Raw genomic sequence first — 65,371 nt, forward strand, 5'->3', positions numbered from 1 at the left:
GAAAACGGGAGCCAGGCAAAGGAGGAGGCTGCTCTCGGGCCGAGACGGTTCAGGAGGAGGAGGAGGATGCTCTTCCTCGGGCAGCCCTCACTAGATGGTGCTGCGAGACAGCAGAACAGCACCGACAGCATCTCCCTCCGCTGCCTGCTTTAGTAGCATCAAAATCCCACGTCCAGCTCCTACAGTCTTCCATACTCTATGGATCCAAATCGAAATTGTAGTTAAATAATTCCAGTTTGATAAAATATTCAAGGCTTGATTGCAACTTCTATTTTTTACTCAAAGCTCCCAGGAACAGATCTGTTCTCCAGTCACCTCTGAAGCATTTCTTTCACCTACTTTAAAGGTTCTATACAAAAGCTTTTTGAAAATAAAGACAATTTCACAGAGTTCTACACAGAATAAAGCTTAAACTCCCAGCCCTTACTCTGCACACGTACAAAGAGATTTTCTAGACCCCTGCTTCAGCCACCACTGCATTTAAGCTGTCTAAAATAAAGCCAGAAGTGCTTACATCTGTCTTCCCTCCTCCTCTGTGTTCCACACCAAGTAGAAAATGCCCGACCATTTGTTTAAGGAGGGATGTAACAGTGCAGGCAGCACCAGACCTTTGGGATATTACGTTCATTGAGGACATTTTAAAGGAAGAAGAGCCGTGTCCATGTGACAGCCACAAGGAAGGTGAAATTGCTCCAGCCCCTGGGGGTTGGTGGTGCCACAGCCCAGCTCAAAAGGTGCCAGCCATCATCCCTTCTCCCTCCTGTGGTCAGGATTTGAGGGCTCAGAGCTCTGGGCATCACACCAGCAATGCAGATTGACAGAGAGCAGCATTTGGCCCCAAGCCCCTCCAATATTTGCTTTTACTATAAAAGGAGCCTTGGCCTGTTGATGAACACGGACTCGGTGTGGTTCCACAGTGACTGGGAAAGCTGAGGGCTGTGTTTTCAAACACCCTGTTCTGCTTTTGACAGCTCAAATTGCTTCTGAGCCTCACCTCAGCCCCACGAGCTGTCCCATCTCCAGACCTGAGCCGGGCTGTTTTCAGCACTGAGCACAGTCTCAGTGCCAGCCACTGCTCATCCCAGAGCTGCCACATCCAGGAGCACCTGGAAGGGAGAGCCCAGCAGTAACCCCAGCTCTCTGGGCTTCTGCACACCCCAAAACATTCTTCCTAAAGGAATACAGTGCTGGCAGCCCAGGCTTGGAGAGGAAGCCCAGGGTGGGCCAGCTGAGCTGTGGATGGGCCATCCCTGGAAGTGCTGCAGGCTGGATGGGGTTTGGAGCAATGGTCTCTGCTGGAAGGTGTCCCTGCCCATGGCAGGGGGGTGGAACTGGGTGATCCTTTAGGTCTCTTCCAAGCCAAACCATTCTGTGCTTTCCATCACCATTCTCCTGCTGTAAGCACACCCCAGGTGAGCACCTTTCCCCTCCTCACCTCCTGGATTTTCCAGGGTAGATTCTTTGCTGGAAGTTTCTGCCCGCAAAACCCAGCAAAGCAAACCAGGACCTCCTGCAGCAGCTGCCAGCTCCACCTCCAGCAGGCACGGGGCTCAAAGCACCAGAGGGTCACTCTTATTTTCATTTTACAGCCATTTAACAGACAGCAAACCATGATAGAGTCTCCAAAGCAATGGCAATAAAAGGATGAATCCAAAGCAGCACAGAGCCAGCTGGGACCTGCCTTGGCTCCAGCTGCTGGAACTGGAGACTGGAGCCAGCCTTCAGAACGTGAGATGTGGGTTCCCACAGCAGAGACCTGAAACTGCCCAGAGCTCCAGGGCTGTTTGACACCATCCCCAGCAGCAGGGTGGGCACAAATAGCCTTGTTTTAGTCAAAGAGATGGGATGGCAGGGTGGAAACCCAGGGAGTAAAACCCAGGGAGCAAAGGACTCTCAGCAGACTCCTACCTGGCCCTGGGGCAGAGCCCCCCTCAAGCTGCCCATGAGCCACAGCAAAGCTGGAACTCCCAACAGATGTGCAAACAAAGCCATCCCTTCTCCCTGCATCCATCCTCAGAGCACTCACACAGCATCATTGGGGAAAATTGAGTGGAAAATATCAGTCTGGGGTTTTTGATTGCTCAGGTTCAGTGGGGGAAGGGCGTTTGCAGCCAAGATCGTGTCAAACCAGGCATGAGCACACGAAATATTCACGTGTATTTATATTTCTCTGGGAAAAGACTGCTGGAAAACGTTGCCCTTTGCTTATAAACACCATGTCCTGAGGACAAATAATTTGGGCTTTTCCCAGGAAAGGGCTCCAAATCAGCAATCACAGTAGGGCTTCAGGCTACTCCTCATCACAGGGACACGGCTGGTTGGACTCACCATTCCCTCCTGCTGGCATCTCCTCAGGAGGGGCAGCTCAGTGAGGATGAGACCCCACACACCCTGAACCCCTCAGCTCTGTACACCCAGGCTGAGCCACGGAACCCAGGCAGGGACACATCAGCACCTGCCCACGGGACAGGTGAGCTGGGCACAGCCCCCAGGCTCTGCCCAGGACAGGTGAGCTGGGCACAGCCCCCAGGCTCTGCCAGGACAGGTGAGCTGGGCACAGCCCCCAGGCTCTGCCCAGGACAGGTGAGCTGGGCACAGCCCCCAGGCTCTGCCCACGACAGGTGAGCTGGGCACAGCCCCCAGGCTCTGCCCAGCACAGGTGAGCTGGGCACAGCCCCCAGGCTCTGCCCAGGACAGGTGAGCTGGGCACAGCCCCCAGGCTCTCCCAGGACAGGTGAGCTGGGCACAGCCCCCAGGCTCTGCCCAGGACAGGTGAGCTGGGCACAGCCCCCAGGCTCTCCCAGGACAGGTGAGCTGGGCACAGCCCCCAGGCTCTGCCCAGGACAGGTGAGCTGGGCACAGCCCCCAGGCTCTCCCAGGACAGGTGAGCTGGGCATAGCCCCCAGGCTCTGCCCAGGACAGGTGAGCTGGGCACAGCCCCCAGGCTCTGCCCAGCACAGGTGAGCTGGGCACAGCCCCCAGGCTCTCCCAGGACAGGTGAGCTGGGCACAGCCCCCAGGCTCTCCCAGGACAGGTGAGCTGGGCACAGCCCCCAGGCTCTGCCCACGACAGGTGAGCTGGGCACAGCCCCCAGGCTCTGCCCAGCACAGGTGAGCTGGGCACAGCCCCCAGGCTCTGCCCAGGACAGGTGAGCTGGGCACAGCCCCCAGGCTCTCCCAGGACAGGTGAGCTGGGCACAGCCCCCAGGCTCTGCCCAGGACAGGTGAGCTGGGCACAGCCCCCAGGCTCTCCCAGGACAGGTGAGCTGGGCACAGCCCCCAGGCTCTGCCCAGGACAGGTGAGCTGGGCACAGCCCCCAGGCTCTCCCAGGACAGGTGAGCTGGGCATAGCCCCCAGGCTCTGCCCAGGACAGGTGAGCTGGGCACAGCCCCCAGGCTCTGCCCAGCACAGGTGAGCTGGGCACAGCCCCCAGGCTCTCCCAGGACAGGTGAGCTGGGCACAGCCCCCAGGCTCTGCCCAGGACAGGTGAGCTGGGCACAGCCCCCAGGCTCTCCCAAGACAGGTGAGCTGGGCACAGCCCCCAGGCTCTGCCCAGCACAGGTGAGCTGGGCACAGCCCCCAGGCTCTGCCCAGGACAGGTGAGCTGGGCACAGCCCCCAGGCTCTGCCCAGGACAGGTGAGCTGGGCACAGCCCCCAGGCTCTGCCCAGGACAGGTGAGCTGGGCACAGCCCCCAGGCTCTCCCACGACAGGTGAGCTGGGCACAGCCCCCAGGCTCTGCCCAGGACAGGTGAGCTGGGCACAGCCCCCAGGCTCTCCCTGGACAGGTGAGCTGGGCACAGCCCCCAGGCTCTGCCCAGGACAGGTGAGCTGGGCACAGCCCCCAGGCTCTGCCCAGGACAGGTGAGCTGGGCACAGCCCCCAGGCTCTGCCCAGGACAGGTGAGCTGGGCACAGCCCCCAGGCTCTGCCCAGGACAGGTGAGCTGGGCACAGCAAGAGGTAGAGCTTAAATGATGGAAGATGTCACTCTTCAAAGTGATGAAGCTTGCTTGCCAAATAACAAAGAATAACATTTGTTCAATCGTGGTTCTTGCAGTGTCTATTTTTCTTGACTCTGGCACTGCTTGCCCTGAAGGCTGAGCAGGTTCTTCATGAAATACCATCGAGTCTTGGGGCAGGACTTCAGAGAGCACCAGAAATAGTGTGTGGAAGCAGAAAAGCAGCATTTTTTTTTCTTCCACATATGGAAGCCAGTTCCAGTGGGGGATTTACACACACAAACATAATCCCTTTTGATTCTGACATAGCTGGCATCTTGTTGACCCTCTGCTATTTTTCCCCTCCATCTATTATATCATTATCAATTAATTTTCTTATTCCTTTTTTGGCCATCTTTTTCCTCGAGTTCAGGGTGGCTCAGCCAGTTTCTCTGGCAGCCCCCACAGCCTCTCCCTCTTCTCTGGGTGCAGACGGGGCCATCGGGGCTCTCCAGCCCCAGAGCACGGTGGGCACATCTCCATGTCCCTGCAGCCCAGGTGTCCCCTCTTGCCTTGGACATCCCCACAACACCACAGCTGTGCTGCACACTCGGCTCCTGCTTACACCCACCCCAAGCAACGTGGTGGGGGCTCTTCCACCACCCTTTGCCTCCCCTGGCGCCTCAGAGGGGCTCAGCCCTGTCGCGGCTCGGGCAGGGGCTCGCTGGCAATTTCCAAGCCCCCAGTGCCCGTGCTGGGCTGCAGCAGTGCCACCTCCACTGGCACAGCACTGCAGCACATCCTTCAGCCCCGAGGCCAGGCTGCAGGGCCCCTCTGTGGTGCTGCAAGGCCAGGTCCTGGTGAGGGTCCAGGTCTGCTCTGGAGAGCCCCGAGCCCCCCGTCCCGCGATTGCTGCCCCCGGCTCGAGCCCACCTTCACCAGCAGGTGCGCTGAGGGCTGCGCACTGCAGCCACGCTGACTGCCTTGGCAGCTGCAGAGGCCTTCCACAAAGCCTTCATCTGTGCACCAGGGCTGTCCCGCCACCTCTGAGCCACTGCCATGCCGTGGCTGGAGCAAGGGCCCGCTCCACTCCTGATTTATACGCCACAGGCAGGGGAAGTTATGAATATGAATTCCCTTAGTTCTGCCATAAATAGCCCCAGTCAGCAGTACCCATCAAAATACAAATAGTTCAGCGTTGACTCCTGGAAGGGCCCAGCTCAGAGCTGGACAGGCCCCCAGACCCCAGCAGGGCCAAGCCCCGTGGGGGTCGCTGAGCTTTGCCCCAGCAGGACCAGCGCCTCACAAGCTCTGGCTCTTGTGTGCTCAAAGGGGCACCAAAACCCGCTGGCTGTTCCAGCCCTCGGCAGCTTGCCTCGCAGCTAAAACGTTTTTCTCCTAGAACACAGCTTGCCATACAGAGCGGTTCTATCCATCCCAGAGACCCCAGGGAGCTCTGAGCCAAAATTCCATCTCAGGCACGGACGTACGGCACGGGAGAAGGAGCTGTGCCAGGCCTGGGCACGGACACTCCGTGCCCTGATCCCAGAGGGGCACCCACACAAGGAGAGCACTCCCAGCAGGGCTGTGCCCACACAGGCAGCTCTCCTGAAAGCAGTGGGACAAGGGGGAAGCATGGTGGGAGTGGGATTGCCACTGTCACCACACCTGGCCAAGCTCCAGGTGCAGCCTCCTGTGCCTGACACCCACTGCCATGGATGTTTGTTGTATGAGCGTGGAGAGTCCCAGCTGAAACCCCCAAAGCCTGTCTGCAAGGGAAAGGCAATGGAACAAAATAAACAGTATTTATTCTATTTCTCCCTTTTATCCTGCACAGAGCAATCAATGATTTTATACACTAAATAAATGTTTGTTTTAAATTGAATTGCCCTTCTCCATCTAATGAGCCAGTAGGCACCTTCCACTGCTCAGATCTTCTTGGACACTGCTGAAATCACCTGGTTCCTACAACATTACAAATGGGGTTGTGTGCCCTGTTTGCATTAAAACACCACAAATTAGGTACTGGCTACGCTCCAATGGACATGAGAGCTTCCGCATTCCTACAGAGTTACAGTGCTTCCTCCACAGACTGGATTTATATCCACATCCAAACTAAATAAATCATCAACCACAGCCCCTAAACCAGCTCACTTATCACACCAAGTGTGAATAATGAAATGTCATAATATTTGCCCAAGACACGTGGTTTGTTTGCTTTCAATAAATAAAGTCTAGAAGGGAAAAAAAAAAAAAAGTAGAGGTAATGCTTCCTCTTGGTGTTGGTCATTGTTGGGAGTGGGAATGGCCCCTGGACGGGTGGAGCCGAGGCAGAAAGGAGAGAAGAACCCAGCTGGGTGCAGAAGACAGCCCCCCTGCCCAGCATCCCCAGGAAACGCTGCACGCCCCAGGCCAGGGCACAGGCACAGCCCCAGGGCTCGGGGACGGGCTGGGACCCTGCAGGGCTGCCCTGCAGAGCCCTCTCTGCCTCCCACCAGGGGCAGAGGGGGCTGCAAGGGGTTGGGGCAGCCTGCTGGGCCTCATTCCTCACCAGAGCAGCTTCTGCATCGCACAGCACCACGCACTGCTACGTGAAACTTCCCCCGATGGAGAGGGAGCCAGGAAGCTCTCTCCATGTTGCTATATTTACTTGCCAACCCTGCAGCCCTGGTTTCCAGCAGCTGTCACCTGCTAAGCTGGGATATTAGGTGCTCACAAACTTGTCAGCTTTTGCCTCTGGTTAAAGTACCCCCCTTGCCATGGTCAGCTAAAGCTGCCCTCAGGGACCCCACAGACACAGCCTGGCCATCTGCCTGAGCTCCACAGCTGCTGTTTTGGAAAAGGGAGGTGGTCAGCAGCCACACTGGAGCCTGGGTGCAGCCCAGCATTCAGCTTTGAGACAGGCAGTGCCAGAGAGAAGAGAACCACAATAGGTCAGGGAGAGCGGGATGGGGAAGAGCAGCTGAAGGCTGCACATGCAAAGCTCCCAGTGCTAGAAATAGGATCTCTGCTCTGTGCTGGGTTATTAGGAGACTCATCCTGCTCCAGGGCTTGAAAGGATTTTATTTGCAGGCATTTGGAGCCTCCTGGCTGTGCCACAGCCAAGGAATGCCAAACCCCTCTGTGCATCTGGGCCACGGGGCAGTGCCCACGGGGCAGGGCACACAGGCTCCCTCCCCTCTTACCTTAAACCTGTGCCACAAAGCCCCTGTTTGTGCTCACTCTCTCGGACAGTTCTAACCACCTGGTTTCCCACTACACTCACTGCAGCGGGGTAAGAAGCCTTCCCTGAGCCGTGGCTGGGTTCCTGGCAGTGCCCCTGGCACCTGGCTGAGAGGGAAAGCATCATTCCACTGCTGCCGCTCTGGATTCAGGAGAAAACAAACACCACCAGGATAAACAACAACCAGGGGCAGGCTGGGACCCCTGTTCCAGCCAGCAGCACAACTGGTTAACTCCGATTATCTCAGAATACCCCGCTGGTTATGTCACAAGTGATAAATCAAGGCAAGACTGTCTCTGGATAAGGAAAAGCCAAGTGATGTGGCAAGTGAGGCTATTTTAAAATGAAAATCCATAGGAATTCAGAGTGCCAGTGAGAGAGAAGAGCTGAGATTAGGAGGTGACACAAACACAAGCTGGAAGAGGCCACTCCAGCACTGCTCTGTGCCTTCAGCAGAGGAGCAGCAACATCCCATGAGCTGCCCAGAGCTGGTGCCTGAGGGGCTGCACAGCAGGAGAAGCAGCTGCAGATGGTTCCTGTGGCACCCAGAGCACTGGTGCCATCAAACAGCCCTTGGGTGCCTTAAAGGGCTCCATCTCCTCTCAGCTGACCTGAGCGACAGCCCAGACCAAGGGTGCTGATGCACCCCTGTGACCCAGAGGAAAGGTGTCCAGAGCAAAAAGAAGCTCCTAGGTCAAATGAAGACAAAAGGAAGGACTGTTGATCATGGACCATGGGATGAAATGCAGCCTCATGGGGCGTCACAGCTGATCTACTGTGGGCCTTCATAGGAAATAAAGAACTTACAAAAAAGAACAAATAAAGAAGGATTTCCACAAAGACAGCCCAGACTCTGCTCCGTGGGCTCATGCCTGCAGAGGGGCAGTGCCCACCAGCCCCCAGCACCCCACCAGGATCCCCAGCTCCCCTCCAGCACTTACAGCAGAGACCAGGATGCAGAGAGATTGGTGGCTGTGTATCACAGGGGCATGAATCTGATATTCATAGACTTTCCCTCTGTTTTAAAGGGCAAGACTCCTTGTATAGAAACAAACTAGGACAACAACTTGAATGATAAATTACCTTTCTTCAGTACTTCCTCTGTGAAATTTAATTTTAATTGATATTAAACATGACAGAGCTTCTGCTCAAACTTATATTTGCCAGCCACGATTTCCGCTGCCTCTGCAGGACTAATGCCAACACATCCCTGCCCCCAGCATCCTCTGTGCCATCAGTCCTGGAGGGCTGAAGGACCACCTAAACACAAGAAGCCCATGCCCCTCGCAGGGCCAGGACACTGCCCAAGGCAAGCCTTTCACCCAGGGGCTCTGGCACAAATCCAGCAAGGCTGGATCCCTCAGTGATGCTAATGGGGAGGAGAGCCACACTTGCAATTTCTCCTTCTTTACCATTCCTTCACTGCAGTTCTGGTCTGTTCATTCTCACAGGAACTTTGATCTCAGTGAGCTTTATTTCTGCTTCATTCTTCTCTGCTCAAGAGAAATAAATCTATTTTACTTGCTGGGTCCTAGCAGCAGCTTATTTATCTGACTCCTAGAAGGCTTCCAGGCATACAGCCCCAGTCCTACAACCTGCCCAGGTCCTGACAACCTGTTCCCAAAAGCAGTGCTCCCCTGAGAGCACGCAAGGGGCTGCTCAGGGTGGGGGCAGCGGTGACTGCCTGTTTCTGCAGAGGGAAACGTGTCACCAGGTTCCTTAACAAATGTTCTCACAACTAAAGGTTTGGATTTCAGTGAAAAAAACTTCCCTGACATCCATTTTGGGGCAGATCCGTGCAGCAGACGGAGCAGAGCAGCCCTGAGCAGGTGTCCCCTGCCCGTGCTGTGTGTGACTGTCCGCTTTCACACCGTGTCCCATCCACAGCCTGAAAGTACTCGGAAATACATTTATTTATAGCAGCTGCAGGGCCACAGAACCTTCCCGTGCCTCTCCCGGCTGCTGGAGACATTCACTACCTGCCGCTGCCGCTGCGTGGGTGCGCGGTCCCCTCCTGCCACCAGAGCCGGGACACCGGGACACCGGGACACCGGGACACCGGGGCCGCCTGCCCGCAGCACAGCCTAAGGACAGAGTGACTCATGCCACCAGAAATGCCACTCGGAGAGAGCAGCCGGAGTGCCCCTGCAGCACTGCCGTGCTCCGCACGGCCCCGGGCTGGGGGCGCCTGGGGACACCCCGGCCCTGGGCAGGGCACCAAGGCACGCAAAGCCTTCCAGGTGGGACTGGCCGAGGAAAATCAGGGACAAATGCCTGAGGTGGCACTGCCCCGCCCGGCTCGGCCAGCCCTGCAGCAGCTGCGCCTCCTAAAGTGGGGCTGGCCCCCGGCCCTGCCCGCCCTGCGGAGCCCGCTCCTCGGCACAGGGACACAGCTGATCCTGCTCGAGCACCCTGCGGTCTGTGCCGAGCTGCGGAGCCACCGAGCACGGGGCTGCCGAGCTCTGCTCCGGTTTCCAGCCATGGCCGAGCAGTCTGGCCGTGGAGCTGCTGCCCAAAACCTTGGGCTGTGGAGGGATTTCACCTCCAGCACCAGTCTGTGCTGTGTTTGGGGTATTCCAGCTTCTGTGGAGTAGAGGGAGATGCAGGGAGGTGGAGCTGGTGCCATCAAAGGGTTTTCCAGTGTCCCTGTGCCCAGAACGGGCGCACTGATGGGCGCTCCTCTCCAGAAACAGCCTGCCAGGTTTACGCCCCCAGCACCACGCTCAGAACCCTTTCCCGAGTTTGCCCCCTCTCCGTAGGTGCCCCGTGTGCCTTTGCAGGATCCTGTGGGTTGACGCCCCCAGCTCTGCCCTTTCTCTCCCCACAGAGCAGCCGAGGAGGTCTCTGACAAGCTGCACTCCCCCAGTTTCAGCCACGGGTGTGTCACACCCAGGGCACCACCCTGGCCCGCTGCAGCGCCGACAGCTCCGGGCACGGGGCCGCAAGGGCTTGACAAGAGCAGCCCTGGCCAGGCACTGGTGGCTTTGGAAGGCAGCAGAGCCTTTTGCCTTAAAACACCGGCCCTGCGGTGCCTGCCGTGCTCGTGGGCTCTGCAGGGGCGCTTCCACATCCAGCACTTGCGTGGGCACCTCCGCAGGGAGCTGCCACTCCCTTCCCAGCCCTGTTTTGTGACGGGCTTTTTTGCACAAAACCGTCACTTTTGAACAAATCCTCAGATCATGAAAGGCAAGAGCTCACAGGAGACGCTCAGGAGGATTAGCGAAGTACAGCCCAGGTTAAATAAATCTTAACTAAGTATTCCTGGAGGATACTAGGTACATTCCAACCACTATGGTTCTCTGGGTTGGTCTTGGATTTCCTCGAGTTTCTATGGGTGAAGAGCTGGAACCTGAGGAATCCAGGCTGGCACCACAAGCCTTCTCCTGAATGGCCCCTGGGGAGCTCTGGCCACCCCAGGATTTCTCTGGGTGATATTTATAGATGCGATTCCTGTCTCCCTGAGCTGCTTCATTTACAGTTCACAAACTACGATTTCCTTTAGGCTTTTGAGGACTTTTGCCCCAATTTGGGCATTGTTTCTCCCACACAGAGGTAAAATCCCACCAGCACAGCTGGGCTGGGGGCTGCACACCCACCTCTGCCCTGGCTCAAAGGCCACCAGCCACCCACACACATGCCATCCCCCTGAGGTGACAGCACAGTGGCTGGCCCCAGAAAAGCCCCTTTAAGGGACACTTCAGGGCGGCCTCGGGAGCCAGGACATTAATTTTAGCCTGGAGCAGTGCCAGGGGCACAGGGCAGCTGCTGCAGGCGGGGCCAGTGCGTGTCCCTGTCCCTGCCGGTGCTCCCAGCACAGCCCAGTCCCGCCCGGCCATGGCAGAGGAGCACAGCGAGCTGGAGGAGCGGATCATCATCAAGGACCAGCACACCAAGGAGATCGACCTGGTCAACAGAGACCCCAAGCACATCAACGAGGACGTGGTGAAGGTAGGGCTGTCCCACACCGTGCTCCAGCAGCACCACTGCAACCAGAGTTTGGGTTTCAGACCTTGGCGTGCGTTTGGCTCGACTCAGCCTGTGCCAGTGGTCCTTGGCCATGTGGCCTGAGAGGTGCTGTCCCCAGGGCTGTGGGACATGCCTGGCTCCAGTTAATGCCATATTTCCCATTCCTTGAATGGGCTCTCCAGTTTCATTGTGGCTTGAAAATATATGGAGATGCCTTCCTTTGCACCAGCAAGCTGGCAGCCAAAAATAACACAGAAATTAAATACCACCAGTTTAAGGGGATATTGGAAAAACGCTGCTGGCCTTCAAGACACCACAGTGTCAGTCCCTACGGTTTGATGTGTGTTGTCATGTTTGTGGAAGATTGCTCCCCCCAGGGCAGCCAGAGGTGCAGCAGCCCCCAGTTCCCTCCCCCCATTTCTGACCAAGAGGAATTCCCATTCTAACTCTTGGGCTTCCTCTAGACTCCCTTAGAACTGCAAACAAAATTTGTCTCTGTTAGCCAAAGAATTCCAGCCCAAAGGAGAACAGGAGATGGAAGGGTTTTGTTAAAACTCTGTTTGTGGCTGTCACAGCAGAAGGGACAGCAGGCACAGAGCTGCTCACACAGGCTTTGTAATGGGCCATGACCTTGACAGCACTGCTGAAACACAAACCTCATCTTGGGCATGAAAACACCATTACAGCTACAGCTGTGGTGTAGTCAAATGAAATTCCCTGGGATGAGCTGTGACAGTGACAGCCATCGATGGGGTCCTTGCTGGCACTGTGACACCTGCCCATGACAGCTGCCTGACACCTCGGCATCCCCAGCTTTGTGTCCAGCATCCGTGCCACTCCCTGCCAGCACATCCCACAGCCCTGGCCTGGGGCTTGGAGAGGTGCCAGGCCAGGGGAGCACCGTTCTGCCATGGCAGCAGGGACCAGGAGAGCCCTCAGCCTGCTCACCCCAGGGCCAGGCAGCACTTTGGGGCTCCCCAGCCTGGGAGCACCACCAGCTACTGCTGGGTGACAGTGCCAGCACTATCCTAGCCACCCACCAGCCCCTCTCCCCAGCACATCCCTGCCTTTTCCCACTCCAGAATCTCCAGAGCCTGAAGAGACCTTCCAAGCTCACCCACGCCCCATGGCCATGCTGCTGCTCCAGCAGCACTGGAAGCCTTCAGAGCTCAGCATTCCTCCACCTTAAAATAGCCTGAGAGGGCTGGGGAGGGAGGGCAGAGCCAGCCCGGACAGGAGCACAGCTCACCCTGCTGCTGTCCCTGTCCCAGGCACACCCAGCACCCCGGGTATCGCAGCAGGAGTGCTCTGGAGGCACGGGGAGCAGGGAACTGCAGTGCTCCACGGGACGAGGGGCTCACCCGGCCCTGGATAAACATCCCGAGCATCACAAAGCAGCAGCCAGAATTTGGGATCGTGTTACAGAAGTGGCACTGCCCACACAGGCTTCCACAAACCTCCTGCAGGCACAGCACCAGAGCAGCGCATGGCTGCACTGGAAAGACGAGCTTTCCCAGCCTAAAGGGCCCCACGGTTCTATAAAGGAACAGTACCTGCATGTGCTGCTCCCTGAGCACCCCCAGCAGCGCCCAGGATCCAGACTCAGCCTGAGCCTCCTCTGCTCCTCCAGGCCCACTCCCGGTGAGGTGGCAGCAGAAGGAACAAGGGGCCAGAGCCTCTGCTTTTATATCCCACTGCTCCCTGCACTAATTGGTCCCTGATGAGCTCATCAGGCAGTTGGGCAGTAACCTGGGCTAGTCCCCAGCACACCTGGGCTTTCTAGGGGCTGCTGATGGCACCTCAGGGCCAGCCCTCGGGGCTGCTGTCTCCTCATTGTCAATACTTCTGTCAGCACCTCCTGCTCACTCCAGGAAATTAAAGATGACGCAGAGTGATTTTGTGATCCAAGTGCTTCCAGAAGCAGAATGAATATTGTTATTTAACGTGGATGTACAGACACATCAGCTGCCAGAGGGGAGGCCGGGCTGGTTTTCAAGACAAATAGCTCAGCTCATATCTTCCCTGGAAGTGAGTTCCACCCCAAGGGGATCTCTGCATGGAGTTTTGGGGAGTGTGTGTCACTCAGAGACACTCCTAGTGCCTGCACAAATGGCAAGGGCAGGGCAGAGCCCCAGCTCCCTTCCCCAGAAGGAGCATGGACAGACAGCACTGAGCACCTCATCCTATGGGTATAAATAAATAATCCATAAATCCAGAGGGCTGCTGGGTCTTTATTAGCACAAACACCTTCCTGCTGAGTGGGCAGCCACGTCCCCGAATGCTAAAAAAGGGCAGGAATGGGCTCTGGCTGCCTCTGCAGCCAACACTCCCACGCACAGCTCCCGTTCCAGGGGCTTCTGCCTGGCCTCACCTGATTCCCCGTGTCAGGGAATGGGACTGGGACTGTGACCCCCCCGTGCTGGAGCCTCAGCTGTGGGCTGAGCCAGCACTCTCTGCCCACAGGCCGTGGCCAGGCAGTGCTGGGAGCCCTGAGCCCTCTCCCAGCTCTGCAGGGGCTGTCCCTGCCCGGGGGTGCAGGGATCCAGGGATCCACCCCCCAGCACAGCCCCCACTCTCCCCAGGCCCCTCCATTTGGGATCTGCTCCCCCCTCGTGCAGACCCTCAAACCTCCCTTGTGTCCTCTGCTCTCCTCCCAGGTGGATTTTGAGGATGTGATAGCTGAGCCCGTGGGAACTTACAGCTTCGACGGCGTCTGGAAAACCAGCTACACCACCTTCACTGTCAGCAAGTACTGGTGCTACCGGCTGCTCTCTGCCGTCCTGGGCATCCCCCTGGCCATCATCTGGGGCTTCCTCTTTGCCCTCATCTCCTTCTGCCACATCTGGGCCGTGGTGCCATGCATCAAGAGCTACCTGATCGAGATCCAGTGTGTCAGCCGGATCTACTCCCTGTGCATCCACACCTTCTGTGACCCACTCTTTGAGGCGCTCGCCAAGATCTGCAGCAACATCCGAGTTGCTGTCCGCAAGGAGATTTAGGTCCTGGCAGCTGCCCCAACAGCCCTCACACATCCCCCTCTGTGCAGGCTGCCTGCCCTTGGGCACACAGACACCCCTGTCCAGTGAGGGACCCACACATGGACACCCCTGTCCAGTGAGGGACCTGCACATGGACACCCCTGTGCAGTGAGGGACCCACACATGGACACCCCTGTCCAGTGAGGGACCCACACATGGACACCCCTGTCCAGTGAGGGACCTGCACATGGACACCCCTGTGCAGTGAGGGACCCACACATGGACACCCCTGTGCAGTGAGGGATCTGCACATGGACACCCCTGTGCAGTGAAGGATCTGCACATGGACACTCCTGTGCAGTGAGGGACCTGCACATGGACACCCCTGTGCGGTGAGGGACCCACACATGGACACCCCTGTGCAGTGAGGGACCCACACATGGACACCCCTGTGCAGTGAAGGATCTGCACATGGACACCGCTGTCCAGTGAGGGATCTGCACATGGACACCCCTGTGCAGTGAGGGACCTGCACATGGACACCCCTGTCCCGTGAGGAACCCGCACATGGACACCCCTGTGCAGTGAAGGATCTGCACATGGACACCGCTGTCCAGTGAGGGACCTGCACATGGACACCGCTGTGCAGTGAGGGACCCACACATGGACACCCCTGTCCAGTGAGGGACCTGCACATGGACACCGCTGTCCAGTGAGGGACCCACACATGGACACCCCTGTCCAGTGAGGGATCTGCACATGGACACCGCTGTCCAGTGAGGGATCTGCACATGGACACCGCTGTCCAGTGAGGGACCCACACATGGACACCCCTGTGCGGTGAGGAACCCGCACACGTGTGGTACAGGGGCTGAGCACCGTGGCAGGACCCGCAGCAGAGCTGCCTCTCAGGGATGCTCTCTGACCAGCAGGCCGGGCTGCTCCTTACTCCATCCCAAAGCCAGAAGCCTTAGGAGAAGGAAGCCCATCGTGGCCCAGGGAACAGCCCAGAGACCCCTCTGCCCCCCAAGGCCCAGGAGGTCCTGCGGAGGGACGGCAGCACCTCCTGGAGCAGGAGCAGGCAGCACCTCCTGGAGCAGGAGCGGAGCAGGCAGCACCTCCTGCAGCACAGCCCTGGGCACAGCCTGCAGGTGCCGGGGAGCAGTGGGGCTGCAGAGCTGCTGCTGGCCACCGCCCAAAGCCTGCCTGCTCCTCTGTCCCTCCGGGCTGGGCTGGCACTGACAGAAGGCCCCTCACAGAAGTTTTTATTTGTGGCAAACCATTGCTGTGGTGGGAGCTTCTGCATTAAAGGGCTGCACAAAGCTTTTAGGGATAGAATAGCTAAACCAAACGTTTTTTCATGCCTACTTGCTTTTCAGCCAAGCTGTGAGAGCCAGGCCAGTCCATGCATGACATGCTGTGTCTGCTCCGAGAGCGTGAGCTGATCCTGGGCCACCGCCAGCTGCAAACCCGCCTGCGGCGCTGTGCTGCTCAGTTGTGTACTTAACTGTGGAGCATCGTTCAGTGCGTGGGCATGACCCAGGGCAGGACAGCGCAGGTAGGAGCCAGCCCTGAGCAGGGCCGGGGGGACACGGAGCTTTGGGGAACCTCACTTGAGAGACAAGCTGGGCTCTAAGCAAAGCCTAGGTTGGTTTCTCAGGACAATCTCCACTAGACACGTGTTCAGTCGGTGCCAAGGCTGCGGAGGAGCAGGACTCTGACCCCTCTGGCTCTGCCCGGCCGGAGGGGACTCCCATCCAGACGGACCCCTCCCTCAGCATCCCGGGGCCACCCCGATGGATGGGGAGAGTGGAGGAAGGAGCCTCTGCCGGGACCCTGCTGCTCCGGCCGCAGGGAAAGAGGAGCCAGGGGCAAGAGGTGCAGTTCAGAGCTGTTTCCTCCCCTGTACTGTCAAATTGGTCGGTCCCTCTTCCCCGGAGCTGCACTTTCACTTTGAGGCCCTTGAATGCTCCTTTGGCTCCAGCCTTAAGTGCTTTGCTGAACCAGGGCCCAGGAGGTCTCCTTGTTCAGAGGCTGTTCTCAATTGTCTCCATGTGTGCCTTCCCCTTGGCTTCCAGCTTGACTTGGAGCCAAAGACTCCTCTAGTGCCACGCCAAGGACAAGAAAGAGCCAGGTTTTCTGCTGAAGCTCTTCCAAGGGCTTGGGATTGTATACTGCTGTTATTCCATAGCAATGTGGTACCCAAGCTCCAGCAACATCAGGGCCCAATAAGGATGGATTGATTAAAAAAAAAAAAAGAAGTTATTTAGTTAAATATAGGGAGGTGGGGGAAAGTCTCAAAAAAACACTTCATTTTTTGTGGGAATAAAAATAATTAAAACCAATTGTATGATGGACTTACACTACTTCTAATTTTTTTCTTGTTGTTGTTGTTTTTTGTTTTTGTTCTAGTAGTTCACTGCCTGAACCCAAAAAACCCTGAAATACTGGTGTCCCCACCACATTGGTCCCTGGGCTCCCAACACCTGGGGCACACACTGCTCACCTGTCAGGACCTCTGTTTCACTTTTGACCCTCCTGAAAAGCTTTTGGCAGTGCATTCACCTGGGGAACTCCCGCAGCTGCTCTCCCTGCCCCCGCTCTGCCGCAGCCTGGGGCCGGTGCAGGAGCTCAGCCGCAGCCCCACTCGGCTGCAGCATCTCCAGGCGTGGGGCAGGGCCCTGCCTGACCCCCAGACACCTCCAGAAATTGCAGCCAGGGCTGCAGGGCAATTCCCTGTGTGTGCCAAAGCTCCCTCCCTTCCCCGTGCCTCCATCCCGGTAACACCCACAGCCCTGCTTTCGTTCCTCCCTGGCAGGTGGAGGATACGCCTCAGACTCCCCAGAAAGGGGGACCCCTCCTTCCTTGTTTTGTGCAGGAGTTTGTGGCTCTCAAGGAGAAGGAAGGTGAATGTGGGAAGAAAATGCTCTATGGCGTCCTGAGGATTTCAACCAGTCAGCAAACGTGCTGAAAGTTCACTTGAAGCTCCCACAAAAAAAATCAAAGGAATGTCAGGACAGGAAAGGTGCAAATGGACCTGCTGGCGACAGTGAAGAAATAAAGGACACATTTAAATGCATTTTTCATGTTCATTCCCATCATGAAAGGCCAAATTACATCACCCTTTGAGAGCCCCGGCTGTGTCCCCCTGCCATGCCCGTGTCGCAGGCAGCTCTGTGCCCCTGGGGCGAGCACAGCTGGCTGTGGTGTTCGGTGTTTTCCATCGATCCCCTTCGTTCCCTCAGCCAGCGCTCCCCCCACGCCTCCCTCCCGCCTTCCACCAGACGCAGTCAGAAAACTTTATTTACAGAATTTGTTAGCAGTACAAATCCATGCCGGGAGCGTGCCCTGTGCGCCGTAGAGCTAGCGGCTGGCCCTGGGGCGGGGGGAGGCTTGCTGGGATCCGCGGTCACCGCAGAGCCAAGCCTGGCTCGGGGACGCGACAGGAGCGTCCCTGGGGGAGCCGGGGGCCCCGCCCGGATCCCGCACACCCCCCTGAGCAGAAGCCGCTCCGCACACCCGGCCAGGCGTCCCCGCCCGCATCCCGGCCCCAGCCGCGCTCCCGGCTCCGGGCTCCGCCCGCATCCCGGCCCCGTCTGCACGTTCTCGCTGGGCACTGGGCTGGGCACACCCGGGCCACAGCGCTGTCCCTTCGAGGCTGCTCCCTGCTGACCTCAGGAGTGCCCTTGTCTGTGCCCCAGGCACGGGGAGCAGGGCAGGCCTGGTGCAGGCTGGCACGGTGCAGGGCTGCAGGGCTGCAGGATGGGCATGGTGCAGGGCTGCAGGGCTGGCATAGTGCAGGGCTGCAGGGCCGCAGGATGGGCATGGTGCAGGGCTGCAGGGCTGCAGGATGGGCATGGTGCAGGGCTGCAGGGCCGCAGGCTGGGCATGGTGCAGGGCTGCAGGGGTGGCATGGTGCAGGGCTGCAGGGCCGCAGGATGGGCATGGTGCAGGGCTGCAGGGCTGCAGGATGGGCAGGCTGCAGGGCAGGCATGCTGCAGGGCTGCAGGGGTGGCATAGTGCAGGGCTGCAGGACAGGAATGGTGCAGGCTGGCATGATGCAGGGCTGCAGAGCTGCAGGGCTGCGGGGACGGGGCTGCCTCTGCCCCACAGGCTACAAGAGAAGCGAGCGCTCCTGTGCTGAGAGCACAGTGCCAGGCGCTGCCATCCTGCAGGATCCTGTTGCAGGAGGAGGTGGGACAGTGCCCAGCCACGTACCGGGGGTGACACCCATTTCTCCGTGCTGCAGCAGCCCCTTCCATCGCACCTGCGTCAGCAGCACCGCATCATTTGTCCCTCCCGGTGGCATCCATAAACCACTGAAGTCAGGGTTTGGGGCTCAGGAACGGGTTCCTGCTGTCTAATCCCAGGCAGCACTGAAACTTGGGCACAGAATTCCTCCCCCACTCCCGTCCCGGTTAAATAACGCCCTCTGTACATGCTTACAGCCATATATACACCTATTTATAGACCCCCTCCTTGTCCGGATCCAGCTTTCCGCAGGGAAGCACCGGAGGCAGCACAGCAGAGGCACAAGGTCCCGGCTGGCCGGACTCACGTCGTGGACGGCTGCATGAAGCTCCTCTGGCTCGTGCCCCTGCAGCTGAGGACGAAGGAGGAGGAGTTGCTCTTCTTGCTCAGCTCACACGCCGGCCGCGACTTCAGGCAGCGCGCGGAGCAGCAGAGGAGGCGGCGCATCAGGTCGTGGAACAGGTGCCCGGTGTAGAGCATGTAGATCCAGGGGTTGCAGCAGCTGTTGAGGCTGGCCAGGAGCATGGCGATGATGAAGGGGGAGGCTGCGAGACAGAGGCACGGCGGTGTCAGGGCTCGGCACACGGCCCCTGCCGAGAGCCCAGCGGTGCCGGCACCCCGACACCCCCTCCCCGCCAGGGAAGAGCCGCCCCCCCGCAGGAACACCCCGGGAAAGGAGAGCTGCTGCAGGGGAGGGGGCGACTCTCAGTTCCAGCATCTCGGGTTTCGGCTTTTTCCCGCAAGAGCTGCATTCGCCGCTCCGCTCCGGCGTCACCCTGGAGCGCCGCTCGGGAGGCAGAGCTGCCCGCAGCACCTGCACAGCCGTGCCCCGAGGCGCCCGGGCTGAGGGAGGCGCCGCGGCCCTCGGAGCTGCCGTGGCTGGCAGCTGCTCTGGGAGCAAGCAGAGGCGGTGGCTCACTCTTCCACAGCAGCGGCTGATTTGGGACAGGCTCTCGGCTTCCAGCCCTCGGGCTGTGGCACAGCCACGGTCCCAGGCTGCGGGGCGTGCCCTGCTCCGGGGCTGTCCCCAGCGCCAGCCCGGCCCTCGCTGAGCCCTTTGCCCGGTGCTCTCCCAGCACTTTTCTCCAGTCATCTTTCTTCCCCCGAATGAATGTTCCGCACACAGTGCTGTGCCAGGAGGGAGGACGGCCGTTCCCACACCACGGATGAAGCCCGGGAGCCTGGCATGCCCCGCTGGCGGGGGATGGTGGCAGTGCAGTGCCAGGACATCAAGTCTCTGGCTGCTGCTCTCTGTCCCCAGAGCACAAAGTACCGACTGTCCCACCTGAGAGGCTGGACCAGCATCTTCTGGTGACAAGGGGTGGTGGTGCTGGCATCTGCCATGGCACCAGGACAAGGGGGGACGTCCCCTCCATGAAGTGGCTGCAGGTGGAGATGGAGCCGTTATCCTGCTCCCTGTGTCCCAGCTCATCTCCTCAGCCCCTCTGCTCCCAGAGGACGCACCAGCAGCGAGGATGAGCATGGCTGGTTTGGCTGTTCCTGGCCCCTTCGTGCCTCTGCAAAAATCCACTGGCAGTTTTTGGACCAGTGAAGAAATGTGACTATAAATGCTAGCTTCCAAATTCACCTTTAGCCAATGGATACATAATTCCTGCTCTTGTGACATCTGCTCCAACTACTTTTAATTTCAAGTATATTCTAAAAAATTATTAATAATTAATTTCAAGTAATTATAATATTTCAATAATAATTCATTTCAAGTATATGGTAAAAAATAATTCCATGCGGAATGGTTACAAATCCCAGGCACAAGACCTGAAATACATCCTAGTGTTTCTACTCACTTGAAACACCGAGCCAGGGCTGACTCAGCTCTTCCCTCTCCGCAAGAGGCAAATTGAATTTCAGGGAGCTTACTGCAGGGCAGGTCCAGAGGGCAGATCGCTCCCCTCGCTGGCTGGAGCACCAGAGACCCCCGAGGGTGCTGAACCGGCCAGCTCTGTCCCTCAAGGACGGCCCCTGTCCCCAGGCTCTCCTGGGGCTGTCCGGAGGGTGGGCAGAGGTGCAGGCTGTGCCCGAGCAGGGCCGGGGGGCTCTGCTGCAAGCGGCCGGCCCAGGAGCGGCATGGGAGCAGGGGCTCCCCAGCTCCCACGCACGGACCGGGGCCATCGCTCACAGCCACGCGTCAGGGCACCTGCCCCGAGGGGAAGGGACCGCTAGAACAGCCATGGTGCTTCACAGCCCTGCTGCTGTCCTCACAGGCGCCTTGAGCCAGCTCTGGCTCCGAGCTCAGAGTGCCGCATGTGTTCCCTGTGAAGGGTGAGCAGCAGGAGCCTCCTGTGGAGGGCTCCCAGCGCTCACACAGCACCTGGATCATAGCGTGTTGCTCCCACCTCCCTTACAGAGGCTTTGGGCTGTGTGGCCACCTGAGGGGGCATCTCTGCTGCCTGGCCAGTCACCCCCAGGGCAGCCCTTTGGGGTGAAGTCGTGCCCCCGTTGGCACTGGCACCCAGGGGGGCCCTGCTCTTCCTCTCCTCTGCCCTTTCCATGGTTATGCCCACACAGCTGTGAGGTGAGGAACAGCCACGTTCCCTTCCCAACACGGCGTGCACCTCTCCTGCAACCCACCGTGCTGCCTGGCCACAGCACGCGAGCCTCGGTTCAGGGAAGGGATCCGGGATCAGGGCAAGGCTGTGGGAATGCTGCAGGAAAGCCCGAGTCCTCTGCAGAGAGGTCCGACTGTGCTGCCCCCCTGATGCCTCTGGGCAGCCAGCAAGGAGGAGGAGAGCCTGGAAGGAAGGCCTGGAGTCTCCCAGCACTTGTTTCCACCCCAGGCTTTTTCTGCCCATGCCATGAAAGCCTCCAGCAAGAGCCCTGGCAGAGCTCCCACCCTGTGCCGCAGCCACAGGCTGCCCGCAGACAGGAACGTGATGGAGGTGGGAGTGGGGAGTGTGGCACAGCCCGGCAGGGCTGGAGATCCCTCCCTACCTTAAAGCAAAGAGGGAAAGAAAAGGAAAAGGGAAAAATGCTGCAAGGCCCACTGCACAGGGTGAGCAAGGGAAAGGTTCCCTGTGCAGCCAGAAGGATTGAGATGGACAAATCCTGTCCATCAAGGGTCAGCAAAGCAGCAGAGATTTGGGTGCTGCCGAGGGTTGTGTGTCGGGAAGGGAGGGACAGCCCTCAAGATTGCAGGATTAAAATACAGCACGAGGGAAGGCCGCTGCTTCACCCCAGAGCCCATCGAGGAACTGGAAGTTTTGACCAGCCTGAATCAGGTGGAAAACCCCTGGAGAACCCAGGGAGGAGGTGCAAGAGCCACATTCCACTTCTCCTGAAATAAATGGAGCAGAGAGAAGCAGGAGAGGCAAAGCACGCCTGCCTGGCTGCGGCTCCGTGGCCAGCCCAGAGGCACCCGGGCTGCGGGACACGGGCTTGCACAGGGCGCTGTGCAGCAGGGATGGGGCTGGGCAAGGGCGGAGTGCGGGGAGCAGCCGTGCCCGCGAGCTGCCCGGAGCCTGGCAGCGCACAGCCAGGGCCGCCAGGGAGCAGCTCCTCCTCGGTCTTGGGCACCCGCGGACCCGGCGCTCCTGTTGAGCCTGGGGCAGTCTACCCAAGGCTCTGGGTGCATTTTTCTGCCCTTTCTCCCACCTCACAAAGTCGTGAAGAGTTTTTGCTGAAGGTCTCCCAGGAGGTTCTCCCGTCTGCCGGGGGACAGCACAGACCTGCACAGCTCCAGCCGTGTCAGACCAGGGAGGGTGACACTTTTTGTTCCAGCTGCAACTTCAGTGACGACAGGAGCAGCCAGCCCAAATATAAAAAATGGCAAATCCCTGACACCACATCTTTAGGAAAAGGTTTTGCTCATAAATCAGGGGTTTTCTACGGGAACCGTGCTCCCATCAGAGACAAAATAACAGCAGCATAGGGCCAGGCTGGATGGAGCAGAAGGAGAGGGAGAAGAGGCCAAGAGCAAGAAGCCAAAAGTCAGTGAGGAAGAAATGATAAAACAAAGGAAACGAATCCAGGCTGTGCAGCTTTCTCCTGAGCTCCCACACAGCCCACAGCATGTCCCAGCACCTAGGGTGGGAAGTGAATCTCCAGGGACCCCAGAGTAGCACCCAGGGACAGCCACCATGCGGGGACAGTGGCCACCCAGGGACAGCCACCACCATCTGCACTGCCCGACCCCAGAGCCGCAGTGGCCCGGAATTTGCCAGGGCTACAGTAGCCCTCGACCCGGGAAAGCTGCAGCTCAGCCACTGCTGCCTGTCGGGGGCTTTCCCCGTGTTCAGGACTTTCTCCCATCTCCCTCCCACCCGCCCAAACCCAGCCCGGAGCAGTTTCCCCGTGGGTGCCCCCAGGGCGCCGAGCGGAGCCGTTGGAGCCCAGAGGGCGAGGGAGGGGAGCTGTACCTTCCTGCGGGGCGTTGGTGTCCCACACAGACCACATCTGCACGAAGAAGAAGGGAGTCCAGCACACTATGAACGCCAGCACGATGATAAAGGTCATTTTGACTGTCCGGATCTTGGCTTTAGAGATGAGCCTGGTGCTGCTGACCCTGGCAAACACCATTCCGCCGCGGGAGCCCGAGCCCAGACCCACGCTGGGCCCGTGAGCCGTCTTCAGCTTCACGTTCTGCCAGATTTTGAAGCTGATTAAGCCATAGCAGATGCTCAGCATCAACACAGGGATGATATAGACCATGAGGGTGATCCAGGTAACATAGGCTTTCGGTCCCCAGGGCTGGATGAAATCTGCCCAACAGTCATAAACCCCATTCCCCACATCCCTTAGAGAAAATATGTGGATCTGAGGGATGCTGACCAGCAGGCACAGCAGCCAGGTGAGGAGGACAGAGACCCGGTCAGCCCTCCTGTGCAGGGACCTCAGCGGCTGACAGATAGCCAAGCACCGGTCCAGGGACATCAGCAGGAGCATGTAGGTGGAAGCGAACATCCCCACTACCTGCAAGTACTTGATCAAGCGGCAGAGGAAGTCTGGCCCATAGAACCTGAAGGTGATGTCCCAGATGAGCTGGGGCAGCACCTGGAAGATGGCCACGACCAGGTCAGCGATGCTCAGGTGCTTCATGAAGAAGTACATGCGGGAGTGCTTGTGGCGGGTGGTGTGGATGGCCAGGAGCACACAGAGGTTGCCAGTCAGGGCGAGGAACAGGATGAGGCACAGGACTGTCACCTCCACCTTGGCCATGTCCTCGTTCCTCTTCAGGGGGTCGGCGGTGCTGTTCCTGCCGGCGCTCAGGTTCTCCAGCCGGAGGCTGCCGTTCCCCAGGGAGCTGTTGATGATCCAGGTGCTGCTCCCCGCCAGGTACAGCTTCTCCATGGCCAGCGCCGGCCCGCATCGAGCCTGGGGCAGGGTGAGGACAGAGAGTGGGCAGAGAGTGGGCAGAGCCTCTACCGATGCGTTCCTGTGCGGTAGCCGGGTGTCCCCGCCGCTCTCTCTCCGTGTCTCCTCGGCTCTCAATATCCCACGGCTCCCCCGCTCTGTGTCCCCCGGCGCCCCCCTCCCCGCCGTGCTCTCTCTGCCCGCCCGTCCCTGTCCCCGTGCCCCGGGTGGCGGCTCCCCGCGGCTCCTCGCTGTCCCCTCGCCGGTCACTCGGCGTCTCCGCCGGTGCTGCCCCGCCACCAGCCCCGGCGCAGGGGCCGGGCGAGCGGCGGGGGCGGCGGGCAGAGGCGGGTCCCGGCCCGGCCCCTCGGGGCCCGCCCGCGGCCTCTGGCCCCGCACCCGGACCCGCCTCAGCATCTTCCCCGCGCCCTCCCCGGAGCGCGGCCGTTCGCGCACCCCACCGGCAGCTCCTGTTCCCCGCAGCCCCTTTCGGCAGCCCCTGTTCCCCGCAGCCCCTTTCGGCAGCCCCGGTTCCCCGCAGCCCCTCTCCTCTCGGGCAGCCCCGGTTCCCTGCAGCCCCCGTTCCCCGCAGCCCCTCTCCTCTCGGGCAGCCCCGGTTCCCTGCAGCCCCTCTCCTCTCGGGCAGCCCCGGTTCCCCGTAGCTCCTCTCGGGCAGCCCCGGTTCCCTGCAGCCCCGGTTCCCCGCAGCCCCTCTCCTCTCGGGCAGCCCCGGTTCCCTGCAGCCCCGGTTCCCCGCAGCCCCTCTCCTCTCGGGCAGCCCCGGTTCCCCGTAGCTCCTCTCGGGCAGCTCCGGTTCCCTGCAGCCCCCGTTCCCCGCAGCCCCTCTCCTCTCGGGCAGCCCCCGTTCCCCGGAGCGGTGCCGCGAGGGGGAGCGGCGGAGCGAGGCTGCGGTGATGGGCGGGGGCCGCAGCGCACCCGATAGCCCAAAGCCCCCGGCACCGCGCCCTGGGCACACAGCGGAGGGTGGGAGCACGCACCGGGCTCACCCCCAGCGCAGCCCTGCCCTGCCGGAGCTGCCGTCGCAGGACGCCCAGGGAAGGTCCCCCCGTGGATGTCAGCCCAGCCTCGTCCGAGGAGCAGGCTCAGGCGCTGGTCACTTGGCAGTTAACACACCCATCAAGAGCTTCCCTTTTCTTTCAGGAGGAAGATTTCAGAGTATTGTTTCTATAAAAGAAGGAGCAGTAGCTATGAGTGACACCATTTGTCACCAGCTCATCAGCACAGCTCATGGTTGTCCCCATTATCAGGCTCCCTACAAGGGAGCCAGAACCTGGAAGTGCAGGTGGGATGTTGAGAAGAGCTTGGAACCCTCCCAGTCCACCCCTCAGTCCAGTAGCCCTGAAGGCTCCCAGCATCACCACCCTTTGCTCCCCACTTCCAAGTCATATCTCAAATCCTCCTCAGCCCAGCCTTAGGCCCTGAACAAACATCCCTGCAGCTATTTTTAAAGAGTTTTGGGAAGTCTTAGCTCCATGCAAGATGAAGAAATGTTAAATACTTTGGCACGTTCTTCCCTCTAGGGTTCACGTTCTTCCTCATTCGGGCAATAAAACTGCTGTGGGAATCGCTGCACAGTGCAGCTCACCACGTGCAATGATTTCTTTATTGTTCTGCTGGTTTGGGGAGAGCTCTCAGGGAGGAGGTGACTGGGGGTAAAATCCTGGCTCCAGTGGAGGCAAGGAAAGGTTTGCCTTTGGCTTCTGCTCAGTTCCTCAAGCATCTTGCAGGTACTGAGGGATGTCCTTGGAGATTAAGGTGTCGCAGCAGCCCCGTGAGATGGTGCCTGAGGTGAGGCAGAGCAGCCACTGCTCCTCCCTGGCCTTGGATGAGGTGTCACTCATGGCTGCACAGACCCAGCCCCCTTCCAGAACAGACTTGGACTGCTAGGAAGGAGCCCAGAGCCCCTTGTGCAGCCCCTGCACGTGGCAGCTGAGCACCTCCAGGAGTGCTGTGCAACTCTGAAGTGGTTTAGATGGCAGCAACGAGTCACAGGTGCTCAGCTGGGGAAGAGCTGTGCCAGGATTGACCCTGTTTGTCCCCATGCCAATGCCACACTGCTCCCAGGGCCACATGCTCTGACATGCTCTGCCTTGACGTGGAGTGCAGGAGCAGCTCAGTGAGGATTGCACACCTGCGGCCTGAAATTTGGGCACTGATCAGGATAACATCCAGCTCCCAGTGCCCTTCCCCAGGTGATCCCATCAGGGCTGGGCATTGGCCCCCCAACAGCCAGAGATGCTCAGTCCTTATTCAGGCAAAGCTGCAGCTGCTCCACGACTAAAACCCAAACACACGTGATTCTGAAGCAAAGAATCCTGTGAGAATCAAAGGGTTTTCTGAGTCATCCCCTACTTCTTCCAGCTTTAAATGTTCAGGGATGCCATAGAGCTGGAAACATTTTTATTTTAAAATACATGCTTTGGGATAATCAAAAGCACAAACACCAAATAAAGCTAAATTTAATTGCATTTTGGTTTACTGCAGGATCTGAAATAGCTGTTTTTCCAATAGCTATCTGGAATCACAACTTTATGGTCCCCAGGACAGAAGAGGTCTGGCAAAATGTCAAGCCCAGGCCACAGCTTTGCAGACGGAGCTGCAGCCGCCCATGAACTCATGCAGGCTGCAGCCCACAGCAGGCACTGCAGGCTGGAGAGCCAGGACATGGTACCTGGCTGCTCTTGCATGGGAATTTCTCATTATCCTAGAATTTTTTCCTAGTCCTCATCTCTTGCACTCAGCCTGCAGGAAGCCTAACTCTGGTAAATCTACTAAAACCACAGAGATGAGCAGTGCCATGGACACATCTTCATGGAAAAGGCATACCTGTGCTTCAACACAGAGCTGATGAATGCTGGGTGTTAAATCAGGCTCGGGAACATATAAGGGCACAGTAAATTACAACTTTTCTGTGTCTTTCTTAAATGTGCACATAAGTAAATTCTCAAGTCTGATATCAAATTCCTCCATGGCTCACCAGCTGCTGTGCTGATTTCCAGAAAAATACACAATCGATATTGTAATCTGTACCAAAGGAAACAAGGCTTTGGAGACAAAACGTGGAAATATCAGCAATGCACAGAATTGTTTGGTCCCAAACCCATACACCAAATTCCTTCTGTCACTGAGTTCACTGATCAAGGGTAACATAAGCCAGTCCAGACCTGTGTGTTCAGATGCAGGTGACAGTTACACTTCTGGGTAAAGCTGTGTCATCCATCACATCCCCCGCCTGCACCATCCTCTGCCCATGGTATTTATTTTTGTTAGCTGAAAAACAACAACAACAACAACAAACCAGCCAAAAACCTAGTACTCAGATTGATCACAATTAAAAAAAAAAAAAAAAAAAGAACCTGCAGCCCATGGTCAGTCCCAGAATTGCTGCACACTACCTGGCTGTGAGACTTGTGCCATGGCTGGGGAAGGTTTTGAAAACTGAATAATCAGAACATTACTGGGAGGGGAGAAGGAACCAGAGAGGCTGACTTGTGCCTGCAGACAAATGGAGAAGGGAGGACCTACTTGAATGCTGCAGCCTTGAGTTCTATAAAGCATTCACAGCAGGAAGAGACTTTACATGAGTTCATGCACATATCAAGACAATTTCTTCTTTTCTCTTCCCCAATGTGAAGAGAAAAGAAGTGTGGGACTACACTGAACTTACTCAGTGTTAGAGAACCTTTCACATCATGTCCCTAAAAGGTTTATGGGATTCAAACCATTTCCTTTGGATCCCCAACTCACTGAAACCCATCAGCCTCTGCTCCCACGGCCTCCAGCCCCCACCAGCACTGGAGCTCGAGTCAGTCTCATCCAGCTTTGGGAGCTAAATCCTGGAAAAAGAGGCTGAACCTCCTGGCATTCAGCCAGTACACATTTCCATCCCCACCATGGCTGGCATTCCACATGAAACCCCCAGAGGCTCTGCAGACACATCCCAGAGCACACTGAGATGCCACCTCCTGCCCCAGGGTGAGCCCTGGGACACAGCAGCAGCGCTCTGATCAAATCAGGGAGCTTAAACCCATTTAGACTGGAGCAGGCTATGGATCCTGCTGATCCTATCATCCCGACAGTCCCACCCAGGCTGGGCAGAGCCTTGCAGGGTGGATGCAGTCTGTGGTTTCTGTAGGGAATTCCGCCGCTCCCATCTGCCCATCGCACACAGACCCCACTGCCCCGCACACCCAAGCCCAGCAAAGGGTGACAGAGGCTCTCCCCAGGCACCTCCCTGAGCAGCCAGGTCTGCACAGGGCTCCCAAGGACGCTGTTTGTGCTAAAATGTTCCTTGCTCCATCCCATTATGGCCTCAAAGCCCATAAAACCAATGGAGCCTGCCCAGGCCCTGAGAGTAACAAGCTGGGATAATAAAGTTGAAATATGTATCCATGTGGTTTTTAACAAAAACAGTTAATGTTCAAGCTGTTGGGAGATAATACAATCATTTTACTACTTTTGGGGGGGATTACTACATTTGTGTGTAACTTCAAGCTGTTCACTGCAGTGCCCTGACCTCCCACTCACCATCAAGGAATGAAAAGCAAAGTAAGACCCCGAGCCCTGGGGCTGTACCCGTGGCACTGGGATCCACAACTGCAGCAGTGACAGGGGCTACAGGACCTGCACACCAAGTGACACACTGAGTGTCACCTCCTGGGATCTGGGATATTAGCTAAACCTTCCCATAGCCAGAGGTAGGGATCACCCAGTTAATGCCAGGCACAGCACTGCCTGCAGCCCCTGCACACACACTGCCCAGTAAAGTGAGGCACTTTTCTATTTGAACAAAATATAAACAGCAAGATCTATCTGAGATTTTGTTAGGTAAAGACAGAAGAGCCAGAACAAAACCAGAATATAGTCTGGTTTAATATATTCATATGCAAATTCTACATTTGCATATGTATATAAAGGAAAGTGAGTCAAGTTTGGTGCTCATCACTACAACAATCTTAGCCAAGCCATATGAAGGAGGCTGCAATCCTCAGGATAATTCAGCAGATATGTGTGAGCATCCAAGCAGATGTGTGTCTGGGAATGCCCACAGAGGTGAGGGTGCTTCCACACAGCCCCCATTTCTCTCCCACCAAATACCTGCAATGAAACCTCCAGTCCAGGCTCCAGGAATGCCTCTCTAGGGCCAAATAATTAAAGCAGCGAGCTTTCACTACAAAAATGAAGCCCAGCTACATTTATACAAACTTTTCTGCCTCACTAATTACTTCCCATCTGCAGTAATGTGTTTACCTTCTTCTTCCTGAGCTGATAATTCATGTTCTTCTTTATTGAGTTCCAGGTGATTGTTTTGGAGCCAACTCACCAATTTGTCCAAATCATTTTGAATTCAGGCCCTCTGGCTCCTCCAATGCCAGGTGGGACAGGACCATGATTATTCTCTCCTCTGGGCAGCAGATCCTGGTGTTGGGTTTGCCCAGCAGGTAACTGTGATTCATCTTCAATTCCTCTGTTTGTGTGAGGTGTTCCAATTCCAGAATATCTGTTCTTCTATCAAAACAGAGCCCCCTTCAACCAAAAGGGTTTTTATTTTTAACTCCTGCCAGCAAACACAGCACCCTTGGAGAAGTGGCCTTGAGAGACCCTGACCCCTGCCTGTCCCCAGCAGCCACAGGTCCCTCCCGGGGTGCTCAGCTCACCCCCCTGCCCTGAGCTCGCACTGCCCGCTCCTGGCTGCGAGAGAACCTCTCCAGCCCAGGGCAGAGCCAGCCCAGAGCACCGTGACAGCTCCCGGTGTGCCAGCTCCCGGTGTGCCAGCTGTGTGCCAGCTCCCGGTGTGACAGCTCCCAGTGTGCCAGCTCCCGGTGTGCCAGCTGTGCGACAGCTCCCGGTGTGCCAGTTCCCGGTGTGCCAGCTGTGTGACAGCTCCCCGTGTGCCAGCTCCCGGTGTGCCAGCTGTGTGACAGCTCCTGGTGTGACAGCTGTGTGACAGCTCCCGGTGTGCCAGCTCCCGGTGTGCCAGCTGTGTGACAGCTCCCGGTGTGCCAGCTCCCGGTGTGCCAGCTGTGTGACAGCTCCCGGTGTGCCAGCTGTGTGACAGCTCCTGGTGTGACAGCTGTGTGACAGCTCCCGGTGTGCCAGCTCCCGGTGTGCCAGCTGTGTGACAGCTCCCGGTGTGCCAGCTCCCGGTGTGCCAGCTGTGTGACAGCTCCCGGTGTGCCAGCTCCCGGTGTGCCAGCTGTGTGACAGCTCCCGGTGTGCCAGCTGTGTGACAGCTCCTGGTGTGACAGCTGTGTGACAGCTCCCGGTGTGCCAGCTCCCGGTGTGCCAGCTGTGTGACAGCTCCCGGTGTGACAGCTCCCGGTGTGCCAGCTCCCGGTGTGCCAGCTGTGTGACAGCTCCCGGTGTGCCAGCTCCCAGTGTGCCAGCTGTGTGACAGCTCCTGGTGTGCCAGCTATGTGCCAGCTGTGTGCCAGCTCCCAGTGTGCCAGCTGTGTGACAGCTCCCGGTGTGCCAGCTCCCGGTGTGCCAGCTGTGTGACAGCTCCCGGTGTGCCAGCTGTGTGCCAGCTGTGTGACAGCTCCCGGTGTGCCAGCTCCCGGTGTGCCAGCTGTGTGCCAGCTCCCGGTGTGCCAGCTCCCCGTGTGCCAGCTCCCCGTGTGCCAGCTCATGGGAAAGCCTGGAGACAGAGCAGCTCGAGTTCTGGGCAGGCAGACACGGGCATCACAGCCTGGGCAAACTCCCTGTGCCTCAAAGACATTTCTGCCCGCCAGAAACAATCCGGCAGACCCCCCTGACATCTGCAGAGCCCAGCAAAGCCAGGAGCTGCCCTGCCCCAAGCTGCAGTTTAAGCCGCACCGCTCACTGCAGAGGGCACCTGCGCTGGGAGGCCCGTGTCCAGCAGGGCGACTGCTCCTGCTTCTCCCCACTGCAGCAGCGCCGGCTTGCTCAGGCTCCTGCCGGGCTGGGGGGCCAGGACATTTTTACTTTTTGATTATTTTGTTTCCACTTCTGCCCTTCTGCCCCGGCATGAGGGGACTGCACCGTGACGAAATTAATTTCCTCCTGAATGCATTCCCTGCCGAAAGCAGCCCTTCCCAAAGCTTTCCAGTGGCAGCCCAGCCCAGCACCACCCTGGCTGTCAGGATCAGCGCCCTGGGAGCTCCTGCCCTACTCCCAGCTCTCCAGGGAGCCACAGACATCAGGAATCTGCCTCGGATCCGCTCTGGGAATGGCTGCAGAGAGGCTGGACCCACAGCAGGGGGGATGGAGGGTCCTCAGGACCCCACAGCAGGGTGACACCGAGGGTCCCTGGGCCTCACCCCTGCACTGCCAAGCCCAGCACGAGGCTGTGGGTGATGTGACAAACATCAATCAGTGAAAAGCTGCCAGGAGGATGCAGTAACTTTATGACTGCTCACCCAGAGAACACAATGGTGGGGTTTCACCGCCATGGGGCCACGCTCAGCTCCAGCAGGACCCTGTACCACATGCCCCTGTGCCTCAGCCCTGTCAGCGCCAGCTCGGCTCCTCTGGCTGTGACCTGTGCCCCCGGCCTGGCTGTTCACAAGTCCCCAGCTGCTCCCACTTGCCCCTTGACTCAGTGACGGAGGAGCAGAGCTGCCCAGGGGAGCAGGGGACAGGACAGCCGGGGAGGACACTGTGTTTCCTTCCCTGTTGTTTTTTCCCCTATGTTATGCAGTTCCTGTGTATCTTGGGTTGGTGAGATGTGCAGCAAGCATCGTTTATGGCACCCGGGGGATCAGCAGCCACTCCTGGCAAAGGCTGGACCTGGCAGCCCCCTGGCACTTCCTGGGGCTGGGGCTGGCCCTGGGTGTGGCAGGAGAGACTGGGTCAGGGTGGGAATGAGGCAGCAGACCATCAAATCCACGCTTTTTCCTCAGCCTCCATCCACACTGCCCAGTGTGTCTGCCCCCTGCACCTCGGCCACTGTCTCACAGCCACACACCCCACTCACACATGGCACCACCCTCCTCTGGCACCAACCCACAGCCCTGCCAGAAGGAGGGAAAAAGTGCCAGCTCGGGCAAAGACCACCGGTTTGGACTTTAAATGGTGATGGCAACAAAAAGTGATATTAAAAACCCCTAATCTTCACAGGTTGTCAGCAAACCAGTCTGATTCATGCCCGTATTTAACGTGTCAGCTGCTCTCTCCCTTCTCCTGCCCCATGGAATTGCCACAGTCCCCATGGCACGTGGCTCTCCAGCTCATTTCCAGTGGAAATGTCAGTACTGCACCCACACCAGGGCCCTCCCCCACCACAGCAGCAGCTGCTCTGCAAACGCCTGGAGAAAGCCCTTTATATGATACTAATTTACAATATTATTACCATTCACTGGCCAACTGCAACCAATTCCAATGCCTGAGGTGAGCTGCTGTGACAAAAGGGCAGCCCTAAAGCAGACATCAATAATTACTGTCTTTCAAAAGGTTTGGTTTAGTAAAAAAAGAACCAAATCAACACAACCAGATTTCTGCTTTGCCTCTGCATCTCTCCACCTCATGCACTTATGATAGTTTATATCTGCCATGATTTAGCCTGTTCCAAACACAAATATTCCTGGGAACCATGGTTTGAGGAGGATTATTTCTGAATCCCAGCCTCCCTCTGAAGTCAAGACACAATAACCCTCAATCTTACCCAGATTTTGTGCCTTCTTTGCCAAGCTCCCACTGACAGGCTCTGACCAAAACTTCAGGGCTCAGCAAAAGCACCTGAAGTATTTTCATATTTTGCTTACAAGCTTTATTTTTCAAAGCCTTCCCTGGTGTTCAGGTTTCTTGCATTTCCTTCTTTTTTTTTGCACTGCTTTGTTGCACCACAAAATCCCACCACCTCCTAAGGAAGATCAGACTTTTCAATGTAACTATGTGCTTGAAAGCTAAAATACTTCATGTCCAACAACCTTCCGACTTCCAACCTTCCCAGTTTCAGGACTTCAAACTGAAATAATGACACATAATACTGAGTAAGTTTACACAGACATATATAAAAAAGCCTGTTAGTGTAGGGCAGAATCTCCCTGCAATCCTTGGTCCCTCCTTCCCCTGGCTGTGCCAGGAACTGGGGCAGCAGTACCTGCCCACCCCCAAACAAAACACCATCCTGCAGCTGCTTCCAGGAGGGCACAGAGGCTGGCACAGGACGCAAGCAGGAACAGCGGCAGCACACGGCCCAGGTGCTGCAGCAGCGAGGGAACTCGGGCACAGGAGCCAGGTCAGGCTCCCGCAGGGCTCTGGCACTCTGCGCCCACCCTCAGCCACCAAGGGCCCACAGGGCTGGGGGCAGACCCACCAGCCTGGTCATGAAGGCAGCTGGAATGGCAGTGGTGTGGAAATAGAGCATTTTACTCGGCACGCAGACTCTCAGAGGTGGGAAGGGCAGGAGGAGGTTCCCAGGCTGAGCTGGCACTCCTCAGCACTAGCTCCTCTTGCGCTTGCCCTGGGGCGTCGCCCCGCTGCTCTCGGGGATCCGCGGCCGCCGCAGCTTCCTCTTGTTCCCTGCCAGAGCCACGGAGCTGCTGCTGGGGGAGAAGAACAGGAGGGTAAGAGGGCTTTGCGAGGGCCCCGGGCAGCACACACTGAGGCTGTACAGAAGCACTGTGAGCAGTACACAGATGCCGCACATGCACGTGGAGATGGGGAATCGGGGCATGGTTTGGGTGGGAAGGGACCTTAAAGACTGTCTCATTCCACCCCTGCCATGGGCAGGGACACCTTTCACTAGACCAGGGTGCTCCAAGCCCTGTTCAACCTGGCCTTGAATGCTTCCAAGGATGGGGAGAGAAATATTTCTCTGCCTTCTCATATGAGGAAGGTGACAGCACCACGAATCATCCCATAGCCCCTGAGCCCACAGGAACAGGGTCATCACAATGCCTCTCCTTCTGTCCCCAGAGACCAGTTTGAAACCCAAGGAACAGCAGCAAACCCCCAGATTCCTTGCCCATAGCTGAGGACAGCCTCTGGCACTGACAGAACCATAAGGATGTTCTATCAGACAAGGCAGTTTGGGGCACAGCCACCTGGAAGCAGGATGAGAGGCTGGTCAGCCCAAAGGAGGGCTTGGGGCCTGCAGCCTTGCCAGGCACTCTCCTCATTTATGGACAAAGTATTTTCCACAGAAAACTCGACAACTGTTTTATTTTTAGTCACAGTTAATTTTGAAGAAAAAATTCTTAAACTAGCTGTATGTAAATGAAGCAGCTGATTTCCGTCATTCAGCCTTGGAGCTTAAAATTCCACATAGTGTTGACATGAAAGATGCCACTAATCTGTCAACAGCTTTTGCTAATTAAACATTCCTTTAAGTGCACTCTGTTTTATACCATCTGCTAGGCTGAATCCATCCTGCAGGGACTATTAATTTGTCTTAAACTGGGAATTCACAACTGAAAATAACAATGGACAACTCTGAGACGCTCAGATCCACATCTGCTGACTGCCACCAGATACACACTAAAGACACAGCAGGAACAAGTTGTGTTGCAGAGCTGCACCACGATGGAAATGGCTCTCCTGCAGCCCTGGGAGCCTCAGCCACAGCCAGGGAGATCCACGTGAATCCCAGCAGTCAGATCCAGTGGGGCTTTGGTGCTGGGACCGAACACACGTTCCCAGAGCACCGGGGGACCTCGTGGACCCACGGCCCCCTCCAGCTCTCCCCAGCCCCTTCACATGGGTTTCCATAAGGGAAACAGAAACATGATTCAGAGACTTGCAGACATTGAGATTTTAACAATTAAGAAGTGCTCTTCTAATCTCAAACAGAAGTAAATCAAAATAGATGCTCAATTCCAGCGTGTTCAACTTGTCAGCCTCACCTGTAGCTCTGTCAACAATGGAATTTTCAAATGTAATAGAAGATCAGATTTAATTTTCCATACCAAAGCAGTTTCCTCTTTTTCTAAATTAAAATATATAGTTATATATCCCTTAGAATAAAGATATTCAGTAGGGCATCTGTGGATTCTTGGAGGACCCAAGTAGCATTTTTCAAGGATCCACACACACTGACCAAACTGTGCTTCCCAGAACTGTGGGGATTCTTCAAGAATCTGACTTTCCTGAGGCATCTGCTTCTCCAGGATTCCACCAACTGCAAACTGCAGACCTAAACCCATCCCAAGGACTTTAGCTCTTGGATATTCTACTCACCTGTCAGAGGACGCTGAACACGTCTCAGACTCTTCCATATCTGCCAGAATGTCCGAATTGGTGCTGAAGGGGAAAATAAAATGGATAGAAATTATTTCAGCAACACCTACAGCAATGCAGGGCTCCGCTCAGCAATGGCAGCAGAGCCCCTGGATGAGACCAACCCCTCCAGTAGCAACAGCAGTGAGAAATAACACCAACCTACAGCACAGGCCAGAAACTTCTGTCTCACTTCATTTGTAGTTGTCCCTGGGGTCTCATTATCATTATTTAACACACAAGACAGTTCTAGGTTTATGTCTGTTAAGTGGTAACTACACCACCTCTGTATTCCCAGGCACCACAAAGTTTCTCTGGAGAGGCTCTACAAGACATCTTGGGGGGTTAAAGTGCACCTTCTTTTTTTAAAGTCTATCTTAAATAAATCAATGTGACATAAAATTTCTGTAAGACAGCAGGATTATTTTCACGCTTTGCCATTTTGTCTCCCCTGTGAAGTGAGAGTCCTCAGCTGTTACTGTGGCGATAACTACAGAACCAACAGGAATTTGGCTGGACTAACAACACCAGGTTAGAGTAACCTCCAACACATGCACATTCAGTCACACAGATAAAAAGGAAAAATATACCAGAAATGGATGGGAAACGTTTTGAAAGTCAACATTGTTTTTACTCTCACAATTAGAAGCCCATCAAAAGCTCATTTTCAGTGCACGAAGTGGATGCCCAGGGAATGAGTTATCATCGTATTTCCAAACCCCACTGATGTTCCAGTTGCATTTTAAAAAAGAACTGGGGAGGACACGGGGCTATTTGTGTGCTTTTAGTCCCCCAAAATAGAAAAAGAACAGGTCTGAGGCCTGAACATGATGTACTTCCCTGCCTTGAAAACTGCAGCATTTATCACCCGCCGCGTTTGTCACCGCAAAACAATAAAACTGAAAAAATCTGGCTAACGTTCAAACCAGTAATGCATGTTCAGAATTCACATGTGGAATCCATGGTCTAGGCCCACCAAACTTTTTTTAAACCAAGTACAAAACGTCCTGGAGCGAGTTCCACCTTTGGCCTACACATGGGAGCCGTGAATGGGCCCTTGACACCACAGCCATTGGTCCCCTGAGAAGCCAATTAACTCCTACGCCCTAATTGCAGTGAGAGACTGAGGAGCTGCAGTAGCTGCACAAAGCAGGGCTCTGAACTTGCAGCGGGAGCTAACAGCCCTTTGTTCCAGCATCTCTTCCAGCATCCCTCTGCTCCACGCCAGCCACTCACTGAAGCAGTTCTCTGCATCCCAGCTCCACCAGACATCGATTCCGGTTACAGAGCCCGAGCAAGGCTGGCTTTGGAGCTGAGGTAATCACACACCTCTCTGGCACGTGCCAGGGGGCAAAAGCGTTTGAAAATTAAAAAATAAAATCCTCAAATATGCCAGAGTTGAAAAACAATTATCAAAAACCACTGTCAACTGAACAAAAGCAACTTTGACCACCAACTGAATTTGTATTTTAAATTAACTTCTTCTTTCCCTGAAGAAAACTCCTCCCTCTTCCAAGCATCAAATGATTAGCCCTCAAACTGAAGATTATGAATTAAATAAGAGAAACAGCCACCTCCTTCTGAAGTTTTTTTCCTATCAATTTTAGCCCACAGAGGCCAAAGAGATCACAGAATTTAGAATTTTTTTGTTGATTTCTCTGATGTTTTCTGCCTTTTCAATGCTTCAGAGGTATCTACCTACATTGCATCCAGGCACAGCTAAACACCCCTTCAGACTTTATTCAGACTCCAAATTCAAGACAAATTCCCACAACAGGTTTTCTGTCCTTTTCTTAACTAAGGGTCACTAATCTCTCACACAATTTTACAGATCATTTCCAGATGAGTCAATTTTTACAGCCAAAATGATTGAAGTTCTCCACCTGAACTGCTCAAGATGCAGCCAGCGTCCTGTTGCAGGGTGATCCTGCATTTATTCATGCCTCCACGTTGGGAAAAATGCAGCTCCAGTGACTCAGGCAGTTCTACCACTCCATATTCCCGCAGGATTGGTTCCCCTGATCCCTTACAAGAGTCAACCGAAAGTCAACTCTTCCTTTCTTGACCATCAGTTGGATTTGACTTCCACCACCCCCCGCTTTTTCATTTAAGATAAACACACCAACCTAAAATAGAGAGAAAAAAGCTGATGTAAGTGTGAATGACATGTCTTGCTCTACAGCTGAGAGGAGCAAACAGCCCTTTGAATTGGTTTATTTTAAGGCAGATAAAGTTCCTCCTCGGCCTCGCGTGAGCAGCCAGCATCCTCCCATCCATCCACCCGCCGTGTGTTGCAGACTAGGCTCTGGGCATGTTTTCCCTCAATGCTGGCACAAGAAATGAGCTCCAGTCCATCTCGTTTTACCAATGTCATTTGGAGGTGAGTGCCCAGGCCCCAGGAGAGAGGGAAAGCAGCTTTGTCCCTCTCGCAATCCTGCCTGCACTTAGTCCCCCTGCAAGGAACGGGATGAGCTCGCTGCTGGAGCAGCCAGGCACTGTGCCATGTCCAAGATGAGCAGTGCAACACATCTCCCACAGCTTTCCAGAGCCTCCTCGTCAGACCACGTGCCCATGGCTTCATGCTCCTGTCTCTGGAGAGGTCTGCCAGCCTTGCCTTTGCCCAGGCACCCAGGGAGGGCTCTCGTCTGTACTGAGCCCTGCACAGGTTCCACCATCTTGCTGCTTTCCTTGGCTCTTTCCAGGCTTCCTTAGTTTTCCACGGCCGCCTCTGCAGCCCAAGAAGATACCTTTGAGGCTGTGCCTTGGGAAAAGGGAAAGATCTGCTGCACCAACATGAACTGCTTCCCTCAGAAGTCTGGCAGAGGTGGGATGTGGGGGCTGAAGCACCAGGAGCACTCCCCACCACAACTCCTGCTTTCAGGGCGCAGAGATGTCCACAGCCCAGGGCTCCTGACCAGGGACTGATGTCCTCCTGGACACAGCCTGTATGTAAGAGCTTCCACCACACGCATCCCAGGCCACCAGCTGTCCCTATGTGACAACCTCCCCAGGACTCTTGCCACCAAGCCTCACTGCTCCTACCATTTGCTACAGCTCGAAGTTTTGGGAAGAAAAGTATGAATCAACAGCATAGCAGAAAAGTATCATCATCCTTTCACAACGAACCCATCTTTGAGGCCAAAACTCACAGATCAAACACTGAAAGAAATAATCTCTCAGCCAAAGCAGTGCAAGATTTATTAAGTAAAAAAGTCCTGAAGATCTATAAAAGGCAATTATTGCACTGATCAACACATTTTCATACACTTCTCTCATCTGACAGCGATGGCCAGGGCGCAGGACAACGCTGCCTCCAAGTTCAGGCTGAGGCAGCTGCCCAGGAAGAGCTCACACAGCATTTCCAAGGACTCCATCCTGCCAGCTCTGCCAAACCCACGTCACCCATTTCAGAGGCTTGCTGCCATCCAGTGCACTCCTATTTCTACCTCTTCTGCTGACGAACTAAAGCCCATATCATGTAAAGCAAATAAATCCAAGGATAAGTGACCTGCTAAACCCAGAGCTTGGATCCTCATCGATGGCTCCTAAACTCACTGCCAAAAAGCCCCATATATTGCAAATGAGGCCCCTTCCTTGGGCACGAACCCCTCCTGGCAGACACTGCAGTCACTCTGGGCATTCCAACAGCACAGGGATTTATACAGGCTGTGGACACAGCACTTTCCCACCCGGATTTCAAAATTCTGACTGTGTTTCAGCATCTCAGACACAGCCAATGTTGGGTTTTGTCTGCTGTTCAAGTCTCACTCCAGTCATTGGGAACCGACACTTGTGTTGAACACAGTTTTAAGAAAAAATAATTTGCTTAAAGAACTGCGTATTGTCCCCATTATATGAAATACTTATAATGGAATATTTCCTTTACATAGCTCATTAACTGGCTTATCGTTGTTTCTCCTAATTTATTTTCTAATTTTCCTATTGTTTAAGTAGTTGCGTAAGTCTGGCTTCAGTCCCAGAAAGTCAAAGAATACCACAGGACTATTCATATGGAGCACTGCAGTCCTGTGGAAGCCTTGTGCAACTGTGACTTCAGAGCTTTGAAAAATTACCCTTTCAAAGCCAGGGCTGTGTTTTGGTGCTTATCTGTAACACACAGTTTGCTCTCTTGGTGGGATCATCAATCTCTCTAGAGCACAAGCATGTTTGGGACACTGCTACAACCTCCACGCCTGGCCTGGATCTTTTCTCCAGCAGGAGTAAAATTCTCATTTGTTCAGTTTTAGCATGGAGCTTTGAATAATATCAGCTCATCAGTGATTAGTGTACAATGGATGAATTTCTAATCTTGACCAACTATTCCCTTAGCAAGTATTGACATGAGACTGAAAAGGGACAAACCTTATGAAGGAGAAAACAAAAGAATCGCTGATTACTTTGCAGCATCTTTTTACAGAACAAACATTTCAACTCTGACTTGTGGATTGTTCTGTTACATTCCATATGCACTCAACATCTTCATTTTGTTTTAATTCATCAATACACTAGCCCTCCATTTAGAAGTGCCCTCCTCACAGGAACACAGCATGCAGATTTGGAATTCCAAATATATTTCCAGTTTTGACATTTCAATGTGAACAACATTCACTCTTGGCAAAGGATACCCTCTCGTTATCAGAAAAGCACAAGCCTCAGAAACTCATTACTTGATACAATACCACAATACTACTAAAACCATCAACATCTAAATCATTCTTGTTTGATTTCTGCTGCGTTTATTGCACCACAATTAACAGAATCCCAGCCCGGTGGTAGGACACAGTGATAAAATGTCTTTCTTTCACGCAGTTGGAATGACTGCAGCGGCTGTTCCAGCCCCTGGCCATGCTGCCACGACCCAGGGCCCTGAGGGAGCAGCAGGCTGGGAGGAAGAGCTGCACACTCCAAAGCTGGTCCGTGGGCACAGCAGGACCCCACAGGCCTAACCAGGACCTGGGCACTGCCAGCAGCCCTCCTGCCCCTTCAGAGCACTACCAGGGGCACAGACAGTCCAGACAAAGAGCACATTTGACTCGCTTCAGTACGTGTTCCTCTACCCCAGCATTTGGACAGGGGGAGATTCCCTGCAGCCTCTCTTTATTTCCCAGAAAACCCAGGACAACACTCTGAAGTGCTCCTTAGCAAGGTCCAGGCTGGCATGAGGAACACTGTGGTCAGCCAGGAGGGACCTCCCATCCCCAGCAGGCAGCACCTGTCACTTCAGCTGAGCCTTCACTGCATTACTGCTGCTGCTCTCATCTCTTTCTGCTGGAGTTGGATGCAAAGGAGGAGAAGCTGCAGCTGTGATGCCCCAAGGCTCCCTGGGCCTCTCCAGCTGCCCCTGCCCTGGGCAGAGTCAGACCAGAGGGTCACCCAACCTCTGCAGGTCGGTGTGTCCCACTGGGAGCTGGGGAACCTGCTCCAAGAGCACACCTGGAAACAAGACGCTCCAGCATGGGGTATGGCAATGTGTGATTCTGGGTGAACCCAGAGCACTGGGACTGACCCAGAAATGAGCAGGAGAACACTTCCCTGGTCACAGAAAAGGAAAAACTGCCATCATCACTTACATAATGAGAAAAAACTAGTCCAGTGCTCACCTTAAAGGCTTGTTACACACTGAACAGCAAATAAACTGACTGCTGCCTTCATCAATTTTAAAGTACCAGTTCAGGCAGAAAGTCACAGATAGCACAGAGGGGAAAGGCCACAGGAGGGAAGGGTTTTATTGGTCTACAAGGCAGGTCTGAAGTCAAACAGAAGTGTGGAGATATTCTGAAAGGACCAACGACCCTTCCTGCCTCCCCAAGTGCTTGCCAGCCAGCAGATTGATGTTTACTGACAAATATTTACTGTATGCTCTCACTCATGCAAGTAAATGGAAACAGGCAGCAAAGTTTGATCCTGTAAAACAAAGACATTTACTGTTTGATGCTCTCTCATCCCCCGAGCTGATCTCCCCGTTCCAAAGTCTCCCTAGGCTTTCACAGTTCAACATTTCCCTTGGTGGAAGGGAACCTTCATGATGACTTCTAAAAGCTCTTTAACCCTCATGATGACTTCTAAAAGCTCTTTGTGAACCAAAATGACTTTAGAAAAATTGGTTTCTGTTAAAGTATTTCAATTAGATTGCTCTGTTAATAACCAACAATAAAGCCAATCACTACCTTACTATTAGTATTTGCAGAACAAGGAGGAAGAGGCAAGTACTAGGGTCTAAGGGGTGGGAAATCAAGGAATGTCACTCCTAGCTCAGCTGGTGACCTTCAGCTACTTCCTCTGATTATCTCCCACTTCTAAAAACACAGGAAACCCTTTTATTCCTGGTAATGCAGACCTGCATTCTCCTTTCAATTCTGTTATCAACAAGATAGCAAGATTAGCTCGCTTGCTTTCAGACACATAGCAAAACCCAATTATTCTGTATTTGTTTTCAATTACTTTTTCACCTTTCCTCCAGAAACTGGGCCACAGGTCTGTGGCAAACCGACATCTACAACACAGGTCCTTACAGCTATACTACTTAAAAGACTGTATCACTTTTGGGACCTCTCTAAATAAAACTTCCAGCAGATGGGAAGGTGAAGCAGTGGAAGGGACTCACCAAACATACTCCTCGCTCCCCAGACATTCCACTCCCTGTTTCTGTATCAAAAGGAACATTTACACCAGCAATCCCTTATGAAGGCATTACAGTTCACATTAAGTGAATGTACACACGTATTTTAGCTCCGTTCCTGAAGCTACTGAAGCCCCAGGACCACGTGCAGAGGGAATGTGTGAGCACAGCTCAGCACCCTCCTGTGGAGCTGGGTGCCTGCTCTGCTCCCTGGCAGTGCCACAGCTCTTCCACAGTGGCTCTCACCAGCACACACCAGGCAGCAGGGACTGCCTCTCTGACCTGCATGTTGAGCCAGATGACAGGAAGAACTCAGGGGAGGCTGATCTCTGCCATTCCTTCAAGCCATGAGAGTCGCTTCTTTGGCCATCAGGAATTTCTGATTGGAGTGCTTGGGCTTTTCCAGGGACAACAGCTGTGTGATCCTCTTCCGCAGGTTCTACCAAGAGGAAAGACAGAGATTAGAAAGAATGACAATGCAAAATACTATTGTTTTGGATTCTGCAGCCTAGAGATAAGATTTTTAAGAAAAAATTAAGTTATAAACATTTAAATACCAATGTCTCATTCCCACATACTTATTTTCCAAAACTTTGACAGTTTCAAAGGTTGAATATCTTTTCATGTATATTTAAAAAAAGAAACCAACCAACAACTCCCTGAGAACCAGAAATGTTTCACTGTTGAGTTTCAAACACAAGGAGAGAAATAAAGGGTGAGAATGTGTTACACATTTCATAGGATGGAACTTTATTTCAGAAACCAGCAAGCACTTAATGAGTGCTGTTGGCTGCTTGTGCTGCCAACTCCCTTCAGCCTGAGATTTAAGTTTTACAGGCCAAATTAACAGGCTTATTTTCAGTTGTGATTTACTTCCTTATGCAGCTAAGACAAAGTCAGTGCACTAACATTTCCATTTCAACAGGAAAAATAATTTCTAGGCAACACAACAGACAAAAAATGAAAACCATTCTGCTGCTGTTTGTGTCAAGTGTTCTGGTCAATGGAAAGATGAGCAGCTCTCTGAAAAGACACCTTCTGCCCCTCCAAAGAGAGAACAGATACAGGTTAAAAATTCTGGTATGAAAAGACAGACTGCCCTCATGCCATACCCACAAATATTTGCAAGTGAGTTATTTAACTAAAACCTTGCTCAGGACACTAAGCCTGCTCAGACCCATCTCGCTGGTGGCAGTCACAGACATGTCCTGGCTCCTCCCAGGGCACAAGCCATGCTCCTGCTCAAACCACCCCCACTGTTCTGCCCCTCCAGCAATGGCCAGCACAGAAATGGCCAAGCAGAACTTTAATTAGAGTGTGGAGGGGCTTCACAATCTTTGGATTTGGCTCAGCTTGCCCTTTCTCTCCTGCTAACAGGCATAATTAAATATCAGGGGCATATTTTTGTCTGCTGAAAACAGCTAGCAGATCCCAGTGAGTCGGTTGTCCAACTAATGAAACACAACTCTCTGAAATTAGCAGAGTAAAAATAGCAAAGGCCTGTGCAATAATGCAGCCCAGCATTAACGTTAATATTTATTGAATCAAATTATTTAGCACCAGTATATATCAAATCCTTATCGTGCCTTCCCCTTAGACAAAGCACAGCCCCATGTTTGAAAGTTATAAAGACTGGGAAACATATTTTAAACTTAAAGATGAAAAGCAAGATGACGTAAATCAGGAATAGATGATTAAAATGTCACCACAAATAGAGTGAGGCTAAATTACATCAACTAATAGTACAGGAGAGGCAACGGGAGAGACGGAGGAGGAAATTAAAATAAACGAACAAACCAACAAAACCCCAACCAATCCAAAGATCTGTTCTAATTCTGTTCAATTCCACCACTTCCTTGAGAACACACAGCGAGTGGGTAAGGAATGTAGACAAAGCCTTGGCTCTACCAGCTTACCATCAGGCCATTACTGCCTTCTTCCTTTCCCGTGCTGTAATTCCCAGTTTAATACAAAGGCAATTGCTGTTAACAAGGAACCAAGAGGAAACAGGCTTTAGGCATCTGTTCCCTCCCCTGTAAATCACCTTTTTGCTTTTTCCGTTGTTTATAAACAGGCATCTGAGTGCAGATGTTTTGCATAAAACCCAAAACTGAAATTCCAAGGATTACTGGAAGCTCAGAGAACAAAGTGTAATGGAAATTGTGCAGGTTTGCCAGAACCAAATGAGGTGCTGCCACATTCTGAACATGATGCAGAATGATCCAAGTTATCTTCTACCTGATCACTCTTTTGATAAAACTCCATGGTTTTACATCAGCTCTTCTCAGGGCCTGCAGGGCAGCACACACGAGACAAACCCCAAAATCCACAGCAGCCCATCCCTCCCTTCCAGAGCTGGAAATCAAGGCTGTGACCCCACTATCCAATAACACATTGCCTCTTCTTCTGCTATAGAAGAAGAACAGCTTAAAATCTTTTATCCTTGAGAGTCCTAAACTTTTACCCTTGACACAGAATGGATTATGCACTGCGCCAAGGTCTGCAGGAAACAATAAGGATAAAATTCATACTATTATACTGTTCTCTTCATTTCTTTTTATTCTGCAGAGCTCTGCTGGAAGAGCCAGCACAGATGAAGTCAGCTCAAGAGCACAGGGTTTGTGATAGCTGGGGCAAACGACACTGCCATGTTTTCCTGAGCGTACCGACAACAGCACATCTCATTTTGGCCAGGGGGACTCTCCAGAACCCAGTCTCTCAAACAGATTAGAAATCCACAAGTCCTATTAGGCTGAGGAATGCTCTTCTAAACCCCCCTTCAAAGACAGATGTTCCCTGCCAAAGCAGCCAGGAAGCACAGGAACCCAGAGGAGACCAAAGGATGCTGCAGGCAGCGCTCTCAGGGCACAGCCAGGTGATGTTTGGGGCTGTGGGGAGGATGGAGAACCAGCAGGCTGCTCCTTCCTCCCAGCCAGGCAGGAGCTGCAGCCAGGCATTCCCACCTCCCACTGTGCTCCAGTATACAAACACAAACCACAGCAAGTTAGAGAGGGGCAACATCCTGCATGAACAGCCCAAAACAAGCCCAAGGATTTTATTGCCTCAGTCTCAGGACAAAAAATTCCTGAATGCAATCCCCACAAATACTTCTGCAGCTCCCAATTACCAACCCCCCTCTCACAGTAAGGATGCAGGAAGGCTGAAAGACAGCAAGCAGCACCCACCCTCACCTTCATTTCAGAGTGGTTATGTGGCCACCCTCAGCACCTCCAGCAAACCGGACCCAGAACCTGACAGCCCTTTTCAACCCACTGGAATGTGCTCCAGATAAAGCACATCCACACACAACACACAGAAACCAAATATCTTTATTATGGGTCATGCCTGTGTTCCACACTAAAATCAATACTAGTAAATCACTTTAGGGTCTGTTTGATCTTTATGCTGGTTGGGCTTTTTTCCCCTTAAAGGTTCTAGAAGAACAACAACAGATGAATAACCATTTCTTTGGGAATCCAGCACTTCTTAGTGTGGTCCAAGAGGGGACAACACGAAATGTGACTGACCTGTGACTGCTGGCAGCTCTTTGACAGCAACGTCCTTTTTGTTTTGTGCACTTTCTGCTTTCCTCTCACCTATTTTCTTCCACCGTTTATTTACTTGATCCACCAAGAACTTGAATTCACTTCTGTGTTTGTTTCCTGAAAGGTACAGGGCATCAGAGACCACCCCCACAGGACTAAAGTATGGCATAAACACTGAAAGGATGTGAACAGAAATGGACACCAAAAACTGAATTAAAAGCATTTTTGTTACAGCAGGTGAAAACCAACCCAGCACTGTGATATGTCCCACATTCTATTAACAATCCTAATCTGTGTCTGTGCTTTCACAGAGCTGCCCACAGTCCAGAGCAACAGCCAGATGACCACTTTGTGCTCTGTGTCATGCCATTACACTGCTGGGATTCAGATCCTTTAAGTAAGTTAATAATGCAAAAACTCTCTGCACTCTCAATCATGTTTTAAGCACTCCTCTGGTGCTCAGCCAAAGCAATGGAATTGTTTAAGCTTGATACTGCAAATGCTTTACTCAGAGGCTGGGAAAACACCCAGTGTCCTCAGCAGGACGCTGTGGGTCACCTACCCTGGCCAGGCAGGGAGGGAACCCACTGACAGGAGGGGCAGCCAGGTGTGGGCTCTGCTCCAGGAACAGGGACAGGAGGAGAGGGAACAGCCTCAGGCTGGGCTGGGGAGGCTCAGCGTGGACACCAGCAGGAGGTTCTTCTCAGAAAGGACTGTCAAGCACTGTGTCACCTCCCTGAGGAGCACATCCCAACCACTGACCACCTTTCCAGTGGGGAAATGCTTTGATGTATTCTGTGATAAAACACCAAGTTCTGCCCCGCAGAAGGAAACAGATTTGAGACAGACTCCCTTTCCCTGAGTAGCTGAAAACACCACATAAGGCCAAAAATTCAGTTAATAAAAAGCAAGTTCTGTCCCAGATGTCGTGTCTGAGTTGCTGCACTCTCATTACGAAATTCCTCTGGCGCTTCAGTTTTTCCAGCATCACTATCTTTTGTTGTGCTGGCTCATGGCAGAACTACAAAGCTTTTTGAAAAGAAATGTCCTGGCACACAAGCACTGTTCAGCTACACTGTAAATCACTGTGGTGCTGAAACGACACCCCAAGCACATCCCACCAACTGCAGCAACGTAAACCAGCCCCAGACAGAACGACAAATATTTAAATCACAAGACAAAGCAGCAGACCTCCAAAGAACATGGCAAATAAAAAGATTTATAAGCAGAAAAGGCAACCAAGTATTTTTTTTTCACTGATGTATTTCCTTTCCTGTAGATTTTTTAACTCTTTAAATAGAGACATGAAAAAAGCAGAGTGGGCTGAGGGTGTCCCCGAGTCCTGTGGGGCAGAAGGAAATGACAGTGGCTGTAACTGCCAGGCAGAGCTCCCAGCCAGCTCCCATCCTCAGGTTCATCAAGCCAAAGTATTAATTGCTATTTCATAAACAGCAAAAAAAAATGCCAACAGTGCAACATGCAAATTGCCAAGAGCCTGGGAAAGTGTAAAGAAGCAGAAAAAAGGCTTTTCTCCTAAACAGCTTTTCCTGCCTTTCCCCAAGGCTGTTCACAGCCCCAGTGTGTTTTTTCATATGGAAAAGCAGAACAAAAATACATTTGAGTGTTTTTATTCAGAATTTACATCAGAGCTCATTCATTAATTCTGCTGGGAATTAGGGTCTGGGGTGTAAATGCTGTAAAATAAAAGGGAAAAAAATCCTTCATTGTGTAACGAAGCTTTTTAAAGTCCATCTGTTTTACAGTGAAATAATGGCATTTGATAAGAGTTCTTTAATCTCAAACTGTTCTTGAATTCTAACATACAGTTCTTTTTTCATGCTTATGATTTCTTCCTCACTTTATGAGAAATAATTACCTGACACAAGTTACCCTTTGCTCTTTGGTCAGTATTTTTTATTAATTTTAAAACTTAAAAAATTTAAGACAGAAAATATTTTTCTGTCTTCCCCTTTTTCCTATTTCTTTTAACTTTCCAATTTTCAGCTAATCTACTTGAGACTATCAGGCTCTCCAAGTGATTAGTTTTGTAGCCATGCCCTTTTAGCAATCAAAACTCAATCAGATACCTGTCTTTGAAAAATTAAGACAGTATTTAATGTATTTTTGTTCTAAATGCGTACAACAGGCCAAGAAAACAGAACCAGGAGCAGGAAGGCCAGTGCCCCGGGGGGCTCAGGAAGGCCTTTCAGAGCAGGTCTGCTGCAGAGGCTTCCCAGTGACCACACAACTGCACATCCCACACCCTGCTCTGCTCTTTTCATGGCCAGCAAACATGGCAGGACACTAAGGAAGAACAAAGTGCATAAACAGAGAAGCCTTTGGATGCAATCAGTGTGTGTATTTCAGCTCAAAGGAAAAGAAGGTAGATTTAAAAGCAAAATGAGGTGGAATTTGCATGTTACTTACGATATTCAGCGTGGACCTCATCTATTTCTTCCTCCGTCTGGTCCTTTGTGAAGGTCAAGCTCTACAGAAACCACACAAATGTTTTTAACATAAATAAAAAGATGATAAAGCTGCAGACTTTGAAATTACAGACTTAAAACTGGAAGAAGCAACTGTTTGTTTTCCCCTCCCAGCTTCCAGTACCTCATCACATTAATCCACATTTCCAGAACATATCCCCAGTGTCCTGCCCTGCTTCCACCGAGTCACCAGGACCAAGCCAGCCCATGTAACACCCAGCACATGTGGGCCATAAAATGTTTCCTACCACTGTGCAAAAACAGGCTTCAAAGTCACCAAAGTATCAGATGTCATGGGAAAAGAACAGGCATTATTGCTGATACGGAAGCATGGAATCTGCTACCTAAATCCTAGAGAATTCTAGGAAGCAAAATATTCCCCACACTGCCATCGAAGGTCAAAATCCTCCAGTATGGCCAAGGAGAACTTTAGTCAAGAATTTTTACTGCAGTCAAAAATTGCTCCTACCTAAAGGGTTTGGGCATAAAGCTCAGCAGTGCACCCAGGACTGCCCATGACAAATGTGTGGTGTGAGAAAATCAGGCTCATTACAGGATGCTAAATGTGAATTCTAATATGCAAGCTGGGAAGTCCCACAAGAAAGCAATAGGCAGACACTCCCAGTGCCCACTCTGCAGTTTCGGCTAGCCACCCCTCTGTGAGAACCAAGATCAGTCACTTACATTTTCACCAGGTTTATTACACTCTAGCTGAATCCGAATCTTCTCGTTCTTTTCCAGCTCTTTAACAATCTCTGCAACTGTTTGGAAATACAAGAAAGGGATCACTGAATAAAGAGCTGGGTAATAAAAAGTTTTAACAGCACAGACTGAAACTACCCTGAATTTCAAACACAAACAGCATTAGCCCTCCGAGAGGGAAAGCTCAGACTCCAATTCCAGACAAACGTGCTTTCCAAATCCTACCAAACCTCCCTCCCGCACACAACAGTGCTTGTGGCACACAGGCCATCATTTAGAGCAACCTTCCATTCCACATTGGATGTTTCAATGGAAGACACAATAATTGCATCTACTGATTATCTTATTTTGTCCCCCAAACCACCTTCCAGGGCAACAGAACCATGTGCAGGCTCACGGGGAAAGCCCACAGCCCACAGAGGAATTACAACCAACTTCACCGATTGTCAGACACATCCAAAGCCTACAGACAACATAACTGTAACATTTAACTAGGGCCACACTATGAAGAACCCTGCACAGTTTACTTTGACATTTACTTTTACAAATGTCTTTCTGCATTTCATCATCTCCACAGCACTGCCAAGCAGCTGTGGGCAGTTATTAAAACAAATACTTCACCATACAGTGAAGCAGGCAGAACAAAAGCTCATTAAGCTGTGGAAGAATAAAACCTGTTCCAAACTGGTTTAAGCCCACTCCAGGAATTTGGCACCTGTGCTTCCTCAGAAGCTCAGCCATTGGTGTTCCACAGAGACCTCAGGCTCCCTGCTACCACCCAAAATGCACGTCTGCATCTTAAGTGTGGGTTTAATAATTCACCCTTTGTGCTGAGCACAGGAAGAGTTTGGCATTACTGGGGAGAGCAGCTGGAGTGCACTCCACACACCCCAGAACTCCTCCTTCCCTCTGGATGGGCGAGGCAGGGGCTGGCTGCCACTCCATCCATCACCAGCACTGAGAGAAGGCTCACGCCGAGCACCCCCAGCAGCCTAAAGCAGCATTTTGCACTGACCTTGACCTACCAAGATAAATCCTTCCAGCTCCAGTTCTCCCAGCAGTCAAAGAGTGCTATGCCTACCCCGAGAGCCAACAGAAGGGGAAATGCAGACTGATGGTTTGGGATTGCAGCAACCTCCCTGCAGCCTCTCACTGACCTGATTTGGGGTTTAGGGAATCACACTGAGCATTGTACATGTGCACAAACTCCTGGTGTCTCTTAATGAGCTGCTGGCGGGTCCCAGAGGCAGACAGACCGTGCTCCTTGAGCTTTTTCCTCAGATCTCGATCCGACAGCAGGTTATAAACAACTTTGGACATCAGCTTCCTTTTGTGATCAGAACTGCCAAAGGAAAACAAGAGAGACCTTATTCAATTAATACTCCTATGAAAATCAAACTATTTACAATTACTTCAGGGTACTTCACCCACTCAGGATAACATACACATGAAAGAAACTTGGGTTTTCCACCCCAGTGCTGGCCATGGCTTACCTGAATCAGCTGAAGAAATATCAAAACTATTAGAACATCAAGCCAAACCTCAAATGAGGAGATTTTTCAGCTTTCTGGGAAAATGTCTTTGAGAAAAACAGTCATGTACCTGAAGGCAGCAGTTCCCAGCTAACAGAAGGGTAGTTTGGTGATACAGAGAGAGACATTAAAGATAAGTAACAGTGCTGTCAGAGGAATAACATCTAAAGCCAAAATTTACTGCTTTCCACTGCTTTCTGTCAGGACTCAACATTCCTGGCACAGCTGGGGAAAACATCTTAATTACAGGAAACTGCCAGAGAAAATTCAAGCCCTAGTACAACTTTTGTCACCTAAAATTAGCAGATCATTTCCTCCTATCAAATTAGCTCAGGCTTCCCTACACCTCCTGGTGAGATGCTCTCAAACCAGGAAAAACAGAGGGGCCAAAACCCATCTGCAGCCTCACTCATCTTCTGCGACTGCAGCAATTCATGGAGGAACAGCATTTAATTAGACATTTTTCTTTCTGCAGCAAAGTAAAGCTCAGCTGCATCACTCTGGACTAGAGAGCAGTAACAGCTTTCCACTGTGAAAATGAGAGATCTATTTGAAAACTATTCAGCACTTTTGACTTATCATATTGAAATCTCAAGGTTAAAAAAAAAACTCTTACACAAAAACTGTCAGTAGTTCATTTACTCTCATCCAGCCGTGTAGCATGGCCGGTAAACAGAAGATGCATTACCACAATACACTCTTCAGGGAAGCTTTCTTCAGATTATTTTGGGAAATATAAAAAATTTCGCTGAATAATTAAAGTAAATATTTTGAAAGTCCTACAGAAGCTTGGTGTGTATTCCAGCTCAGCAGCAGCATGACCTAAAGTGTGCTGACAGCTTTCCAGCAGCCAGCCACAGGAAAACACCTCACAACGTGTTTAAATCCTAATGTTGGTTGGGTTTCCCCATGCTTGAGAAACACGGTGTTCCCTGGAAACACATTCACATGTTGGAATTACCGCTGTGGAGCTCTGGGGGGCTAAATGAGCAGTTCTGCTGAAACTGCTCAGCTGTTAACACAGCCTGGTTTGAGAATAAACAGAGCTCACACTCCTCAGAGCTGCACTGGGGACGTGCTGCTACCAGCACCGCACAGCACTGGCACAAAGCAGGCACTGCCAAGGGCCAGCACTGCCCCAGAGCTGCCAGCCCCCAAGGGCAGTGGCTGCTGTGACCCCTGCTGAAGGCCTAAGCAGCCTAGAGATTAAATAAGCAGAACTTCAAACCCTGTAAGGGACATGGGTGTGACACCAAGGACAGATCTGCCTCATTTTTCCAGTTATTAAGAACAGAGAAAGCATTAAACCACTCCAAATGGAAATTAAACATAACATCAGATTTCAATATTCATTTACCATTTTTCCATCTTGAAAGTCCTTTAGCTTACAGATTGCACTCTAAGCATGACTGGGCAAAACAAGAGCTTTAACATAAAATTACTTTCTAATTCAAGGTTCAGGGGAATTGGAAAAACAAGCATTGAAGTACAAATCCTCCCAGTTCTTCAGTCTGATCAGTCAGAAATAACAACAGCCTAAATTTCTGCTGTAAGTAAAACAAACTGAAACTCCACTTCTGATGTGAATGTGGTGACCGTGACCAATGCTGGGGCAGGGGCACAGAGCCAAAGGAATGCATTAATCTTATGGAAATTGAGATCTTCAGGAAACCTCAAGAGCCCCACAGAGAGGACAGAAAGGTGCAATTTTTATTCTTTAACTTGACAGCTATTGAAGAAAATGTCTCTTGGCACACCTGAACCGAAGGAAGCAATTCCTTCACCAAATGAAAAATGGGAATCAGTGTTATCTGAAGGGAATTTTAATGCCAGGGAGCAGAAAGGTGACAGGAACAACACACAGAATAAGTTCTCCCTGTGCTGAATTTTTTAAAGCATTGGCCACTGTTTTCTTGCCACTAAAAGCCAAAGAGTAATTGAGCTGGCAACCCACACCCTTTCTCAAGGGGGGACAATCCCCACAGTGATTTCAGAGCGCTCTGCACAGCAGGGAAGCCAGAAACAAACACAAACCACTGCTATTACACCCGAGCACACGCAGCTGTCAGTTCAGCAGTGCTCAAACCACCACATGCACTTGGAAGCTCTCAGAGCTGTCCTTACCTTCGGAGGCTGTCCTTCTTCTCCCCTCTGGTCAAGCAGCTATCCAGATGTTTGTTTATATACTGCTCTAGAATAGCAACCTCACAAACAGGACATTCCACTGAAAGCAAGGGAGAAGGAATTTACTAGTGGGGACAGTATCAAATCACACTAGTCCTGAGCTGTCTGTTCCTGTGCTGGAAGTTACACGTGAGTTCTCAGAACAGGAACAAATAACACTAAACCCTCTCACTGCAGGCGCTTCTGTAGTAGTCTGTCTTGACCATATACTTTGCATTTGTGGAAATAATTTCCATGTGACGCGTGCTCAAAGATTCAAAAAGATCATAGAATGGGATAGTTTTAATTGCTCAAAAATAAACAAGCAGTAAAATTTCACACGATTTTTAACTTAACAACACAAGCAGGTCTGATGTAAAACCACGGCAGGTTTTCCGTGCTCCTTTCCAGGATTCATCCAGCTAATGAATAAATATGAACTTCAGAGTTCCAGATGAATAAATCATTAAACAAAACAACAGCTAAATTTGAACTAATAAGAACCAGGGGTGTGCTCCTACATGGTGTTTTGTTTTAATTTAGGCTTTTAGCTAGGTCAATAGGATGGCTGCCAGCACATCAGAACTAAGAGGATTCTGCCATTTTATTGTGGTTGATTGGTATAAACGAGCATTTTCATACTTCAAAGTAAATTCACCTTAACTCTCTAGAATTAAAAGAATAATGCAGATTACTCTTCTGGAGAGTGTAGCAACAGAAATATTAACAGAACTGCTGCCATGCTCATTTTGAGTTCAGGCTCACCCCTCAAATAACAAACACGTTATAAAATAACCTGCTCAAGGATACAAGAGCAGAATAAATGCCAGTGTCTGTCTAGTCATTAGGGGGAAGGAGAAGAGAAATTACTTCATTTTTACTAAGACTGTTGCACAACTATTGTTTTTCAGTGTTGTTACTCAAAGCAAAGGAATCCATAAGCACTGAATTCCATTTAATTCCTTGGCAGCAGCTCAAGCTTTCTGGTGAAGAACACGCTTGGAGCAGAGCTGTCCCACATGAGCAGCGATGTGAAGGGAGCACGGGCCAGTTAAAGGGGAAGGAGCTGAACCACAGGGAGAAATGGGATGGATGAGTGCCACGTTCTGAGGGTCCTCTAACACATACAGCCAGGCACACGTGGGGGAGAGAGCAGGACATAACCAGAAATCAAACACCTCACCTTTCTTGTCTCCTTTGAGCACAGATGTAGAAGGCTTTTCATGACTTTCAGTGCACCCAGGAATCTCCTGTGATCTCACTTTGTTGTCTTGACCACCAGCCTCTGCAGAAGTGCTGTGTTCATGGTGCTCCTCAGTTTTGAAACTCTTCTGACCAGTCCATGCCAGGCCACCTGCCTTCGTGGAGGTGCAGCCTTTGTCCTTTCCTAAGGAGCTGTCAATCCCTGGCACCTCTTTGGACGCGGGCTGGGAAACGGGACTCGAGTGGCTCTCGGCAGCCGGACACTGGCTGTGGGCCGGTGGGGACGGAACAGGGGGAGCTTCCAACACCAACTGCAACAGCTGCTGCCTAGAAGCACCCAGGAGAAAACACACAGCTAGCACACTGGACCGTGTGAAGAACTTGAAAATTTGTTTGCCAACACACGCTCTTTTTTGGCTGTGAAAATGCTAGGACTGAGGGCAAAAGAGGAGGGAGCAGTCCCACACTGGCTTCTCCCACAATGTGGTTTTTTGGGCTCATGAGCAGCTGGGTGATGACATCTCATGGTCCCAAACCCCAGGGACAGAAGAGCCAGGGCACAATGGACGCTCCTGGCACAGCCCTGGGCTCTCTGACAGAACATTGTCACCTGCCACCCCCTCCCTCAGCACCAGAGTGCATTACTCAAATTTCTCACTAACCACAGGAACTCTGACAGGTGTGATTGGACAGATTCGAACAAGAATGGCTAGACTGGAAGCTCATCCATCATTCAGCAAGCCCAGAGAAAGCACACAGTGATGGAGGGGCCCAGGCTCTGCCATCACCAGCCTGGCCAGCTCACCTGGGAGCTGATCCTGTGGCAAGCATCAGTTCTACATCACGTTCAAAAATCTCTGCATATTGTGTATGGTCTCAGCATTATCTGTGATACTCTCAAGAACTTAATGGACTGCTATGAGCTCTGAGCTGACAGAATTTGACCTTCCTGGCACAAAGCAGTAACTGCAGCACAGCTGACAATGCTCAGTTTATGAGCAGAGCAGCGTCCTTCCCTTTGAAGGCTGAGAGATGAATCAAGCAGGTGTCGGCGAGCCCAGATCCACCAGAACAGCCACTACCCAAACCCTCCTGCGACACCCATCCTCCTCAGTCGCTGAGAAGGGTCAGGGCAGGGAGTTAAAAACCACCTGTTTAACTAAAGATGGATGGTTTCTTAACATGCTCCCTCCAGCACCCTCCCTCTGCTTCAACAGCAGCATAAACATCTTCCCACTTTTTTCCTTCAGATCTGTAACACCCACAAAAACCAAGTGTCCTTCATCAGGCTCCTGGTTCCCATTTTACAGTCTGTTTACTTCTCTCTTGCTGAAGCAGCAATGAAGTAGAGTTGCTGGGAATCTAGGGCTTCCACATAAATAAATTCCAATAAAGAGACAGAGCTGTGAATCTTCCCAGGAAGAACTCACTCAGAACAGTCCCAACTGCACTAAAAGCAATATATCTCCTTGCAATTCCTCCTGCAGTCCTGCTCAATCACTGTACCAGCAATGACAGCACCTGCTCTCTCGAGCACCCAGAGTCGATGTGTTTATTCCTCTGACTCACTACCTGTCGAGTAACCCTGACTAGGAAACAGAGATAAACGTGACAGTAAAACCATTGTTCTTACCTATGTATGAAGAAAACCAGAGATTCTTTTCAGCAAGGACTACTACTTTTCTATTTAGGCAAGTATAACTCTTATTTCTGTTGCTAAGTTTTCAAACAAGGTGATGCAGAAACTGACAAATTTTCCCAAAATAATCTCTTTAGTAGAGGGCAATGAAATCAATTCTTTGCACTTCACACAAAACTTTACCTGTTATTTTTAAAGACACTGGCCTCACAGCAACTGATAAGAAAACTCTTCATTAAGGTCAGCTCGTGCAAATGCTGCTCCTCATCTTTCTCTCCTGGCCAGAGCCATGAATTCTGCCCCAGAGCACAGACAGGTGAGGGAACAGCGAAGTGTTCACGGCAATGCCCTCCAGGCTCTGCCCCGCTGGGGTCAGGGTGTGCCCTTCAGCAGGGCACTGCAGAGCCACAGCCACTGGAGCCTGGTCAGAACTGCTCCTCTCCCTCCACACAGAAACATCCATGGCCATAAGGAAGCACAGGACAGCTCCACTCCCACCCAGCCCACCCTCTGTACAGAGAGGGAGCTGCATTCCCACACATCCCCCACAGCTCATCCTGCAAACACCTAATGCTGACAGAGCACAAATGGCATCAGCTCGGTCTGGATGGAATGATTCCCATTCCCTGCACATGCTGACCTTGGAGCACAGCTTTCACTCTGCTAAGTGCCACCAACATTACCATTTTCTTCCCCTCCAGGCCTAACTTAAGAAATGGGTTTGCACTTTGTGAAATGCTGAGAAGATTTAAGGCCTAATTTTCATAAACATCAAACTACCCAAGGCTCAAAGTCAAGTGAGAACAGACTTGATCTTTCAAACATGCTGAGCCCTTCAACCCCTGCACTGTGGATTTGTTTTTGGGGACAGCCAAGGGGAAACAAAGCAGATGGAGAAGGAGGGGGGAGACAGAACGTTGTCCTGTACAACATCAGCAGGACAGACGAGCAGTGCTGCTCTGATTGAGTGATTCTCATCCCACGTAACGCTCTCTGGACAAGCAGTGTCCCCTCAGCTCAGGGCACGTGCAGCCCCAGGGCAGAGACCCAGGTGCCAAGCCCTGGACACCACACTGACCCTGCCTGCCTTCCCCAGGGCTCTGTCCCGTTAGAGCAGGCAGCCTTTCCCACCCCTACCCTCACTGCTTCCCTCCACCCAGGCCAGACTGGGCTCCACTGACCCAGCTTCCTGTGAGAAATTGACTGAACTCCAAATCAAAAAAGGAAAGGTTATTGAACTACTCTCACTGGTGAGATTTATATTGATCCATTAAAGCAGTCCAAAAAAAAATTAACATTTAAATTCAATACCATAATGGATCCAAGTCAGCACTACTTGTTCCCCACAAAATCAGGCATTAACAAAAAATAGTAATCCATTTATCTCTAGGAAGCATCAGAATTCAAGCTGAAACAGGGGAACTAAATTACTCAAATCAATTAAATCTAGTAGTGGTCATATGGAAGATTAGATCTATCTGCATTCTATGATCTTCATCAGAGAAAAACTCTCTCAGGAAACAAAGCCATCAACTGAACTATGGTTCTTGTCACTTATGAAGCCAAGAGTCTCATTGACTTCCAGCTCCAAGTTAATTTCAGAGAAAAAGATGAAAGTGCATTTGTCTCCTACAGAGACATGAATACCCATAGAATTCCCAGTAAATCACTGAGTAGCTTCTCATCAGAAGAAACCAGATAATACCAGGAGCTTCATGTATCTACTGCTGTGATACATGTTGAGGTATTTTACCAAGTCATATTTATTCTGTTGTTCCTGTCTTTTAAAGGGATGTGAAGCTCAAAAATTAATTACAAACAAACAGAAAAGTAGCTAAGAAATCGAGATGAAAGCACAGCACTCCATTACTTTCCTTACCCAAGAAAACTCACATTTTTAGTCTTTCAATGCCTCTATTTTTCCTAGCCAGTGACTTCACCAAAAGAACGCTCTTGCAAGGTGACCATAACCACTGGACAAAATCCTTCTATTCGGAATCTCCTCTGCACACACAGGAAGGATCTTGAAGAAAATCTTTACTACCATTATTTCCCACAGAATGCTGACATATCTACTGACTTCCTACACATTGGCAGAGACCGTAACTTCCAGAGCAGCTAACCAGAAGCAGAACCAAAATAAGCTTGTAAAAGCTCCACACCACATGAGTGCACCGTAACCTTCAGCCAGAACACTGCAGGATTTTTCCAAAGTGCAAACATTCATCTTTGACACCACAATAGTTTTGCTCGGTTCTCACACCGCTTCCCTCCAGGGCTCTGAGCCTGGGGGCACACACAGTCACACCTTGCCAGCTGCCAAACCAGAGAGAGTAGCCATAAAATTACAGAAATACCTTGCAGAATTAAAGCTCTTCACTAGATCATCTAAGATCCGGTTGTTTTTCAGGTCAGATTCTGAGACTGCCTATAAAAGAAAGAAAGAAAAAGCAAAAAAAAACCCCAAAACAAATGTAAACAAACAAACACTCAAATGCAGTGGAAACAGCAAGTGCCCAGAAAATGTTCAAGTGATCAATAACTTGCTTCTTGGCTCGATGCCTCAACTACCCCCAGTAAAGTGCTACAGAAATTAAGATGCTAAAGGGTAAACACTTCTTCCCAAAAAATATCTCATATTAAAATAACTGCCTGAGAACTTAAGTCTAGGATATTAAGGTAACAGGTAAAAACAAAGCATAAAGCTAAAGCAACAAAGCCCAGTATGCCCAGGCTCCAACAATGGTTTACTGCAGCACAGGTTTAATAATTTTGGAAACCAAACCAAACCATCTTCTGAAGGTGGTAAGAACCTTAAGCAACAAAGCGTGAAAACTGATGAAGGGAAATGCCAATTTTCTGATTATGGAATGAAAATATGAATTATGAGTTGCATTTGTGCATTCAGTTCATTCTTTTTAAACAATTTCTGATTTTTACCTCACTGCAACTTTCTCTGCTCTTCTTTTAAACAAAGCTTTGATTATTTTTAATGTTATTTTTATTTTGAGATGAAATGCGGCCACTCACACAGAAAACGAAGCGCTTATGTTTCAGCACTGCTGGTTTAAATGATGGACTGTTTTAACAAATTAGTGCTAAATGTTTTGTGACAGATTGTACACACAGCCCTGACCAAAGGCCTGATGCTCCATCTCCTTCTGCCTGCACTGACAGAGGAGTGCCTCTGGAACAGCACAATTCCAGATGCAAGAGCACCACACTTTGCCCATGCAATCAGAATTGATTATTTGGTGAAGTCCAAAGGCAAAAGCTCCTAAGATTTGCCAAAAGATGAAAAATAAACTGAGGGGGGAAAACCAAACCAAAACCACACTTACCACACAGCATGTTGGACACTGTGTTTTGTAGGACAAAGACTTGCGGATACAAAGGGAGCAATCTGGAAAAAGGAATACATCGTTTTGAACATTATTCCAAATGCAGTTCCCCATCCTTGCTTGGGTATTTCCTTGTTGTACGATACATGCAAGCTATTCCACAATACACAAATATTGAAAACACACCATTTTCACATGGAATTGAGATTATCATTGTTGCAAAAGAACCGGTATTTTATGCAAACATGTTTCAAATATCAGCTCCTCCACCTAAAGCTGATGTTTGTTTCCTTTCGTTCTCCAGTGCAAGAAAGCCTTCATCAGCCCGCCACTGCAGCAGTGGTTGCACTGCTCACTCCCTCACCGTGCTGGGCTTTTGACATGACTAATGCTGATCACTTTCATCTTCCTGCACAGCCCCAGACAAACTCGCGATCCCCTCTTTTCCCCAGGCTCTTCTGCCCCTTCCCAAAACAATACCAATTGTTGAGAGAAGAGGCCAAAAAGGAGGGGAGACAGCACTGAAACGCTGAGAGACAGCTTAATGTCACCTCACCATCTCAGGATGCCTCAACAGGCTGGCGGTGAAACACGCCATACTGCCACAGTAAATTTCTCTGTTTGTTACACTCCGTCAATTTATCCGAGAGCTTTCACGGCCACTTAAGGATTTAAAAAGTCTCATCATTCTCCAGGAAAGCATTCCCTCACTGGATCATCATGGGTCAGTCTCAGCACTAGCTCCTGAAAGAGATCTGTATTTCATAGGCCCTCTGGGAATGCATCAGAAAAGCAACAGAAGCATTAATTAATCCCAGAACGGTTCGGGTTGAGAGGGACTTTAAATTCATCCCACCCCCTGCCATGGCCAGGGACATCTTCCACTAGACCAGGTTGCTCCAAGCCCAATCCAACCTGGTCTAATGCACCTGTTAACACTTAAAACCACAAATCCATCTAAATGCCCCAAATTACCAGATACCTAGTAAGAAGTGATATAGGGTGAGAAAGCCATAAAGAAACAAACTTTAACTGTACGACAAGGAATGAAGTGGCAGACCCAGGCTGCCAGCATCTGACAGCCCGGCACCTTCCCATGGGCCAGGCCCACGTGTGCAATGGCTGTGCCTCCGGACACGTTGCATCCAAGTGCAAGGATTGCTGCTTGGAGCCGCTGCGCCCAGGCAGGCTGCACCACCAGCAAGTGCAGAGAATTTCCAGTTTTGTGGCTCCCCACACTGGCTTCAATGGCGACAGCTTTGCCAAGCTAAACGACACTTCACTGCCAAACTAAACGCCCCGTTCACGGAAGGAAGTGCTACAGTTTCTGAACCAAACAATCACAAGCATTTATTTTAACGTGAGAAAAGGCAAGGTACTTCCCTCCTAATCTGGCTTCAGCAAAGCGCCTGGGGCCAGGTTCCAGCAGGTATCTCCCAGGGCAGACAGAGCAGCATGGAAAATTTGAGCTCTTAATGCTCTGCACGTAGAGCTTTGCATTTGTACCACCCTCAAGATGTTAAGAAAGATATTTAAAAGAAGGATGCCAGATGCCACACGTTTGTACTACAGCAGGAATTACACCAAGGAAGGTTCTGGCTGCTTCCACCTTGCAAAGCTCCTCACAGCTTCCACAGCAAAGAGAATCACAGAACCCTAGAACAGTTTAGGTGGGAAGGGACCCTAAAGCCCAGCCAGTTCCACCCCCTGCCATGGGCAGGACATTTTCCACTGCCCCAGGGTGCTCCAAACCCCATCCAGTCTGGCCTTGGACGCTTCCCAGGATGGGGCAGCCCCAGCTGCTCCGGGCACCCTGTGCAGGGCATCACCAGCCTCCCGGGGAAGCTTCTTCTGCGTCTGTAATCTAAGCGTGTCCTCGCTCCGCGGGACGCCATTCCAGGCCCTTGGGATCTCTGCAGAACCTTGTGTTTCGGTGTGCCAGGCTGAACAATCCCAGCCTCTCCTCACTGGAGACACAGAGCCCGCGGGCTCGCCGCCCTCCCGCCCGGCACTCACAGCTGTGCGAGCACTGCGGGATGATCACGGCGATGCTGAAGTAGTCGAAGCAAATCCCGCAGCGCAGCAAGTCATCCACGGCCTGCAACGAGAGCGGGGTGAGCCCGGGCGCGGCCGCATGGCCGGGCTGTCCCGGCGGCGGGGCGGCCGCCGCAGGCCCGGGCTGCGCGGGGCGAGCGGCACCGCCCCGGGACCCCGGGACCCCGGGACCCCGGGACCCCGGCCCCGCACGCACCTTCAGCGGGGCCAGGCTGGGCGGCCACCGCGGCTCGAGCAGCGGCATGGCCAGGGCCCCGTCCGTGCCGCCCCGCGGCCCCGCTCCGAGCGGCGGCGGGCCCGGATCCGCGCGCGCCCCGCGAGCTTCCGGCCGCGCTTCCGGCAGCGCCGGGGAGCCCCGGGATGGGGAGCACCGGGAACGGCAGCTGCGGGGATGGGGAGCACCGGGAACGGCAGCTACGGGGATGGGGAGCACCGGGATGGGGAGCACCGGGAACGGCAACGGGATGGGGAGCACCGGGAACGGCAACGGGGATGGGGAGCACCGGGAACGGCAACGGGGATGGGGAGCACCGGGAACGGCAGCTGCGGGGATGGGGAGCACCGGGAACGGCAACGGGGATGGGGAGCACCGGGAACGGCAGCTGCGGGGATGGGGAGCACCGGGAACGGCAACGGGGATGGGGAGCACCGGGAACGGCAACGGGGATGGGGAGCACCGGGAACGGCAGCTGCGGGGATGGGGAGCACCGGGAACGGCAGCTGCGGGGATGGGGAACTGCGGGAACGGCAGCTGCGGGGATGGGGAACTGCGGGAACGGCAGCTACGGGGATGGGGAACAGGAACCGGAACTACGGGGAACGGCAACTGCGGGAATGGGGAACGGGAACCGCCGGGAACGGGGATGGAACTGGTGGGAACGGGAAACGGGAACTGTTGGGAATGGGAGCGGGAACCGGGGATAGAAATGCCGGGAACGGCAATGAAACGGGATGGCTGGAACCCGCAAAGCCGGCAGGCAGTGAGCGAGCAGAGCTGAGCTCTCCCGAGTGCTCCCGGTGAGGCTCGGTGATGTCCCGGTGAGGCTCGGTGATGTCCCGGTGAGGCTCAGTGAGTGCTCCCGGTGAGGCTCAGTGATGTCCCGGTGAGGCTCAGTGAGTGCTCCCGGTGAGGCTCAGTGATGTCCCGGTGAGGCTCAGTGATGTCCCGGTGCATATTTAACCATTTTTTTATAATACTCTACAGAACAGCACTACCTCCGTCTGCTTACTTCATTTCACAGGTGTGTTTTAAGCCCTTCACTTTTTGCAGCTGCTGGTGACTCAAACGTGCTCTTACCTGAAAACTGTGTGCACCTGTGCCTGATTTCGTCCATGAGGTTTTTTTTGGTAGCAGTACAATTCCTATGCTCTTGCTCCTGATCTGAGCGAGTCTGATTTTTGAATCAAGCCCAGCTCCCTCAGCTGGCACTCAGTAACACTCATATATATCTGTATAAAAGGAACTCCGTGACCCCCATGATGGAGTCAGAATAAACCATCACAATGGTCTCTGCGGGCCTTGGGCACTGTGAACCTCTGAATTTATATTTGAATGGATCCCATTACTGCCTGCCCCTTGCCAAATGTGCTAGAATTTACAGAATAGTGTCATTGCCACTTAAATGCCTGTTCTTTTACCTTAAAGAATCAATTTCTGCTTCCTCTGTGAGCTGTGACCTAATTAATGTATCAAACTCCTGCAATTTTCTGTTCCCTTCGTTCCCTCATGCACATGGCAGGTCTCGGTTCACACATTCTGACAGGAGTTTATTGGATGGGAATGAACTCACCCAGGAATGGGCACAGAGGCTTCATGGGTTCATTTCTGCAGCAACGTGTCTATTTTTTGTTTAAGTGGACTGATGAAGAGCAAATGGCAGTGAATTTACAGCCAAACACCATCTATACAGACCGCTGCTGAATAAAACACAATTTAAACTGTTTCCACGGTAGAAGCACCATTTAAAAGAGCCCTGGAAAATCCGTGCTTTCAGCTGAATCCTGCACGCTGCAGAAGCTGGAGAGCATCCACCTGCTCAGGGTGCGTGGCAGGACGGTCCCGGTCCCTTTCGCGCGGGGTGCGCAGCCCGGGGCTGCGCGAGCGTTTCCCGTGGGGATGGGATTCCCACCGGGCGGCTCCTTCAGCCCCCCGGCCGCCACCGGGCGGCTCCTTCCTTCAGCCCCGCGGCCGCGCTGCCCCGCAGCCCGGCCAGCGAGCCCTCCCTGCTCGGGCGGAGCCCGGCCGAGCACAGCCCCGGGAGCCCCGGGAGTGGGGACAGCCCCGGGACAGCCCCGCGAGTGGGGACAGCCCCGGGAGTGGGGACAGCCCGGGGAGTGGGGACAGCTCCGGGAGCCCTGTGAGTGGGGACAGCCCCGCGAGTGGGGACAGCCCCGGGAGTGGGGACAGCCCCGGGAGTGGGGACAGCCCCGTGAGTGGGGACAGCCCGGGGAGTGGGGACAGCTCCGGGAGCCCCGCGAGTGGGGACAGCCCCGGGAGTGGGGACAGCTCTGGGAGTGGGGACAGCTCCGGGAGTGGGGACAGCCCCGTGAGTGGGGACAGCTCTGGGAGTGGGGACAGCCCCGCGAGTGGGGACAGCTCCGGGAGTGGGGACAGCCCGGGGACAGCCCCGTGAGTGGGGACAGCCCCGTGAGTGGGGACAGCCCCGCGAGTGGGGACAGCCCCGGGACAGCCCCGTGAGTGGGGACAGCTCCGGGAGTGGGGACAGCCCCGGGACAGCCCCGCGAGTGGGGACAGCCCCGCGAGTGGGGACAGCCCCGGGAGTGGGGACAGCCCCGGGAGTGGGGACAGCCCCGGGACAGCCCCGTGAGTGGGGACAGCTCCGGGAGTGGGGACAGCCCCGGGACAGCCCCGCGAGTGGGGACAGCCCCGGGAGTGGGGACAGCCCCGCGAGTGGGGACAGCCCGGGGACAGCCCCAGGAGTGGGGACAGCTCCGGGAGTGGGGACAGCCCCGGGACAGCCCCGCGAGTGGGGACAGCCCCGCGAGTGGGGACAGCTCCAGGAGCCCTGTGAGTGGGGACAGCCCCGCGAGTGGGGACAGCCCCGGGAGTGGGGACAGCCCGGGGAGTGGGGACAGCTCCGGGAGCCCCGCGAGTGGGCACAGCCCGGGGAGGGGGGACAGCCCGGGGAGTGGGGACAGCCCCGCGAGTGGGGACAGCTCTCCTACTCTGGAGGAATGCTTCCTGCTGTTTTATTGGCACTCTGGGCTTTGGTGGAGCAGGAATAAACTGCTTTATCTTGCTGAACGACCCAGCTACAACTTGTTATTGTACACAGAACATATCTCCTCCTTCCAAGCCCCTGAAATACTCATTTAAATTAATAAACCAGGAGGTCCCAATTGCACTTTCATATGCTTGTTTCCCTGTTCTGTTAGCAGAGAAATGTGTGGAAAAGCTTAGTCGGACGTGGAGCAGCCTGACACAAAGCAAATCTCCAAAAGCTACTGATTTTTACTTGTGTTGTTGAGACAAAATATTTAAGTGGAGTTTTATATAATTCCTATCTGGTTGTGACAACTTAATAATGTAAAGAGCATTTGTTCCCCTGTGGTGCTCAGTGCCTCGTGCAGAAGTGTTTTTTCCTCCATGCCCCAACAAACAAACAGCTCATCCTCAGCTGCCTTTAGTACGTGGATCTTGAAACTAAAACCTACCACTCCACCAAGGTCTGCACTGTGTGTCTGTGTGTCTCTGGACATTCTTCATTATAGATATACAAATGCACCACAGAAAGAAGCCTCTGGACACCAGCATGTAGATTGGATGAAAAAGCAGCAGAAGAACATACTGTACTTAAAAAGAAAATATCAAACCCCAAACCAGAGAACATTTTGAGTTAATTGTTTCTAAGTATTCTTGGAGATTCCTTAATATTTAAAGTAATGGAAAGTTTCTTGTCATGTCATTCCCAACTGGAAAGGAGAAGAACCTGAAACCATGGGTAAAATTGTTCACAAATATTTAAAATTGACCTTGCTCTGCCCTTGTGTTAAAGTTGGCAACCATTTATTGATTTCTCCAGGGCTAAATATAGTCTGATGTTGAGACTTTTGGAACAAAAGGTCCCACATCATCGTGGTTTAACCCCAGTCAGCACCCAAGCCTCACACAGCCGCTCCCTCACTCCCCCACCAGTGGGACTGGGAAGAGAATCAGAAGAGCAAGTGAGAAAACTTGTGGATTGAGATAAAGACAGTTTAATAGGTGATGCAAAAGCCACACACACAGGCAAAGTAAAGGAATTCATTCACTACCTTCCGTGGGCAGGCGCGTGTTCAGCCACCTCCAGGACAGCAGGGCTCTCATCCCAAGCAGCAGTAACTTGGGACCCCCACCCTGTGGACTGAGCATGGTGTCCGATGGTCTGGAACATCCCTTGGGTCAGCTGGGATCACCTTTCCTGCCTGTTTCCCCTCCCAGCCTTCCATGCACTACGAGGAGCGGGAAATGCCTTGGTTCTGTGTGAGCCCTGCTCAGACAGGGCAAAACCATCTCTATTTATAATCACTGTGTTCAGCACAAATCCCAGACACAGGCCCCCACCAAACACTGGGAAGCAAAGTAACTCTACCCCAGGCAAAAGCAGCACGAGCGGGTGCAGGGCTGGAGCAGCCAGAGGATGTCTGGAGTATCAGCACCTGTGAGGGGAGTGGGGTCAGCCCCGCAGGACCCGCTGGTGTTTTGCACTGCAATATTCAAACACAGCAGGCTGCAGAGGTGCTGGTTTTCATTTCCTGTCATTGGTTTTTGGCCAAAGGCCTCTGTTTCAGCGATGGTCCCGGCAGCCCACTGCCGCTCCCGTGGCGGGCCGAGCGCAGCAGCCTCGTGTGCAGCCAGCGATGCCCAGAGCCCCCGTCGCAGCCTCCCAGGCACACAAGGCCAGAGCAAACACTAACAGCCTTTCACTAGTCAGAATGCTCCCAGCCCGTGTGCTGAAGCAATTTATCGCCCTAGCAGAGGCTGTGCTGGCAGGTCCCTCAAACACAACCTTTGCTGCTTTGGCTGTGCCACAGCTCCACAAGTACCTGGTCATTTCACACAGAAATTACTTGAAAGCACAAATGAAATACTTTTTCTTTTTTTGTTTTTTAGTCTACTGCAATGATTTTAGGCAAACATTAATCAGCATCTTACTGTTTTACAGAGCAGCATGGAAACTTCCATGAAAATGCTGTGAGAGTTAGCAGCCAAAGGAGCCAGAAA

The 65,371-nt window shown here is 52.8% G+C and overlaps 3 protein-coding genes across 5 annotated transcripts; 1 reads left to right on the plus strand and 2 right to left on the minus strand.

The window, feature by feature from the left end:
- Positions 1-10,975: 10,975 nt before the first annotated feature.
- Positions 10,976-14,426, plus strand: CAV3 (caveolin 3). The gene is made up of 2 exons (XM_068201396.1): positions 10,976-11,109; positions 13,785-14,426. The coding sequence occupies exons 1-2, from the start codon at positions 10,996-10,998 to the stop codon at positions 14,124-14,126; spliced, it is 456 nt and encodes a 151-aa protein (XP_068057497.1). The 5' UTR covers positions 10,976-10,995; the 3' UTR covers positions 14,127-14,426.
- Positions 14,427-18,641: 4,215 nt separating this feature from the next.
- OXTR (oxytocin receptor) lies at positions 18,642-23,811 on the minus strand. The gene is made up of 2 exons (XM_068202416.1): positions 22,730-23,811; positions 18,642-18,901 (listed from the first exon to the last, which is right to left on the minus strand). Exons 1-2 carry the CDS (start codon positions 23,658-23,660, stop codon positions 18,660-18,662), a joined length of 1,173 nt encoding a protein of 390 aa, XP_068058517.1. The 5' UTR covers positions 23,661-23,811; the 3' UTR covers positions 18,642-18,659.
- An 8,576-nt stretch (positions 23,812-32,387) lies between these two features.
- RAD18 (RAD18 E3 ubiquitin protein ligase) lies at positions 32,388-60,425 on the minus strand. Of its 3 annotated transcripts, none has more exons than XM_068202414.1 (13): positions 60,344-60,425; positions 60,109-60,190; positions 58,093-58,154; positions 57,109-57,179; positions 53,093-53,439; positions 51,871-51,970; positions 49,372-49,556; positions 48,197-48,273; positions 47,454-47,514; positions 45,009-45,143; positions 41,764-41,920; positions 34,824-34,886; positions 32,388-33,187 (listed from the first exon to the last, which is right to left on the minus strand). In XM_068202414.1, exons 1-13 carry the CDS (start codon positions 60,389-60,391, stop codon positions 33,088-33,090), a joined length of 1,488 nt encoding a protein of 495 aa, XP_068058515.1. In that variant the 5' UTR covers positions 60,392-60,425; the 3' UTR covers positions 32,388-33,087. The 3 variants fall into 3 exon arrangements, with proteins under 3 accessions (XP_068058515.1, XP_068058512.1, XP_068058513.1); XM_068202411.1 differs by having other exon boundaries at positions 32,388-33,190; XM_068202412.1 differs by having other exon boundaries at positions 32,388-33,190; positions 57,109-57,175; positions 58,089-58,154.
- Between the last annotated feature and the right edge of the window lie 4,946 nt (positions 60,426-65,371).

This window comes from Anomalospiza imberbis, chromosome 11 (assembly GCF_031753505.1).
Source record: "Anomalospiza imberbis isolate Cuckoo-Finch-1a 21T00152 chromosome 11, ASM3175350v1, whole genome shotgun sequence".
NCBI classification, from domain to species: Eukaryota; Metazoa; Chordata; class Aves; order Passeriformes; family Viduidae; genus Anomalospiza; species Anomalospiza imberbis.

Coding starts and splice junctions, on each gene's coding strand:
- CAV3 (XM_068201396.1), top strand. CDS start 10,996: ATGGCAGAGGAGCACAGCGAGCTGGAGGAGCGGATCATCATCAAGGAC. Junction 11,110..13,784: donor TCAACGAGGACGTGGTGAAG/GTAGGGCTGTCC, acceptor CTCTCCTCCCAG/GTGGATTTTGAGGATGTGAT.
- OXTR (XM_068202416.1), bottom strand. CDS start 23,660: ATGGAGAAGCTGTACCTGGCGGGGAGCAGCACCTGGATCATCAACAGC. Junction 18,902..22,729: donor CACCAACGCCCCGCAGGAAG/GTACAGCTCCCC, acceptor TCTGTCTCGCAG/CCTCCCCCTTCATCATCGCC.
- RAD18 (XM_068202411.1), bottom strand. CDS start 60,391: ATGCCGCTGCTCGAGCCGCGGTGGCCGCCCAGCCTGGCCCCGCTGAAG. Junction 58,155..60,108: donor CCCGCAGTGCTCGCACAGCT/GTGAGTGCCGGG, acceptor TCCTTTTTCCAG/ATTGCTCCCTTTGTATCCGC. Junction 57,180..58,092: donor AGTGTCCAACATGCTGTGTG/GTAAGTGTGGTT, acceptor TTTCTTTTATAG/GCAGTCTCAGAATCTGACCT.